Source organism: Erpetoichthys calabaricus, chromosome 12 (assembly GCF_900747795.2).
Source record: "Erpetoichthys calabaricus chromosome 12, fErpCal1.3, whole genome shotgun sequence".
Classification (NCBI taxonomy): Eukaryota; Metazoa; Chordata; class Cladistia; order Polypteriformes; family Polypteridae; genus Erpetoichthys; species Erpetoichthys calabaricus.
The window spans coordinates 8,309,193-8,363,428 of NC_041405.2; the positions used below are offsets into that span (position 1 = coordinate 8,309,193).

The 54,236-nt window shown below is 39.1% G+C and overlaps 1 protein-coding gene across 1 annotated transcript; it reads right to left on the reverse strand.

Moving 5' to 3' along the window:
• Positions 1 to 26,386: 26,386 nt before the first annotated feature.
• Positions 26,387 to 53,489, reverse strand: LOC114662263 (tyrosine-protein phosphatase non-receptor type substrate 1-like). Its single transcript, XM_028815654.2, has 6 exons — positions 53,178 to 53,489; positions 52,635 to 52,973; positions 41,224 to 41,508; positions 38,211 to 38,486; positions 36,100 to 36,195; positions 26,387 to 31,304 (listed from the first exon to the last, which is right to left on the reverse strand). The coding sequence occupies exons 1-6, from the start codon at positions 53,230 to 53,232 to the stop codon at positions 31,069 to 31,071; spliced, it is 1,287 nt and encodes a 428-aa protein (XP_028671487.2). The 5' UTR covers positions 53,233 to 53,489; the 3' UTR covers positions 26,387 to 31,068.
• Between the last annotated feature and the right edge of the window lie 747 nt (positions 53,490 to 54,236).

The following is a 54,236-nucleotide window of genomic DNA, read 5'->3' on the forward strand; positions in this document are numbered from 1 at the left end:
GAATAAGAAATGGTGCAAAGTTAATGCATAAGACAGCAAATGTGAAGATGTTGTACTTCTCTATACACATCATTCTTCATATACAAGGGTATCCCCAATGACCAAAAATTCAGAACACATATAGCCAACATCTGGCATCAAACAAAATGTAATGTATACCATGGGGAGAAACCAAATCAGATAATCATGCCCAGGCTTTCAATAGCCAAACAAGCAACTAAAAAGGTAGTCATCTGCTTGAGATGATCTCCCAGCAAAAATGCTTTTCTGATATTCATAAATCGGGGGAAGAATCATACAAATGTCCAACACACAAAGCAGGCAAAACACAGGCTCAGTTTCCAAATCAAACAATTAAAAAAATCTAAAACTTGAGGCTAGAGGCCTAAGAACACTAAACGGCAAGCTTATGTGACATGCAAGTGGTTTTATTTAGATGGCAGGGGCTTCAAATAGTTTTTGAGCTGATCATATAATTAAAACAGGTACACATGCTGAATTACTCCAGCCTTGGTCCATTAATCTTTGATTATCCAGTGTTTCCTTTTGTGTTAATGGTGCAGCCACTACCTGCTAGCTAAATGCTCCTTCTTAGTCCTTCCAGCTCTATACTCAATCAAGGGTGGTATCACACTGCACAACTTTGAGTTGGAGAACATCCCACACCTACTGAATGTTGGATTTCACTGCCTTGTGAATGTCATATCACACAAATAGGAGTCATTGTGGATAAAGGATAAGAAAAGCTCCTTCACAACTTCTCAGCTGAGTTTCAAATGTCCTACATTTCTTTTTCCATTCTCTTGACAAACACAAGACTTTTGACAGATAAGCCTTTCTTCTGTGTATGCAGTCCAAAACACCCACTTTCTTTCTTTCTTTCTTTCTTTCTTTCTTTCTTTCTTTCTTTCTTTCTTTCTTTCTTTCTTTCTTTCTTTCTTTCTTTCTTTCTTTCTTTCTTTCTTTCTTTCTTTCATGCATTGTTCTTTAGGCTGAGCACTCATCACTTGCCAACTCTACTTCTTCTTCTTTCGGCTGGTCCTGTTAGGGGTTGCCACAGTGGATCATCTACTTCCATATCTTTCTGTCCTCTGCATCTTGCTCTGTCACACCCATCACCTGCATGTCCTCTCTCACCACATCCATAAACCTTTACTTAGGCCTTCCTTTTTTCCTCTTCCCTGGCAGCTCTATCCTTAGCAACCTTCTTCCAATTTATTCAGAATCCCTTCTCTGCACATGTCCAAACCAATGCAATCTCGCCTCTCTGACTTTGTCTCCCAACCGTCCAACTTGAGCTGACCCTCTAATGTCCTCATTTCTAATTCTGTCCATCCTCGTCACACCCAATGCAAATCTTAACATCTTTAACTCTGCCACCTCCAGCTCTGTCTCCTGTGGCACTGTCTCCAACCCATATAACATAGCTGGTGTCACTCCCGTCCTGTAGACCTTCCCTTTCACTCTTGCTGATACCCATCTGTCACAAATCACTCCTGACACTCTTCTCCACCCATTCCGCCCTTCCTGTACTCTCTTTTTCACCTCTCTTCCACAATCCCCATTACTCTGTACTGTTAATTCCAAGTTTTTAAAGTCATCCACCTTTGCCAACTCCACTCCCCTCATCCTCACCGTTCCACTGACCTCCCTCTCATTTACACACATGTATTCTGTCTTGGCCGTCCTACTGACCTTCATTCCTCTCCTCTCTAGAACATATCTCCACCTCTCCAGCGTCTCCTCAACCTGCTCCCTACTATCACTACAGATCAAAATGTCATCAGCAAACATCACAGTCCACGGGGACTCCTGTCTAATCTTGTCTGTCAATCTGTCCATCACCTTTGCAAATAAGAAAGGACTGAGAGCCGATCCATGATGTAATCCCAATCGGTTGCCAACTCTAACACACAAAATTACCTGCCTGTTTATCTAGCAACAGAATTAGACTTAGTCTGTTGGATTGGTCATGGTGAATTTTATAACACTATGACTTAGTCAATGGGAAAGTCACAAATGGCAGTAATGGTGATCCTTGATCATTCATGGCTTGCTAAGATTATTTAAATGAAGCCTATACCTGAAATTAGCTGGAGAAGTGGTGTAGGCTGGCAGGAATTTGAGTTATTAAAGCTTTCCCTAGAATCACATCTGCTCCATCCTAAATTACCTTCTCATTCAGAGTGGTTCAAGAATTGTAGCCCAGATGCTAAACTAAAGCTCATCCTATGTGTCCCCTAGGTTTCTTATGAGTTCTAAAGTGCCTGCAGTTATAATCAACCCACTGTTTCCTACAAGCCAGGAGCTGGTAGCATCTGTCGCCTGCTATATACCACACTGGGTGGCCTTTACACAGAAACAGGAAATCACCATTGTCACTTTTTTTCACAGTTTTACATGAAACATGACTCTGCATTTTTTGTAAGAATGACATCAAGTTCGCCTCTTTTATCGTATCATTCACTTCCTGTATTATTGATTTTTATTTTTCTAATTAGGTTAAATTTTCCTGATAATAAGAAACACAGCTGTGTGCAGATATCACTTTCTCCAGCCTGCCCACTACAGAGTCCACAGAAAACTGGGTAGCTAGAGGTGAAACAGACTGCAAGAGGAGTTTGACTAACTCAGGTCACACTTATTTGTTCTTTTAGGCTTTGGTGTGCAGCTAACTGATCAGCGCACATTTAACTAAAACTCCACACTCCCTTTCTCTCCAAATACGAAACCTCACTTACTGCATATCCGTAGCTTTATTTCAAGTTTCTGGTAAGACATGTGCTTCACTCGGCAGTAGAAGGGCACATCCTCATCCTTAATGGTGGGAGTGAAAGAGTAGCAGCTCACTGCACTAAATGTGCCATCTGAATTACGGATCACCTGGGGAGGCTCTTGGGCTGGCAGGGGTGTTGATTCCCGTAGCCATTCCACCGAGATGTTCTCAGGGTAGAAGCTCTCAACGTGACATTCCAGGTGGTTTACCTGATTGACCACAGTTAGAGGGGGCCTCAGGGAGATGTGTGGTGTAGCTGGAAGGCAAAAAGAAGAAGACAACATCAAAAAAGGCCTTGAATGTATTAAAGATCTGAACTGCAGCATCTTCCAAATAAAGTTTATCTCCTCTAACCAGTAAGGGGCACCACTGAGCCCACAAACCCCGGACACAGTAATGCCCAACACAGTCCCAGGTTCAAATAAGGGATCTTTACAGATCACCAATATATTTTAATGTGCACACAGCCACATACACAGGACCACTGCCATCCTTCTACCCTCCTGATGAGTGCGGCCAAGTCAGAGTTGGGAAGCAGCAGGCCCCTTTTAAGCATAACATGGCATGTTGTATTGGAAGCACTTCTGGGTTGCGTGGGAGCCACGGTGGTCCTCCCCCAACAGCACCCAAGGACCTCAACAGGACTGCACTTGCAGACTACAACTCCTATGCACCTCTGCAGGACACCACGAGAGGACCACTGTCATCTGTCATATAGGAGATGGAACTACTCCTGGCCTGAGGCTTTTGCTGGTCTGTCCATTATATCCTTCCAGTCGGGCAAGAAGTCTTTCTTTTGTCCAGCCAGGATGCCCGTCTGTCCTCCATTGCACTTACACTCCTTTATAAGAATCTAGTACATTTTAAATTGTCAAAGGTAGAAAACCATGATAGATTTTGAGTGCAGCTCTTTACGCAGAACTTTACATTTAATAACATTAAAATTATCTGCCAGAGGTCTATTCAAGTCTTTGCTGATTTCATCGACTCTAACAGCCATTTAACTTTGTAATTATATAGTAAACATGGACGTATGTGTGTCAACTTAATATGCTGCCAGTTAATACCTAGACATTGGAAAACATAACACTTAGTGTAAAATTATAATCTACCAGACTGAGTATCTGTTATGTAGTTATTGATGATTATTAGCTTATTGCATTTATTGTTGGTTCATTCCTGATATTTATTTATTTGTGATAAAGAGGTGTTTCCTTTGTGACAGCTTCGTGATGATGCTGCATGAAGTCTGCCCAATTGAAGACACTGGAAGCATTTCGCCAATTCCCTCTTTCACTGATGATTTATGTTTTCTCTGGTATAGTCTGGCAATGATCTGCTGTGTCAATTGCTTCTTTTGAGCACAGCTTAGATTATTTCATTTTATTATCATGATGCAACTCTTCATTGTCCACTTTTGTCCAAATTTCAGATATTAAGGTGCCCACCCATTTGTTGTCTGTAACATCATACTATTGGAACAAATCAATTTCTTGCTGTTTTATTTCACCTCAAAATGTGCAACATATTTTTTCTATTTTAAAATATTAATATGTTTTTGTGGCCAACTTTGTTGTGGCCTTACAAAGAGGGCTTTTTGGATCTGGAGACCCACTACCTCACGTGGGTGTGAACGGTTCTCAGAATTATTTGCCTTGGCATTCTGGACTGAGCTCCACTGCATGGTCTGCTTATAGTCATTAATCGACATATCATACACATCTTTGAGAAAAGCAGAATACCTTGAAAACACCCACAGATTCATGAAAAACCATACAAGTTCCATGCAGACTAGCGCTATAAAATCAAAATAGGAGCTCTTAAAAGTCAAAGAGGACTCCTTTCACATTCTGTTCCTTAATGTGGCAAACATGAAGGTTTAGTACTGAATAAATAAGGTAAGAGGTTGTTACTTCTCTAAAATTAGACTAAAGCGACAACTCCTTTTGTGGAAAATACCACATATAGTCTGGCCAGTGGCTCCAGTGGTCTGTGGTGATGTGCGATCAGACCTTTCCCCATAAATCTGTTACAGCTTCGACTTCATTATAACAATCGATACATCTTAAAATAAGCTTCTTTAGAAAAACGACTGCAGTACAAGAGCACTTGTGACTCTCAGCATGGACAGGCTTCTTAGACAAATCCAAGTTTCAGAATGCACAGACAGCAGAGATGGAGGGTCACAAACTAACGACACAAATGTAATAGTCCAAGCTTTTTTACCTGTTACCCAAAGCTGCATATTCTTTTTTATGGTGCTCGTGACTTCAAACACCTCACACTCATAGTTTCCTTCATCTGCAATGGAGACATCCTTTAAGAGTAGGGAGGCATTTCCTCTCTGCAGTTCATTTTCCTGTAGCGCTGCCCTGCTGGTGTTTCTCACTCTCCTGAACTTGTAGTACGCCACCTCCATACCATCGTGTCTCCAGGTCACAGCTGTGTATGTCAGTCCGTGTCTGCCTATGGTGAAGGTGCAGGGCAGGAGAGCATCTGAATGGAGAGATGCTCTGACCTCAGGATGTGGAGAGGAGACATGGAAAGAAGCAGCAACTTCTAGAAACAGAGAAACAAAATAACCAGAGGGCTGAATTATTTTGAATTTTGCACTTGTTGATGCACCCCAGAAGTTTAAAGGTATTTCTAAGGCTTGTTTCCTTTATGCAGGTTTATTATCTCCCTTACTGTATGTGTCTTACCTGCAGCCAGTCTAACAAGTCAACAAGAGCGAGAACTTCAAGTATTTAAAAAAAGCGTTAAACTCGTCATAAACACTGGCCCTTGACTTAAGAATCAACTATTTCAGTGTCACCTTTTTAGTGGAGGCAATAAGCTTAAAGTAACAGTCAAACTTGCAAATGAATAACTTGTCTCCTTCCATTTTTTTGCTCAGCTCTCTTCACCTAGCTACACCTAAAATGAGTACAACAGTTGCACTTACTGGAAATGAAGAGAAAAGTCAAGAAGAGGGTCTTCATATTTGATGGAGGGTATCCTGCAAAGATCTGAAGCTGCTGCTGCTGTTGCTGCTCAGATGACTACAATGAAATGACTACAACTATTTTCTTCCCAGATTCATGTGAGTTTGCAATAGGGGCGCTGTGGCTACGCCTACAAATGTGCTGCACAGTTGTGGTTAAAAAAACAAACAAAAAAACTATTTTTATACCAATTTATGCAGGAGATGCAAAAGTTTGCTTCCTTGTCTCATAGAGACAGGTTGCTGCAAGGTAGCCTCAAGTGTGAAATTTTAGTCTCTTTTGGTTCTTTCTGGATAGGAAACAAAACAAATGCTGGTGGCTAAAATGCAGAGAACTTAATGCATTTTTATGGTTCCATTATACTATAGTTATTAACACCATCACCTCCCTTCATTGCATTTCCTTATCTTTTATTAAAAAAAAAATATTGTAACTATCTGGCAAATTACCATGAGGCAGAGTGTCCTAAAAGATATGCAAAATGGAGCTGTTCAGAGTGCTGTGGAATGGGCCAGACACAGAGGAGCTCCATCTGCCACTCTCAAATAAAGCAGCAACTGGAATGCTGAGGAGGGGAATAATTAAGGAAGTTCTTAATGCCATATAAAGAAATAATAAGACCAAACTCGCTTTGTGGTGTTGACACATGATTGTTCTTGTTCAGGCGCAGTTTGTTTTGAGTGTTCAGTTAATGTAGAAGAGCAATGAATCCACTTTATTTTTATTGCTGCAGCCACTTGCTCATGCAGTTTATTTCTCCTGCCTGGAAAGGGACAATTACAATATACATTAATAAACTAAAGTTCACTACCGCATTTGTTCTACATCTGTAAAGTTATTCTAGACCATGAAGTATGAATACACCCCTTTTTACAGGGCAGTTGACTTCTTTTCCCTTTGACCAGGCTTGGCACCATGGGTGAAAGAAAAAAATGAGGGTGTAGGGGTTCCCCGCAAGTAAACTGTTATACCCACTAAGTTTAGAACAGAGCTTTTTTAGCACTTTCACTTACTCAATTTAGGGTCGGCACATTGGTCCTCCCTGCATGGAGTTTGCATGTTCTCCCCATGTCTGCATGGGTTTTCTTTGGGTGCTCCAGTTTTCTTCCTCAGTCCAAAGACATGCAGGTTAGTAAACTGGCGATTCCTAAAATTGGCCCTAGTGTGTGGTAAGGGTGTGTGTGTGTGTGTTTGTTCTGCGAAGGTCTGGCGCCCTGTCCAGGGTTTGTTTCTGCCTTGCACCCTATGCTAGCTGGGATAGGCTCCAGAAGACCCCCACAACCCTGTTCAGGACTAAGCAGGCTATAAAATCACTGACTGGCTTACTCAATTTGCACCCTAAAAACAGTTATACATTGTCATTGGTCAAATAACTATGCTAACCAACCCTGCAACAGCATCATGTCAGAGCAGCATAAGCACCAATATGCACTGACTCCATGTTTAAATGCTACAAGTGGGAATCAAAGTACCAATATCTGTAGTTTCTGTACAATCTTAATTTCTCAACATTGGTGTAGCAATTATCACAGGTGATTTTGTCTTGGAAAAAATTTCTTCCATCTTCAAAGAAGGCAGTCACGGAGCCTAGATGAGAATAAAGAACATTTTTTCATTTACACAGAGTTATACACAAATGTCTCAGTCCATGGAGTGAGCAATCGATTAAACAATTTATCATTTTTTTATACTTTTTTTCTAATTACATTTCCTAATGTAATACATCACGTCATCTGACTCTTAATATGCATAACTTTATCATCTCCTCCAATCAACTAACACCTCCAGTAAATTCTGACTTGTGTCAAGTCTCCCATTATCCTGAACTCTGCTTTGTTAAGAGGGGTGTTTTATGGATTGTCCTGTTGATCTTAGCACTGCTTCATAAGAAGGGTGTTTGGGCTGTCCAATTAATTTATCTGTGCTTTCTGGGGGGTGTTCATTACTCATATACCTCATTCTAACCTTGTAAAATTACACTGATAGCTTTAGGCTTTAAGTTACATTTAGTTAACCCTTGAGTTACACTCCGTCCTTTTCCTTGCGCTTAATAATTCGTTCTGTTATAGTTTCATATATACCGTAAATATTTAAAAACCTGTAACAGCACACTGCAGAATACACTTGACTGGAGCATTCCCAGTTTTCAGACTCTTTCTCTGTACGTATATCATTCATTTGCTCAGAGGTTGATGTGCTTGCTCCTTCCTGAGCAGCTCTTCTTTCTCCACCCTAGTGGCCTGCTTCTTCTCTTCTTTCTTCAGAATCTTTTCGCGTTCAAACTGATTAAGTCCTTGTTTGTGTTGCAATTAGTATGTTTTTCATAATTTTTCACTTAAGCTGGCACTTAAGTCTTCAATCTTCCTCAATAATGATTTAAGATATGAAGAGGTAGGGGAAGTGCACGGTGAAGGTGGTAGGGATGAAAACGGAGCCCGTACACATGCGCTGCATGGCCGCTGCCAAGAGTTGGTTATACAATAAAATACAATAAAAATAAAAAAAGGAATAACCTTGGAAGTCAAGCATCACCCTGAAAGTGGATAGTAGATGTCACGTAGTATATGTGTACCAAATGTCAGGTCAATAGTTCAAATGGTTTGCAAGCTACAGGTGATTTAAAATCCTGGACAGACAAACAAACAGCCACAGCAGCATATTATATATAAAGATGGGTCTGTATCGAAGGAGTGACACTTCATAGGAGTGACATAACAAAGGAGTGACATAAAAACCGTATTAAAGGAGTGACATTTTATTGGAGTCACCTACCACAAACAACTGAAAGTACACTCGCCAAAAAAATCGTTGGTATCACTTGGATGGTTGGTTGGATGGTTGTCACTCCTTTGAAATTTATATCTGAGGTTTCACTCCTTTGTTATGTCACTCCTATGACATGTCACTCCTTTGAATAGGACCGATAAAGAATAAATTTTCTTTGAAAATAAAGTTTTTATTTCTTAAGATTCTTTGTCTGCCCCTTTTTATATAGTTAAAGGTTTACAGTAATTCTTTCACTACTGGGCACATTTGCTAGTATTTTTGGATTTTATAGCTTTATGGACCTGCTTCTTTCAGAAGGTAGCCAGTTACTTTGGGACATGGCTGAATCTAAGTGTGCCTCTGCTGATTGCTTCAGTAAGGATCATTGCCTTCTCCCCAGCTAGTTTGAAGGCCCTTGCGAAGACTGTAGAGGAGAACTGCCTTAATCCAGGACAGCTTCAGACGCTTGACTAAGATTCATCTCATTTTCTGTTGTATTCATCCTTTATTTTCTTAGCCTGAGGGGAGAACAGAATCAACAAACTTGGACAACATGTGATCCACACTCGTTGTGGCTTCTGAGAAATGCTGCACAGCAGTCCATGAGTCCTGAATTGATGGTACCCTAACTAAAACAAAATGGTGTCATAGCAAAATTTAAATAAAGAATAATTCATTTATTTTCCGCTATAACAATATTTCATAACAAAAGCAATTAAATATTTGCAGTCCACATGTTTCAAAATGTAGAAGACAGTCCTGAAAATAAATAAGAAGAATTTTTAGTCAGTCATTGTCCAACCTGCTATGTCCAAACACAGGGTCACTGGGATCCGCTGGAGCCAGTCCCAGCCAGCACAGGACACAAGGCAGGAACAAACCCCGGGCAGGGTGCCAGCCCACTGCAGGGCCCACACACCAGGAACAATTTAGAATCACCAATCCACCTAACCTGCATGTCTTTGGACTGTGGGAGGAAACCCACGCAGACACGGGGAGAACATGCAAACTCCACACAGGGAGGACCTGGGAAGCGAACCCAGGTCTCCTAACTGGGAGGCAGCAGTGCTACCACTGCACCATGTGCCGCCCAGAAGAATTTTTAAAGACTACAAAAAATTAACAAAGCTATGCAATCATAATACCAGAGAGGTTAATTCCCCACCACTATCACTCAAATGCAGAGAAGTGAGTTTTTGTTGTTCATCCCATAAATCTTACAGCTCAGAAGGAAGCAGATGCCATGTGCCATTTCCCTGTCTTGTTGTCTTTTCTCTTACATTGTGATTGTCCATGCTATATATCTGAAATCCCCACGACTCCCTATTAGCACCACTTCTAGACGACTGGGAGTGTTCCATTAGTGTCATGGAGCAGCACTTCTTCTAGCCTGCTGAGAACAAGAAGGTGAGACAGAGACCATCAAGGAAATCCTAATACTCAGTAGAGCTTCTTGATAACAGAGATTACGCTTTCATCATTGACAGTGTATTGTTGGAGATAACACAGTGTGGTTCAGTTGGATTTCCTGAATGTGAAGATTACACTTCCTCCCATTCTTTATGTGGATTCTACTTCCATTTTACCACAAGCCACAAGACTGTGCTGAAATTTGCTTGGGTGCCATATGCTTAGAATATTTTTCTGCCTTGTATTTATTTCATATGTTATATTGTGGGCGGCACGATGGTGCAGTGGGTAGCGCTTCTGCCTCGCAGTTAGGTGACCCGGGTTCGCTTCCCAGGTCCTCCCTGCGTAGAGTTTGCATGTTCTCCCCGTGTCTGCGTGGGTTTCCTCCCATAGTCCAAAGACCATGCAGGTTAGATGGATTGGCGATTCTAAATTGTCCCTGGTGTGTGTGCCCTGCCTGGGGTTTATTTCCTGCTTTGCGCCCTGTGTTGGCTGGGATTGGCTCCAGCAGACCCCCATGACCCTGTAGTTAGGATATAGTGGGTTGGATAATAGATGGATGGATGTTATATTGTCATTGTAAGAGCCATTTATAGTAAGTTAATGTTATGTTATATGGTTCAATATCCATAACCCAACATGCCAGGGACCAGAAGTATTATTGCTTTCAGATATTTTTGGATTTTGGAATATTTACATATTGTCACACACGTGTGAACGGGAGGCAGCTAATGGGCCTGAATAGCGATAATTTCACGCCAGACCAGGGGGTGGCAGGGTTCACTGACTTTCTCTCTCATTCCTCTTTTGACCATTCACAGGAAATTCCACTGGGTTCTGGTGCCCATGATATCATCACTTCTGTTTCAGGCTCCCATGATGACATCACTACTAGTCTCCTACGGCCGTGATGATGTCATTTCCTGTTTCCTGTGGCTGAGATGGTGTCACGTCCGGTTCGAGTGGTCACAATGAAGTCGCTTCCGGTTATGGCACCCATGGTGACGTCACTTCAGGTTTTGGTGTCGATGATGACGTCACTTCCGGTCTCAGCCTTTAAAGCCACCATCTTTGCACATATGAATGAGTTCTGTTTCAGACCTTGAGCTGAACATAACTCAGCTAAGAAACTTACCCAGTTGCAGCCAGGGCATATTATATGGGTGGCTGCCCTAAACCTTTGATGTCTCCTGTTCATTCTGTTACAATATACATACTCATATGAAAATTTTACTTCTCAAAGGTTGATTTTTCCTAAAATTTCTTATCTTTAGAAGGTAAAGGAGACATGAGATGAGACTGAGGTAGAAAGAGTCAAAATTGAGAATTTGGTCTGAAAAGCATGTTACATGTTGTGAGATCTCATTCTAGTCTCTAGCAGAGGGTGCAGACCTATAAATACCTGGGAGTGCAGCTGGATGATAAATTGGACTGGACTGCCAATACTGATGCTCTGTGTAAGAAAGGAGAGAGCAGACTATACTTCCTTAGAAGGCTGGTGTCCTTCAACTTCTGCAATAAGATGCTGCAGATGTTCTATCAGATGGTTGTGGCAAGCGGTGGTGTGCAGGGGAGGCAGCATAAAGAAGAAGGACGCCTCATGCCTGGACAAACTGGTGAGGAAGGCAGGCTCTATTGTTGGCATGGAGCTGGACAGTTTGACATCTGTGGCAGAGCGACGGGCGCTGAGCAGACTCCTGTCAATCATGGAGAATCCACTGCATCCACTGAACAGGATCATCTCCAGACAGAGGAGCAGCTTCAGCAACAGACTGCTGTCACTTTCCTGCTCAACTGACAGACTAAGGAGATCGTTCCTCCTCCACACTATGCGACTCTTCAATTCCACCCGGGGGGGTAAACATTAACATTATACAAAGATATTGTCTGTCTGTAAACCTGCATTGTTATCACTCTTTACTTTAATATTTTCTTTATCAGTATGCTGCTGGAGTATGTGAATTTCCCATTGGGATTAATAAAGTATCTATCTATCTATCTATCTATCTATCTATCTATCTATCTATCTATCTATCTATCTATCTATCTATCTATCTATCTATCTATCTATCTATCTATCTATCTATCTAGTCTTGTTTCACTCTCTTTCAAGACTCCATACCTTATGGACTGCTGCCTTTATCAAAGGTGACTTATAGCATTTGATTGGTTCCATTTCTTTTGCTTTGCTAATTGGAGAACCTGCAGATGAATTGACTTTCTCAGGGTTGCACTGTGGTGTTAGTAATGGGATTTTAACCCACAACCACATAGTTTGAAGTCCACCATCTTAACCACTGCCTGCCTTTTCTGCCAGAATAACTTTGATCTAATTGCAATATAAATTACAGCATCTAATAGTATTATTGAAAGCAAGAACTAGAGCTTGATGATCCTAATAAAGTGTTTTAATATTCCAGACAATTGTCCATATATTTCACTGTATATTATTGAACACACAATACAAATACTTTCAAATTGCAAAAAATGTCAAGAAACTGTTTGGAGAATCTGAGCCCACTGTGTGACTTTGTTGAGATTTCAGCTGAAACTCAAGAGGTGACTCTTGTGAGGATAACAAGGGAAAATCTGAGAAGCATGAGACAAAAGAAAATGTCTCCATTTTATTTCTCCCTGATCTCATTGTGGTCTAGGAGAAACTAAAAAGATATTAAGGAGTTCTGTTTTTTGATTTTTCATTCCTAAGGGTAATGAGATATCTTGATCAAAAACGGCAATAAGATACAGTTAATCATGTACAGAAACCAGCAGCCAAACTAGCTAAATGATGAGTTGTGCATTTAATAATTCACATCACCAAGCCATGTTTATAATGTGATTTAATGTGATAAATAATGAAATCTCAAAAGTGACAAATATGATGTCCAGACTGTATTTCATTTCCCTTTTAAGAAGGCAAATGATGCGTATTTGAACCAAAGACCCTTTTTGTTTTTTTGTCAGTTTATATCGGTTACCTGTTGGCACTTCTCAGGGAACTGGATGACAGGTCAGGAAAATCTCAGCCAAGTTTCACTCCATTCTTGCCTGTTGTGGTGAAGACCATCAGCTGACTGAAGAGACGTAACATTCATTTTTTTATGGTGTGGGAGTACGTACATGAAACAAGAACATGCTGTTACATAACACACATAGGTAATTTGCAACAGTGTCCAGTTCTTCCAATGTAATTGGAACTCTTTACTGCACTCATATTGAAATAAGGACACCTAGCGAGAATGAAGCAGCTTTTGTTAACTGTAAGCAGAGACATTCCATTAATGCACAGCATCTGTAATGCCAAGATGTGACCCCAGGTGTGGAATATTCCACTTGTGACATTGTATGTTTTTTGTTTTTTTTTTTTGCTTTAATGGTTTCACACAGCACTTTTGAACAACTGCTCAAGTACTATTGTTTCACCAGAAACATCCCACACAGCATCTATGCTACATCACGGCACTTCACAGGGGAACAGCACCTCCCTGACAGTCAATCAGGTGATGGTGCTTCCTGGCGCCCACTGCCTCAAAGGGGATGCCAGGGGAAAACTTTCAACCCAGTTGTCAATCATGTGTCATAACTTCATGGTACTCGATGATTCACAGGCGACCAGACCTAATGCTTAGAATGAATAAATCCACTAGGTATCTGTACATATGTTGTTCCACATCCAATCAATGGTTAAGAAAAGATTACAGGGAACATTACAGGGAACATAGGTGCTGTCAGGTCAGAGCTCTGATTTTGAAGCATTTTGGATTGTGAAAATTTCGATTAGTGATACTCAACCTGTATTAAAATAAAAATGTATCTAGTTGTGTTAAAATGTTTGTCTAGATATTAGTATTTAGACAAAGCAAATACATAGATAACGTAAGGTTCTACTTTAACTTCTTAAGTTAACATGAAAATTCAATATTATAAGTTATTTGTTGTCATTCTGAGTAGAGACTTGTGCAGCCTTTGTTCTTCACAGCCGCTGGCAAGGCATGGAGGGCAAACATTTTCCAGCCATCATATATCATAACATAACTTGTATCGTCTGTAGAGAAACTCACTGAGACAGGGACTGCCAAGTCAGAACCTCTCTTTCTTTTTTAATTTTCTTGCATTTTAGTCATTCTGGTGTGTGTTCAGACCAAAGTTTGTGTACCGTATATACTCGCGGATAAGTTCTCCTTTGGATAAGTCGGGGCTTGATTTTACTGTATAATTTCTGGTGTTTTATAATGTCGGTTGTATAAGTCGAATGCGGAAGACTCACGCTATTGGTCCAAGAGATTACGATATGCTAACGCTCACCTGAGAGAGTCACCACAGAGCACACAGCCTTTTTGTTTCTATGTATTGTGCCTACGTGACCACACCGTAATATTTTGTTTTTGTAAAATTTTTGTTTTTTGTGTCTCACACACTCATACGTCTTTATCATAAGAGCATCCCTTATCTACAATGGAGCGTTCAACCAGAAGAAAATATGAAGATGGTTTTAAATTAAAAGTCGCAGAAGTAGCGACAGAAATTGGTAACTGCGCTGCTGCAACAAAATTTGATGCATCTGAGAAACTGATGTGAGACTGGAGGAAGCAAGAAGATGTAAAAAAAAAAATAATTATGTGTTGCATTTTTGAACGGGCGTATAAGTCCGGGCCTGATTTTATGATAGATTTTTCAGGTTTCGAGACCCGACGTATACGTGAATATATATGGTATATATTTATTTATTTAATATCCAAATTTCCTCCTGGGGACAAATAAAGTTTTATCTATGTATCAGGGGCAAATGGCCTCAGTAGATCATTAGTATTCAAGAGGTCGTTTTCCAGGAGTGTTGAATTTTGGAAATGCGGTGTATGCAAAACAGGCAAAGACAGGAATTCTGAGAAAACAAGTATAAATTGTTAAAGAGTGCCATAGTTTATTTGAATATACATGTTCAAGCTTAGATAAAGTGACCAGGGCATGTATGCTTGTAAGTACATATCAAATGGAAGCTTGCGACTTTAAGATTAATGTGTTTCATGGTTAGCTGAAAGTAAATAATCAACAATCAACCAGACCATGGAAGTGTAACGGTATTCCCAAATTTTTGACATAAGTCAGTGTGTTTATTGTGAAAAGGGGCAGTCAACAATAGACCATAAATTCAAAGGATTTTCAAAGGCAATACCAGAGAGACATCATAACTGCCTGGAGGATGAGAGAGAGAGAGAGACACAGCTACTGAAGAGAAGACCACCACCTACAGACCGGCCCTCCACTCCCAAGAATCACACACCTTGTTTAAGAAAACAACCAAAACTACAGCCACCTAATAGCTTGCTGTGTGACCCTGAATTGAATCTTTCAGGTTGTACGGTATGTTTTCATGTCTAATATGTATGCCTGGTTTCTCCTCTAAATAATCACATTTAATGGTTGAAATAGTTTAAGTACTGTTTTGCCAAAGTTGTCATTTACTGACATTTAGCAATGGCCAATGATTGTTGATGAAACAAACCATATCCATTAAAGTTACGTACTGTCAGGGAGTAGCAATTAGCCCTTAACTTCAGTTCAATTGTTTAGCTCTTTTAAAGGTAGCCATCACGACAGGAATAGCTGTTCCTGGCTTTTCTGGGGTATTCTGAAGTGCAACCATTTCACGGGAAGCAATCTGAAGATGGATCGACATGTAAGTGAATCCCAGCCAGAACACCTCGTGAGGTAAAGTACCGAAGTTGAGGTGTTCAGCCTTGGACAGTGTGGCGATATTCTTGCTTTATATTTTGGCTGAGTGAATGCTGAATAGGTAGTTTTTTAGGAAATAGTTGTGAATCAAGGCTAACCATTTAAACATTTTTTGTCCACCAATATAAAAAGATCCTCAGATGTTAGAGTGTACTTCCTGGACACTTACATTTCAAAACAGACTTATAGTTTTTCTCAGTTGTTTTGTTACATTTCCCAAAACAGTCTTGAAGTTCCCTCAACTTTACATGCAATTTCCCAAAATAGGTCATTGACTACAGCATGACACTGCAAAATCTGAAAAGTGAAATCATTCTCACTTAACTCTTAACTCATTTTTGAACATATACGTTATTTGTCAGAAAATTCGTCTATGGCACCAAAATGGAAAGTCCCTAGATCATTCTGTCGAGCCAAGCCAATCATAATGTTCCCTGAATCATAGGAGAATTTTGAGAAATTATAAGTTATTTCTCGCTTTACAAACTATAATTTCATTGTTGCTAAGTGAATGCTATTGCATAACAAACCAAATGTCACATGCACTTGTGTTAAACGACATGCATAACAGTAAAAGGTTCCACTCTGCAGTATATTGTAAGAAAAGACGGAACTTTAAAACACTTAATGCTGAAATCATATTTACATGTAAAAAAGTAATATTTATTGTAATATGCCTGCAACACAGTACTATAAACAGGAGATTCAAAACTGAGAAAAAAATATAAACATAATCTCTTCTTCTTCTTTTGGCTGCTCCTGTTAGGGGTTGCCATAGTGGATCATCTTTTTCCATCTCTTCCTGTTCTCTTCATCTTGTTCTGTTACCCCCATCACCTGCATGTCCTCTCTCACCACATCCATAAACCTTCTCTTAGACCTTCCCCTTACCTGGCAGCTCTATCCTTAGCATCCTTTTCCCATAGCATCTCTCCCCTGCACACGTCCAAACCAATGCAATCTCACCTCCCTGACTTTGTCTCCCAACCATACAACCCGAGCCGACCCTCTAATGTACTCATTTCTAAACATAATATACATAGTGAAATAGCGAATACAATGCTGACAAAATGTATCAATAAGTCATGTAATTTTCTAACCCACTTAATCTTGAGCAGAGTCGCAGCCCAGCCTGCATAGGGCACAAGGCAGAAACAACAACTGGACAGGGCACCAGCATCAGTAAGTCAAATCATCTCATTTTCTAACCCGATTACAGTTTTTCTCGATTGCTTTCATGCCTTTCACATAGAAGAATTGTCATTCTCATTACTCTTAATGCAATTCCCAAAACAGTTCAGACCTTTCCCGTAACACCAACTCACCTGTGCAGAAGCCACTAAAACAATCAAAACCTCATCCATGTGTGTCAGAACATTCAAAGTCAGTCAGTCAATCACCTCCACATTGTCAAGAGTGAATAAAACCCTTTTGCTAGTGCTTTAAGACTTGAAACCAAATGTTTTGATATTTGAATCAAAACCTTACTAAAGAAGAGTACAAAAATGTGAATGATTTATTTGTAAATTTGCACACAATACAATTGCTGTAACTGAGAAAAGCTAAACAATAAACGTGGAGCTATGCGTTGGAAAATAGACAAAGAAAAATATGCAATCAAATATACAATATTTACACCAATTAGAGTACAGTAAATTCACACTACATATATAAGAATATTTGCATATACCTTTATAAATCAAAAGCATTGCTGCAAAATGCAAAGTTTGAAATCTGTCAAGGAGCATCCAGCCCCTATTAGGCCACATCTTTGTGTCTATATTACAACTAATGTCTTCCCACATAAGAAACAGAGGGAAAACCTTTTGGCATGCGGCCCGACAAGCCTCAGGTGTGATGTCTTCACAGCCAGTATCCATTGCCTGCAGTAATGCCATCTGATTAGATAGATAGATAGATAGATAGATAGATAGATAGATAGATAGATAGATAGATAGATAGATAGATAGATAGATAGATAGATAGATAGATAGATAGATAGATAGATAGATAGATAGATAGATAGATAGATAGATGCTTTATTAATCCCCAAGGAAAATTCACATACTCTAGCAATATGTGATTATAGATTATGGGGCTGGTTCTCAATTGGGTTGGTTAATGGTGTATAAGGTGGCAGTGTAATAAATGTATAAGTTTAATATGTCACTGTGCTCTGTGCAAATATATTTTATAAATCTGACTTTTTCTACTCACATGCACAGTTGACACAGAGCCAGCTTTAGCGCAGGTGTTCACCATACTGCTAGGCAAGCATTTTAAGACAAGACAGTTAGGGACAACTGCAAAATGGGCAGTCAGAATGAAGACTGCTGTATACTATTTCTGTGTGTCAAACTCAGCATGAAATTGTATCCTCTCTTTGCCTTGTTTGAAATAGCATGATTCACCTAAGTGGGCGTCCTGCATGTGAAGAAAGAGTATAAAGCCTTAAAACATTGCCCAGCACATCTTTGAAGCTGACGGACGGATGGGAGATAACGTCATCCGATCCCGAACATTTTTCCAACGCAGCGGGCAAAACGGCAGTCTCTACACATCGGGCCCCCACTCCCCAACTGGGTTCTTGCCATTGGCTTCCTTCATCTGTTATGCAGTGTAAGCCATCAAGCTATTTCTCCTATGTGATTTCTTACCGCCGTATCACTAAGGGAGGGGTATCGGCTTTTTATATTATATATATATAGATTTGGGTTATGTAACATGACGCAATTAAAAAAGAACTCATTCCAACAAGAGAGTTAGTGCCCCCTGCTGGATATAAGCAGGAACACCTTTATCATGTGCTGATGGGTTTCAAAATATTCCAACTTACATTGTCCCAAACCACCACATGACCTGTATGTTGGCCGTCATAAATCCCCCTTTCATTTTCTGGAATGATGGCATTGTAAAGCCTATCCAAGAAGTGAAGGAACCAGTCTGTGTTGCAGGGCCCAGTGACTGCTGCATAGTGAATTTTCATATGTAAGAGCCAACCATAGAAAGTTAAAGTTTTGAGTTAAACTAATATTAATGTTTGCTTTATTTGAGTAGAATATAATTTCTTCCATAGTCATAGACTATGTCTTTTCCCCCTATAAGTTAGTAAGAGATAGAATCTTCTTGCTGTAACTGAGAAACAGTGTGTTAATAAGCTCTTGTTGTGTTTAGAACAGGTTCCAGTAAACAGGGACTTGAAAGACCAATTTTCTACTCAGAGATGAGATAAGCATACAGTTTTCTGACTGCTTTGAAATGGTTCAGAAATTATAAGTGATTAGTAACGATTTAAGATGTAACAAGATTAAGCTTAGAACTGAATTTTTCTTATTATAATTTTCCTTTTTTTTTTTGCTATTTTAATTTTCTTTTTTGTGTGAACTGTTTTACTTTGAAACTTAACTAAACTTTTAAAAACGAAGATATTTTGTGTGTGGAATCATTTCTGCGTGTCAGGCTTTTGTTGAATCCCATTTTTTGAGTTAGAGCTGCTGAATTTTGGAAACTTTGAGAAAACACAGCTACATTTTCATCAGAAAACTTGCCATTTGAAGGCCTCGAACTGAAACTGGAATCTACCATCTGAGGACTGAGGACGCCTCTGCTCCAGAACTTGTCAACGAAAGAAAAAGAACTGAGTCATTCTGAGATACTGTGCTGTTATCTTCTAGCTCTGCATTATCGTAAATGAAAGCAAGGTCGTCGTACCTGAACTTAAGAAGATTTTAAGAGACTGTGATATTATAAAGACATTGTGGATTATCACTTGTGTTTTTGCCTGAGTCTTTTCTGAGCGTCAGGCTTTTGTTGAATCCCATTTTTTGAGTTAGAGCTGCTGAATTTTGGAAACTTTGGGAAAATGCAGCTACACATATGAGGGGCGATTTTACAGTACTGCTACCCCTGACAGTGTGTGACTGGCCTTGCATTTCCAAACATTTTTGAAAAAAAAAGTCTAAAGTAATTTGATTGAAAACAAAATGCAATGCAAGATAGTATCACAATGAATGAGCGGTCTGTAATTCTGACTGACGAACATAGAAATGTAGAAATTGTTTTCATGATGAGTCAGATGAGAAATGAATCAACACAACAACAACAAACTTTTCAGTAGTAAAATTTTTGTTGACGCAATGGTAATTTGTAAAAACACAATGAGAAATACTAATGTGTATGGAGAAATGTGTTACTGATTTCAGAACTGCGCTAAGAGTGAGGAGAAGGATGTTTCTGATGTGTGAATTGCATCATAGTGATCAAGAAAACTATAACTTTCATACAAACAGTATTCAGTTTGGTGACTCAAATAATCTTCATCTAACCAGCATGTCTTTGTACAGTTGGGAGATAAGTGGAGCACCCAGAGAAAGCCCACCAGAGACACATAGAGAACATGCAAACTCTCCACAGTGAGGACCCAGGGCATGAACCCCAGTCTTCTTACTCCAAAACAATGGAGCTACCCCTATGCTACCAAGCAAGTCTATTTTGGTAACCAAATACCCTATCTAGAAATCCAAAGAAAAGACACTGTGCTCTACTGTGGATGCATTCCACATCATCAGACATCCTGTCACTCCCATCTGTCTGGCCACAGATTTTCATCGACCTCACAGGTATTACATCTTATTGTACATTGTGGGGGAAAAGTATAACAAGACAGTATTACATGCCTCTGGTGTGTTGTCCTCACAGCCAGCATCCATTGCAGTAAACAAAGACACTTAGTTACAAGCCTGATGATTGTACACTTTCCACTTCCATGCCAAAAAGAATTCATCCATCCATCCATCCATCCAGCTATATCCTAACTACAGGGTCATAGGGCCAAGCAGATTTAGGAATGGAAAATATTGTTTGAAATAACATTTTTAAATCCCATTTCTGTAAATAAATATCAAGAATAACCTGATATGCAGTTTATAGATTTAGTAGTCATTACAACATTACAACATCAATATACTTGACTGATTCTGACAATTGTATAAACCTTTTTGCTTGTGATAATTCACACAAATGCATAGGCACCTAAATATATGTCAGAGTAAAACTATTCTACTGAGAAGGAATATAATCTATTGTAACAACATGATTAACACAACTGATAATTGTGCCATTTTAACAAGAATAGAACTTTGCCATTTGAAGAACTGGACTAAAGCATTTGCAAGTGTTGAGAAACAATAAGAAATGCCCTTCTGCTGTGTGTCCAAATGGTGTTGGGTTTTCATTTAGTTTTGAGAACCTTAATTGCCATTTGGGAATTGGCCAAAGCAACTGAGAAAAACTAAAATGTCTGGAAAAATCATGTAAAGTGACAGGATTTTGAGACTAGATCTTTGTTGACTCTCATCTGTGCCTTTTTTCCATCTCAATTGGACTAGCTCAGGCTGTTGTGCTTGGTGTTTCGTTTCACTAACTTATGAGCCCTCAAAGTCTTGCAATCAGTGTCATTTCAAGTCTAATCATGGTCTTGCCCCTGCAGTCTCATATAATTATACATTTATTTAAAAAAAAAAAAATCTTAAAGTGATCCTCTTCTATGTCTTGCATGTGTTGCCATTGGTTTTGATCCTTCACCATTGTCTCATCTTTCTTGTGGTCTTTCCTGTTTTCTTCAAAGAGTCTACCCAGATCATTTTTCTGCATCCCCTTGCCCTAACTTCCTTCAGCTCTTGCCTCCAGCATTAATTTTGGATAACATGACCAAACTGCCTTCCCTATCTCTAACTATATTCTAATCATCTTGATTCAGATCTTTTTCTATCTGGTTTTTCCAACATCTTCCCACAAGTACATCATCTCCATTGTCTATAACCTTCAGGTCTATTTGCTTATGATTCACATCCATTGGTCAACACCAGGACAAATACTGTTTCGAAGATGCAAATTTTGTTTGACCTGGCACTTATTTCTAATTTAGGAATTATTTACTGAGAGCAAAGTACAGCTGCTATGCTTTGTCTGGCCTACTATCAGTGCTTAGTATAGCATCAGCATTCTTGAAACTGAAGGTTCTACCCTTTACTGGGTGGTGTGGTTCCACATAGAACTATTGCTTGATAAAGAACCATGTCATTCTGGGAAAAGTTCTTTGCATAGGAAATTGGGTCTTTGGATTTTGAAAGGGTTCCTAATATGTGGACTAAACAGAAATCTTCAACGTATATCATTAAGAGACAATAAGCGCAGATTGTAGAGAGCCCGGGCACTACTGAGATGTTTAGGATGTGTGTGGAGTCAGAAACCATGAGAAATCACATCCTAGAGAGGAGCCGAGATTGCAGAGAGTTAACCAGATATCTGCAATTTCATATGAAAGGAAACAAGGCATGGTGAGCAGCAACTTGCTTTGACATATACTGTAGGTGCATTTTTACTTATTTTGGAAATTTTCCTCGTGGCCTTAACAAAAGGGTCAGTTTGTTTAGGAGTGCTAGAGTCAAGCAAAGGTCTGCATTGAGTAAATCAATAACTACACTTGTTCTTGGAGGAACTGGACTTCTCATTCTGTGTGTTGTTTCTGTCTCTCCCATCTTAGAATTACCCAGTCTTGACAATTGGCTTGAACTTACTGATTTGTAGGATAGAGATTGACAGACTACAGTGTATGTCTAATTCTCATTATAATTGTTTTAATTTTCATATGCGTTTTTGAGTGTTTGTCAAAATTATTCTACTGCCTTCACAACCTATGTCAGTGGTTCTCAAACTGTGGGGCGAGCCCACCTAGAGGGGCACAAAGTAACAAAAAGGGGGGCATGAAGATGTGAAAAATAGAAAACAAGAATCGAAAATATGAAAAATACATCTATTGAATCCAAAACAAATTAACTTAAACTACATTCTGATACTAGAAAAATAAATATAGAGTTAGATAAATGTCGATAAAAGTTAAGTAGGTATAATAAAATATGCATCTATGATATATCATTAAGTAAAAAAGAACAAATTGGTATTAGTGGGCTCCTTTCAAAAAACATTAGGGGGTGAGATTAAAACTGTTATGAAAACTCAGGTCGCAAATACGTAAAGGTTGAGAAACGCTGGCCTATGTGAACAAATTAGTTATCCTCCTTTAGCTGTGAAGGGAGTATAATGTAGTGACCCAGGTGGCACTGAGTAGGGGTGTGAAAGGGCAAACCTGGAGATCACTGAAGCAGTTGGAGGAATTCATCGATGAACTTCTACTAATATATTGGAAGTCTTCACCCCTGGCATCTCAGGAGAGTACGGTGGGATCCATTTTTAATAGGTATTAGCTTCTCTATGTAATTTTTGGGAAGTTAACCAATAAATTTTGGTACATGTGAAATCATTTTGCTCATCCCTATATCACTATTCACCAGGTTTAAAAATAATATGCTATGATACTTTGAAAAGCAGTTAGATCTATGTACTCAGTACAAAAGGCATTGTACAAATAAATACTATTCACTTTAAACAGTACTTTGTGATACAGGTTCAGTGAGAAAGGTACTATATGAAAAAGATGAAGCATTCAATGATATGGATTCTATAAGAATACATTCCAAGCAACCTGAAGAGTAATTTCAAATGTGTGAATAACCACAATTTATTTACTGTAGATAGATAGATAGATAGATAGATAGATAGATAGATAGATAGATAGATAGATAGATAGATAGATAGATAGATAGATAGATAGATAGATAGATAGATAGATAGATACTTTATTAATTTACTTTATTAATCCCAAGAGGAAATGAATCCAAATCTGACAACAGGCGCATACAGTTTTTGAGAGATGAAGGTTTAAAATGAAAAGAAAAACATGTTTAATATTAATTATTTAGACACACAAAAATAAATAAATAACACATGTAATTGTTTTAAATATAATTATTACTTACAGAAAGTAGTTACTTTGTACTTTATTTCCTCTTATAATCCTCTGAAGATGTTTCACGGTGGAATGACCAACAGATTTCCGGTAACATAGGCTCACTCCACTTGCCACTATCATGTCCCTCCATTTGAGTGATGCTCCAAAATTCATCAGAGACCACTGCTAAGTTTTTGGGAGGAAGGGATCCAAATGAGAGTGTAGGAAATGGATTTTGAAAGATATGTTGCACCCAAGTGCTAGAAAGGAAGAAAGAAGTTCCTCAACTAGTTCATCACAGTTTTCTGCCTTTGCATTCACAAGAAATTTGCATTCAATTCCACAGAAGCACGATTTTAAAAATAAAATGACCTTAATTGACAGACAGTTGAGGTGCATGCTATTGAACCTTAAAATTGAAAGATAGAGTTTAGTCCACTAGTGGGATTCCCCTCCACTTACTTTTATATTTTATCTACCCCTCTCAAAAATGTGTAAATTCAGTAATGTTTGCTGTCTCCAAGGCAGGCTGTGTATTCTTTCACCTGTTAATTGGTTGAGACAATGGATGGATCAACCTGACCTTGCATATTTCTGTAAAAAATATTTAAGCAACAACTTTCTCTCTTCAGGACAATAAAAAATCATCTTTCTAAGCTTCTAAATGTAAATTCCTGGCTATTTTAAAGGAAGAAGATGGAAACTAAATACTGATTGAATGCAAAATCTTTAGGGTTGATTCTATCTCAACTAAAGTTAAGAATGAGAAGGATTACCATTGTTCAGCTCAAAATATAGTTCAAATAATATTCTGAACATAATAAATACTTTTGCCATAAAACAAATGTTTTTTCAAAATATTCGTGATTAAATTTAGCACGTCAATTTTTTGGACAGGAGGGTTTTGGTGTAGACTAATGCAATGAAACTGGTCCTTGATCGATTAGTTTTAACTCAACGTATTTAACTGACCTGAACATTTTACAATGTGTAAATCCTTCTTGTCTTAGAATGTCAAAAATTTACCTTGGATTAGACAATATTTGTGAAAAACATCTTCAAGTGTATACCTCCCTCTTCTCCATACTTTGTTTATACTGTATCTTCTATTCAAATCATTCTGAGCTATTATTTTTTCCTACTAATTATTAAAAAGCACCTCCAAAACAATGAACACTTCTTTGTTATTGTTTTTAGTTGTAATAAAACCCTTTCAATTTCTTATATTTTTAATTTCTTTAGCAGTTGTTCGTTTTGGGAATGGCAAGAGCAACACACACAGGCCACTGTAAATCCTGAATATTTAATTACTCTTTTCAAGTTATACTGAGGAAGCACCATCACTCAATGAACACTCTGATCTGATACCTACTACTACCCATGGTAGTTGTCGAAGACAGGAAATAGAATAACTTAAAAATATTTGCTTTCTCTTGATCCACTTTCTCTGAATGTCTCTTCCCTTTCTCGAGTGTGTTTCCATAATGCCTGCTTCTCAGACTCTGTCATTATTTTCGAGGAGCCTTTCTCGCCTCCTGCCCAGTTTTATACTTTCTATCTTTGAGGATGACTATCTCAGTGTGCACCTTTGCTCCTCTTTGTGTGTCTCACACTCACATTTCCAAACTGACTAATCAGATTGCTCTGAGGGACATGACACGCAGATCTTAGTCTTTTATTATATAGTAGGCATTAGCAGTATTTGCTCATTCTTTCAAAAAAACCTCTGTATTACATAACAGCAGATAAATTTAAATTATTCAATGAAGAAAAAAAAAAAATTTCATCATAACATGGTCCTTTCTAGCAGTCTTTAATGTAATAAATTACCATCTACATTATTAAATGAAGGTTGTATATATGCACGGATGCCAGAGGCCAGAAGCAAGCCGTGCACAATACAACTGCCGCCTGAACGCGAACGTGCACACCACCGCATATACAACCTTCGTTTAGTAATATATGGTCATATCAGCACGCGAATCCACCGCCATCACCATCAGGGAGCTAGGTGGGGTAATTCAGTGTTAAAAGTAAGTTCAATTATGATTCCTAACAGCAAACGACTTCTACCTAATGACACAGCCACAGAAAAACAAAAACGAGACCACATGGATAAAAACAATGAACAAACGTGCCTACAACATGCTTCTGAAACACCAGAAACAAAGGAGTCACGGCTCCAAAAAGAAACAGCTTTAGTACAAATATATTTATTTGATTAAATGAAAACTTTCCCAGGACGCTCCCACCCTCCATGATTTTTCATACCTCCAAAGATCGGAGGGAACAGATAGTGATTGCCATTCTTGGATTTGCGATTCTTTAGAGAATCGGGGGTTTACTGGTAATTTACTATTGTAGCCATTTCAGAGAATTTGACTTACTACTTTACTTTCATTCCTTGCTCTTTTATCGGAGGTCAAAACCAAAGAAAATCAACTGCAAACATCCAGCTTGTCTCTCTGCTGCAGAATGATGGAAAAAGTGGAAAAAAAATGTAACCATAAACCTAAGATTCTGTCGACAGATGCAGCGTGCAGTATTCACTGACGATGTAGGGAGAACTTTCTGGTGGTGTCTCATTGGAAAAAAATAGAATTTCCAGTATGCTGGCAACCCCATTAATCAGCAGATGGGGGAACCAAAATGGCAACCTTGTGATTTCGTTTGCATGCAATGTACCATAGGTGGCTCTGAACGTTTTATTTCTAGAAGTTTCAAGGCATGAGTTGGTCATGATGTAACATCACGAAAGGTACAAGAGGAGGTGATCAGAACATTCCCATCCTCTTCGCCAATTGTTGTGTTTAGACAGAGAGAGAGAGAGAGCACACACAGATTATCTTAATAAATGAAATGCCTTTATTATCTTAAAGGTGCAACAGACCGCAAGGAAATCAGTGCAATAGTCATTCATTGAAAGTTTTGGCAAGGCAGAAGCTACTAAAAACCACTTAACATAATAAAAAGAACAATAGAAAACAAAAGTAGAAAAATACAAACAATGTAGTGGATATGTTTCTTTTTTCTTTTTTTTTTTTGACAAAATTTATAACAATATAGAATCACCATTCTCAAACTGTGTTATAAATACTGCATATTGTTGGACAGGCAAAGCAAAACAAGTTTTATGTTACAGTAAAAGAACGTTTGTGGTGTGATTTAACTATTCTGACTCTTTATCTACTGCTACATTGCATTTTACAACCTAACTAATGTCAGTGAAGAAAAAGTCATTTTGTTTTCTATGAAGTACTCTTAAAGTTGCTATAAAGTATACACTAAGCAAATTAAGCTAAGTCTAAAACTCCTGTAAGGCAACATAAAACTCACACTGCCATGATGCAAAATCCCACCAACAACTCCTGCTGCTCACCCTCTAAGTTGTCAAGGCTTCCTATGCCTTGGGGTTTTGCGTCAGATTCTCATGAACCTTCTTACTGGATTCCATCCTAAATTCACTTCTCCAATGGCACACGGAGTTTGACTCCTAATAGTAAAGGTTCCCTGCTGGCCAGATAGAACCTACTGTATATCACAATTTAGCACCATAAAGTTTACGTGTGTTTTTCTTCTTAAAGATATACACTTTAGATCAGTGTTTCCCAACCTCGGTCCTGGGGGCACACTGTGGTTGCAGGTTTTTGTTCCAACCAGCTTCTGTTTTTAATTGGACTCCTGGGCTAATTAAGTAATGTGTTATTTCCCAAGTTCCGTGTTTTGGGAACAATATAGAAATTAGAAAACTAAGTTTGGTTAAAAAAAAATGTATATATTGTGATATGTGGCCGGCCGTTCATCCCGGCCAATACCCCCAGGCCGCCAGGTGGAGCCCTCCCTGCAGCATGGAGGTGCCCCAAATGCCAGCAGGGAATTCTTGACAATGCAGATTTTATCCCCAACCCTGCTGGATGCTGTGGGGGCCACTAGGGGACGCTGCAGGGAGGAACAAGGATTATTGGCCCTACGCCCCGGAAGTACATCCAAGTCACATGGACAGGAGGAATGGCGTGCTTCCGGGGTGAAGAAAAAGGATTTTTATCTGACCCGGAAGTGCTCCTAGTCACGTGGACAGAGAGGGCGAAACACTTCCGGGTCAAGGACTATAAAAGGACTGTGGGAAATCCCAGAGGTCAAGCTGAGTTGGGTGGAAGGGTGGCAACGCGTCTGGGAGTGGAGGATTGTATTGATTGTTTATTGTATTGATTATTGATTTATTATATGAGTATTGTGGAGTGTAGGTGCTTTGTGCACTTTATTAGTGTCCAAATAAATAATTATTTGACTTTTACCTGGTGTCTGAAGAGTGGTCTGAGGGTTCAAGGGGTCGAAAGACCACAATCTGTCACAATTTTATATATATAAATTAAAATGTACCAAGCAATTATATGGGAATAATGTATTTTGATTTTCATTCTACTTTTCTAGGTGTCCTAATTGTTTAATTAATCAATTATTTACTAGTTAGTGGGTCTGATGCTAAAGTAGTTCATTTTTAATTGTCATTAATAAGATACAACAAACTTGGAAAAACTGCACAGGAAGGGCAAAATATAATGAAATCAACAAAAGGGTTAAGCATTTAAATAATAGCAAAAGCAGAAATATTTCTAAATGTCTTATGAATGTAAAAATCACGCTGCTGAGCTTTTCTGAATGTAGAATAAAAGAAAAAAAATACCAGCTAATTAAATGAGCTCAGTGTTATTAGGTGTTGTCACTGATTAGGAATCTGGTTGGAACAAAAACCTGCAGCTACAGTGGGCCACAGGACCGAGTTTGGGAAACACTGGTCTAGATGAATTAGTGACTCTGTATTTTGTCCCAGGATCAATCAGTATGTTAGTGGGTCCTGCAATAGACTGCTAAACTATCCATCCAGCACTGCCTTGAACATTAAAACATAAGAAATCTAACAAATGAGACAAAATCATTCAGTCCATTGAGCTACTTTGTTAAACTAATAGCTAAGCTGTCTCAATATCTTATCCACATACTTCTTAAAGGTGGTCAGTGTTTCAGCTTCAGCGTCATATATTAGTACAGGGGTCCTCAATCACAGTCCTGGAGGGCCGCAGTGGCTGCAGGTTTTTATTCCAGCTAGTTTCCTAATTAGAAAGCAGTCCATGCTGATAATGAAACTTGCTATTGAACTATTTAGCTTGTTAATGCTTGTATTCATCCAAAAGCAATTTGAATTGCACTGTAGAGTTTCCTTCTGTGAGAACATTATCCATGTGTTTTGTGGACCAGAATAGATTTTAACTTAATGGTCCTTCAAATTCCCCTCTCATTCATTTCTAAACATTTTTTTATCACAAATACTTCATGGTAAGTAAGCACATTAGCCGGAGAGCTACTGGTTTATTGGTTCTCTGCATCTCATTATTTACTAATGTCTGATTAAGAAAACAGGCAACAATTAAAACTTAAAATGCTGCTTCTAAAATCTAAAATAGGCAATTAGGGATTCTGAATGGTAACAGGCAAGAGAACTAAAATTAGGCTCAAAAAATGTATTGCTTTAGTAGAAAATAAAAGGGTTTTAATTAAGAAATTAGTTAAAGTGAAAACCTGCAGCCATAGCAGAGCTCCAGGACTGTAACTGAGGACCTCTGATCTACAAAGGAACTAAAATGTGTCTTTGATGAATAAAGGTACTAACAAAACTAGAGTTAAACACCAGCTTTGATTATCAGCAAGGACTGAGTTCTAATAGGACACTGGCTGGAATGAAAACCTGTAGCCACTGCAGCCCTCCAGGACCGTGATTAAGGACCCCTGTATTAGTAGATTGTTCCGGATTCCTTCAACACTTTACATAAAGAAGTGCTTTCTGACGTCATTCATTTCTATTGTTGTCCTCGAATACGCAATGAACCGCTAAGTTGAAAAATTCTACTGGATGTACTTTATCAATGCCTTTTGAGATTTTTGAAGAACTGGATTCGGACCCCATGCAGTCTGCTCTGCTTTGCTTGAGACTATACAACCTTAATTCTCTGAGGCTGTCAGAGTACAACATGTCCTGGCCAACACTTAGTTCTCTTACCTGCACAACTTCAAGTACTGCTGCCTTTCTTGGAGTTGGCTGACTAGAACTGCACACAGTCTCACAGTCCAGATGCAGTCTCACTAGTGTATCATATTGTCGGAGCATAAAGTCCTTTGAATATATGCAACAGTTTTTACAATATAACCTAAGATATTATTTGCCTTCTTAATAGCTGATCTAATGCTGCTGGACAAGGTATTAACTAACTGATGAGGTGCTACATGCAGTTTTTGTGTGGCGTGGGTGTACATACATTAAAGTATAACATATTTGTTTCAGCATTAAAAGGCTATTTGCAGCAGTGTTCGGTTCTCCTAATATAATCAGATCACTTTACTGCACTCTTATTGCAATAAGGTCATCTAACAAGAATGAAGCTGCTTTGAGTAACTGTAAACAGTTACATTCCATTAATGCACCATTAAGTCATATGTAATGCCAAGATGAGACTGTCAACCATCATGTCTCCATGGCCTGGGTCTACCCGTGATTCATTTATTTTGAGGCATACTAGCTTTGGCAGACATGATGGTGCTGTATGTGGTGAATGGCTTGCTGGTAAGGTAACTAACTGGCTGAACCCTCAGTTTTTCATATTGCCTGTGCTATTCATTGTAACAGCAATCCCATCATTACATGAGCTGGGTAATAGTGGCATCCTTCTCAGATGCTGGCACCTTATGCCTTTCCTGGACCCTCAGAAGGCAGAGGAAACAAGCTATAACACCACTCATGGTCTTGCATGCTCAGTTGTGGACCAAAGGCAGATAGTCTTGAATGCAGGTGGAGGGGTCTTGATGCATCAGGTGGGAAGCTGCTCTACCAGCCAATTAATGTCTGCGGACATTGTGATTGCATATGTATGAGGCTGATTAGCATTGAGTTGCATTCACAAATGGATATTTAGAAGATCATTGTGATTTATAAAGGTTAAGTGTGAAGAAATGTGTGTATGCCATTTCTTATAAATCTGATTTTTGCTTAGCATATGCATTGTGCTGTTTTTAGGCATGCGCACATTTCTACAATCAAATTCATGCAAAATTTTATAAATGAGGCCCCAGGTGTTAATTAATGTTATTTACACATTTATTACAAGCAGCAAAACCTTTCCATGCTGTACCAGCAACAAGGCACAATCCAATCATGAACACACCTTTAGTGGGCCAATTTAGAATCAACATTCAAACCTATCTGCATGCCTTTGGGATATGGGATAAAGCTAGATAAAGATTTGGGTGGCATGGTGGTCATTGCTGCTGCTGCACAGTTTTTGGGCTCTAATCCACATATGGCTATTGAGGGTTTGTGTACTTTCAAAAAAAAAAGGCTGGTTTCTTAGGCAAGTAGGAGACAAAAACTCTTAACCTGTAAGTACCTAAAACTTTTTGGGGAGCAGTGCTAGGCAGATAACACTGAAAATGAGGGGGGGTGGAAAAAAAACAGCTGACAGTTCAATGGACCACAGACTCTTCAGAGTGACTGATATATGCTAGTGTCCTTTCCTTTGATATTTTTCTTGGCCTGTGTGATTTTGTTTGGTTTTACCCTTTTTTGTAGCATTTCGCTTTCTGAACGTTGCCTCTCCACCTGTTCTACTTTTCAAGAGCGGGGATCTTTCTATTCGACTCTCATTTTGGATGGTTCTCTGCATTGGACGAATTGAATTCCCACCATCTGGTGTGGAGATTGCCCCTCTTTCAGTGCCAGCGGTGGAGGACTTGTGACCTGTTAGAAGGAGAGACAGAGACAAGGACGTTAGCTGTAAGGTGTTCAGCTTAAGATGTTAGTAAACATGGAGACTAAATTAGAAGAGAAAAGTAGTTGTGCTCTGTCCAATAACTCTGTCCATTGGATTAGTTGTGGTCTCATCCATTAAACCTGCTGTAGGCATCCATGACGTTCAATCAATATTTAATGTATTGCTGTGGTCTGGGAATACAATAAGCTATGTAATCATATACAATTGTATACAAAACCTGTTTAGGAAATATTACTCTTTCAAATATAATATATACAGTATTTCTACTTATTATTATTATTATTATTATGTTACATTGCTTGCTTTCCCTTTACATTATACAGAGTTGTGTTTTGTTTTTATTATTATGGTGGCCTGTGTGTGGTGCTCTTGCCATTCCAAAAACTAACAAATGCTAAAGAAACTAAAAATATAAGAAATTGAAAGGGTTTTTATTACAGCTAAAAACAATAACAAAGAAGGGTTCATGGTTTTGGAGGCACATACAACAAACAAGACACTAAAACTACCTTTTACACCTCCCCTGTCTTCACCTTCTCTCTTTATCCTGTGCTGCACCTCTCTTAGCCTTCCTTCTCCCAAGTGAACTCTTATTCCTAAGTCACATCCCTGGAGTATTTCTGAGGGCACTTCTAGTGTCTTCTGAAGTACCTCCAGGTCAGACATAGCCCTACAAAACTTCTGGGGTCATCTGCCCAGAGCCCCATCTGGTAAACCCAAGTAGTTGTGCCAGATTGCTGGGTCATATTTAACAAAAGGACCTGGAAACTCTTCCGGGGCTTCAAAAGCTGTCTCCTGCTTGCCAGCATTTATAGGGGTGGGAAATGTACAATCTGTTATTGTTTTTCATTCCTTGAATAACTCTGCTTCAGCTTCAGCTACATGTTTTGGAAGTCTGTTCCAGATTTCCACAATTCTTTGAATGAAGAAGTGCTTCCTGCCTTCAGTCCTTAAATGCACATTCTATTACTTTCCAACGGTGTCTTTGACTATGTTATTCACTTTTAAGTTGAAAGAATCCTGCTGGATCTACTTTATCAATGCCTTTTAAGATTTGAAGACCTGGATGAGGTCCCCACATAGTCTTCTCTGCTTGAGAATAAACAGGTTTAATTCTCTGTGGCTGTCAGAATACAGTAGGTCCTTATGTGCCTGGGATACACTTGGTTCTTTTATCTGTACAGCTTCAAGTGCTGCTATGTCTTTCTTGTAGTGTGGTGATGAGAACTGTAGATAATCCTCCAGATGTGGTCATACTAATGTGTTATATTGTCTGAGCAATATAACCTAAGATATTATGTGCCTTCTTAATTGCTGATCTAATGCTTCTGGACAAGACACTGGCTACCCACAATCCTCAATTAGAATTGTGGGTAGTCATCCATTTTGCAAGTGCATTACAAAATTTTAAATGTCCCATGTTAGTGAAAAAAACATAACAGACCTGGAAAGTCTGAAGTTCCTTACAAAGATGAAGCAATTCCCTTTTATGATTATTATTAGTGAATAGTATTTCTTATTGGGTGATATCCAGAAAATTCCTTTCTTGTTCAGATATCATTGTTAAGACCTTGCAGCTCCCATAGTTATATGATGGAGTTTTATGAAAGGTTAAAGTGTCCGAACCAAAATCTCTAGTAGTCATTGTCACTATGGAATTTATATGTCATCCATTTTAATTATGGTGTAGAGATTCTGGTTTCCTCTCAGAAGCCAAAGAATTGTAATAATGAGTGTGACTGTGGCCCTGCATCTCCATCCTAATATTATGTTCATTTTTTTTTTGATACCACAGCACTAAATGGAATGAGTTCTAGTGATGGGCAATTTAGACGGGATTCATTCTTTTTGAATGACTTTTTTCAGTGAATCATATGAATCAGTGAACTTCATTGGAAGTGCTAAAGCGCGTGCATGTCCTATGTGACGTCTTCAGTCGTCTCTTGCGTGGATGATGATGGTAGATGTTTAAAGTGTATGCACAAGAACTGCCTGAATCAAGAGTCTTGACATTCACAAACTGACATTTACAAGATGATTGTAATTTGTAAAGGTAAATTGCAAGGAAAGGTGTATACAGCATTTTTTATATGAGGGACGTTCAAAACGTTTCCGTACTTTTTGCATCTGTGGCTATGTGCTCAAGCAAGAACATGTTTTGCTGATGGCATTAAACAGTTGGTATGACGCTGGGAAAATTGCATCACAAAGGAAGGTGATTACGTAAAAAAGTGATGGAATTTGTTTTTGAAATTCTTAATAAATAGTTAAAAAAAGTGCCACACCATGATAGAACAATTTGAATCCACCTCCGATCCACCTGGCCTTACTCCCCTTCCATTTAGTCTCTTGCACGCACAATATATCAACCTTCCTTCTCTCCATCATATCTGCTAACTCTCTCCCCTTACCAGTCATACTGCCAACATTCAAAGTTCCTACCCTCAGTTCCACTCTCTTTACTTTTCTCATCTCCTCCTGCCTCTGGACACGTCTCCCCCTTTTCTTAGGCCAACAGTAGCCCAATTTCCACCAGCACCTTGTTGGCTAACAGTACTGGTGGTGGTTGTTGTTAATCCAGGGCTTGACTGATCTAGTATGGAAATTTGTATTGTCCGCATATTGATTTGGCAAAATTTTACACCGGATGCCCTTCCTGACGTAACCCTCCCCATTGATCTGGGCTTGGGACCGGCATGAAGAAACACACTGGTTTGTGCATCCCCTGTGGCTGAGTTCTGGAATATACAATAAATAAGCTATGGGAATGCTGTCAGCTAGGACCAGCCTTAACTAGTCAAATCAGACCACATGTGGTTATACAATCTGTAAACAAAGGCCATGCTACTTTTTACTTCTGACCACCATCCTACAGATCAACCACTTTTTTGTAAGACATACACACTTACAAAATGTGTGTGCAACACTAAAATGGCTATTTCCTCATGCCGATTAAGAATATTGTGTGTCATGAACCTTTTTGCCCTCCTGACACAGAACAGAGCTGCAGCTTTAGTTAATTTAGAACATGGATGCCAAGGGAAGGTACGACACTTAGCAATCATCATCTTTGGCATCACTGAGGTCAAGGAATGCACTAATGCTTGTGTTGAGGTCCTTTTTGTACTTTCTGTAAAGATCTTTGGCCTCTTTCTGAAATTTTGAATCTTTTCAAGGCTTGTCAACAGAAACACTCTCTTAACTTGCTGGATGGGTTGCTGACACTAAAATGTTCAGCCCTGCTTAGCCTGCTGCCTATAAAATATCCAGCCCCTCCTAAAACTTGATATGCTCACAGACCAATGTCTTCCCACCATACCAATGAGCTGTTGCTTGACAGCTACTACACTAGCTTCTCACAAACCCAGCAATGGGCCCAGACTTACTTATAACACCATTACAAGTTTTTAAAATAAAATTTTGGGAACCCTGTTATTTTGATGTTCTGGCTTTCAAGGGTTTCAAAGTGTTAATTACCAGACCATGGGCTCCTTGTATTTTGAACCTTGGATGGCATCTTCACAAGAGGATCATTCTCTAAATATAATATACATTTTATGCACTTTTTCAATTCAATTCAGGGTCACAGGTGGATTATCTCTGTAACACTAGGAACAAGGCACAAAGCTACCTTGGACAGAAGGTGACTCCATAACAGGTCCAACTAATATACATATTCACACACACCCTGCGTCTTCTTACATTCACCACTTGACCTAACCTGTACAGCTTTAGGATGAAAACTAAAGTTCCATTGTACAGGAATGGGGAAAATGTGTAAACTCCCCAGAGATAGCAACCATGGATATGAACCCAGGACTCCAATCGCTACATCAGCCATGCCACCATCCATCCATCATCCAACCTGCTATATCCTAACTACAGGGTCACGGGGGTCTGCTGGAGCCAATCCCAGCCAACACAGGGCGCAAGGCAGGAAACAACACCAGGGCAGTGCGCCAGCCCACCGCAGGGCACACACACACACACACCAAGCAGAAACTAGGGACAATTTGGGATCACCAATGCACCTAATCTGCATGTCTTTGGACTGTGGCTGATACCTTATGAAAACAGGACTAAGAAATAACGAAAGAATGGGGAGTTTAAATTTTAAGTGTGAATTTATTCTGATGGCAGAAAAACACAAACAGAGAAGCATTGGTAAAACAGATATTTCCAAAGGTATTTCAAAACCAATGGAATCACAAAGAAATTCAGGATATTTTTTTTGCAATCTATCATGGTAGCAAAGGGTTTAAAGCAGGAAACAGAACTGGATAGGGTCCATGTCCACAACAGGGCCATTTAATACACAAACCAACACTCACATGCATTATTTAGTATTGAAAATTAACAAAAATACATGATTTGATAATGTAGGAAGAAAACTAAGCTATAATAATAATTCTTTGCATTTATATAGCGCTTTTCTCACTACTCAAAGCGCTCAGCAATTGCAGGTTAAGGGCCTTGCTTAAGGGCCCAGCAGAGTAGAGTCTCTAATGGCATTTACGGGATTCGAACCGGCAACCTTCCGATTGCCAGTGCAGATCACTAGCCTCAGAGCCACCACTCCACCTTTGCTATGCAGAGGAAAAGCCACACCGAGAACATATGAACTCCACACAATCCACATCAGCTGTTTGGGATCAAACCCCAGATGGTGGAGAGATTAAGCACAACTGCTAAGCACCATAGCTCCCTGTCATATGAGAAAGGATAATAGTTTTAATAAGGTTAAAGAAACTCAATACTTACATAGTTTAAATAGTAGTAGTACTACTACTATTACAACTACTGCTGCAACTACGAATGCCAAGATCCTGTTCCTCTTGTTCTCAGGCATGGTTGCACCTGTTTAAAACAACAATTAAAATATATATTTATTCAGTGGCCTGGCACCCTGTTCATGGTAGTTTCCTGCCTTGTTCCAGTAGTTGTTTGTCTGGGATATACTTGGTGTCTGAATGCTTACATGCACGCATCATGGCTACCACTCGTTCTTTTGACGTGTCCTCTGAGCACATCATCAGAAATTAATGAGATGTGTGCACCAGGTGCAGTACCAGTAAAAATTTGGGTGGTGTGTATGATCAAGTTTTTGTCACATGACATCAGCATTGTCGTTTACTATCAACATCTCCATAATGACGAACATATCTGTTAGAACAGCTGGCATTAAATCGCCAGTCCTTTGAAAGTGAATGTGGAAATGTACAAGATGAAATTGAAGCAAATTTGAGAGAAATATGTCTGTGCAAAGCAAAAAATGTCAGAGGAAAGAAGTCGGATTCAGGCGTTGCAAGATAACGCACTGTGACGGCAAGCCAGATTGCAGCTCCAACAGGATTGATGTGTGTGCTTCAATGTTTAATGAATAATTCGATGCAGTGAAGCTCATCATCAAAATTAAATTCTGACATATGAAAGTATTTGTGGTGCTTTTCTTCCTCCATTTCTCACGTTGGCAATCAATAACCTACCATGGTCGAAATTACTGAGATCACAGATCCCCATTCTGGTGTTTGCTTGTGACAGCCTTTACAGAAGCTTGATCTCTCTCTCACTTTTTTGTTGTTTTTTTACAATTATTGCTTTTTAATGTCATTAATTATTAATATTAAGATTTGACTTCTGGCTTGCTATGATAAATTTTTATGAATTTTTAAATTAAATTGAAACGATGTCGCAGGATGCACATAAAGCATCTGATGGCTACCTACATCTATAATATCTAAGAATATAAGAGACTAAGGGGACCGTAATCTGGAATATATTAATAAATATTTCCATATTCACTTGGTAGTACTGGAATCACCACTGCCTAAAATGCCTTGCTACTTCATCTTCAGAATTTATAAAAGGCAAAGATATAGAATGAGGAGAAAAGTTAGATGCTTGTCTGAGGATGGAAGAGGCAATGGTCTAAAGTGAGGATAAAGGTAAAGGTGGACAGGAAACAGACTTAGCTTGACTCCATTTAATGAGAAATATTTGATTGCTTTTTATTAAGTAGTATGAACTGTTACATCTCATAGCAAGTTGCATCGAGTTCAGGTACTGTAATGTTTTGGTTACCTCTTATTTCAGACAATATTTTAATGCTGGAGATTGGAGATTCATGAGAATGAGCGATGTTGAAAAAAACTGAAATGTGTGATTCAGACGATGAAATGCGGACTGAATTCATCCATGTCACTGCATACGAAGTTATTGTAAGTTACATTATCCTGTCTGATTAAGCAACAGAAATGATTCACTTGGTTACTAATACCTAAATGCTGAATCATTGTGATTGTTGGTGACTTCAAACAAGAAACAAAAATTTATCAACATGTTAAATTTGTGAACCTTACAGGCTGCTTTATTCAAATGTTAATGCCTTTAAATATAAACCTGTGGTACAATCTGAGAAGGTCTCGCCTCATTTACTTCCACCTACAAATCTGTTATTGATGGCAGCAGCACTATATTATCCAATCCAAACATTTCTATGTGTGTTTGGGGGGATTGTTTTTATTATAATATCTATTTTTTCCATTTTTCCGTAACATTTTCATTTCCCCTTGCAGACAAGTAAAGTATCACCTATCTCTCTATTTACCTGATGTGAACATTAACTGAAGTTCCTAACTAATATCTGGTTGTTTTTGTGTTGTGCTACTGCCAAATGATTGGCTGATTAGATAATTAGAAGGATAAGCAGGTGTATAGCTATTCCTAATAATTTGTTCATGTACACTCTCTCTCATTACTAATGATTATAATATTTTACTACTGAAATTCTGATTGTGCTTGTTTGTCACTTCACCACAATTTCTCTCACAGGATCTCTCAGAAAGCAATGTGTGTGTGAGTGTGTCCCTTACCTTCAAGACTAAAGGTGACATCTTCAGTAACCAGCTTGTTTAACCCCTCCACTTCAGCCTTACAAGTGAAATTCAATTCATTTTCTTCATGGGGAAGCATTAAGGCCACTGTGCCTGAACACTCTGTAGCATTTTTGCAATTCGATTCATTATAAGTGGTGCTATTGTGAATCCAGCTGATGTTGACTTGACTGAAAAGGCAGCCATCCAGCTTACATGTCACATTCTGCTTCTTGCTCCTCAAGAGAGTTCTGTGTGACACCGAGAGTGATGGCTCTGTTTTAGAAAGAGAGGGCAGGGAAAAATTAAAGTGAGCTTACGAACCTGCTGTCAGGTGCAGAGTAAATCCAACTATGAGAAACACTTTTAATACCAAACAAAAGTTTTACTTTTATATCCGTTATAACTAATACAGTTGTTGTAATAGAATTATACAACTTGTTGGCAAAGTTTTTTTGATTTCATTTGACATTATTTATTATTTATTTTTTTAGATTAGACTTCTGCTTTCCTTTGGTCAATTTATCATTTGACTTATGAAGATATATCTACTCTTTATTATAGTTATAATGGTTTGAATAGTTTATGTCTCTTATTGTCCTGTTTAGCTTTTGTTTCGATTAGTTTTATTTCTCCACTGTATATGTTTCTTACTTTATTTCTTTCAAGTTAATAATTTTAATAAAGGGTGGCACAGTGGTAGTTCCACTGCCTCGCAGAAAGGAGACCAGAGTTTGCATCCTGGATCCTTCATACGTGGACTTTACACATTTTCTCCATGTTTGTGTGGGTAGACCTCGGAGTGCAACGGTTTCCTTCCAAAGATGATGCAGGTTATTGGCAATATTAAATTGGCCTTAGTGTGTGGTTGGGGTTAGTGGGTAATAGGACCTTCCATTCGCTATGCACTAGTATATAGGCAAACATTTTATCATAACTAGAACCCGGGATGCGAACCCTGGTCACCTTACTGCGAGGCAAAAATGCTGCCGGTGTGGTACTGTGCTGCCCCACATGTAAATGGACTATTCTAATTATTTCTTGTCATTTTAAAGTCAGTCTATGATCTGCCTTGCAATTGGTAAGGCATGGAGGGCAAACAGTTTCAAACTGTACTGAACACACTGACGTACAGAAGTGAAGCCTATGTAAGTTCACCATGGATAAGTAACACAGCTTTTACAGTAAGTATAGAACGTAACAGAAGTTTAAAAATAAAAAGCTAAGACTGTAAAGAAACAGAGAAGAAAGTTTTTTCCACTTTTGCCTTTTATTCTGCTTGTGTAATAACTTTTTTCCTGAATTTTGTGCCATGTTGTTTTGTTAAACTTTCGCTAAACCTTTTAGAAAAGAACCTTATTGGACTGTGGAATTTCTTTTGTTACAGGTTTGACTCATGCTGGATCCTACCATGCCAACTTAGTAGCTGCTTAACTTTGGGAACCTGGAAACTTAACTTTAAGCAGAGTTCTGCTCCTACTTTTAGCCTATTCCTGTATTTATTTTTAAAGGAAGGACGGAGGCTACCAAACATTGCAACTCTCTCTGAACCAAAAGCTTTCTGTTGCTTATTATTATTAAAAACACTAAAATATCATGTTAGATATGTATATTTAATTATACCAATTGTTAACATTTGTCTCTGTTATTCATTGCATACTAGACAAAGAGCCCGTTTCGACAATGTAAGATGAAACGGGCACGAGTTTGTGTCAGTAGTGTATGAAGAACAAATGAATAGTAACGAAGAAGTTGTTTTGTAATGATTGTAGTCCGCTTTACTCATTACTGTACAGGCTTGTACTGTTAGTTGATGAATTTTCCAGGCCTATAGTATAATATTGAATGATGAATGTTCCAGTACAATATGGAATAGTAATAAGTATAAGCACCACAAACCTGATATAGGAGTATTGATTGAATGCGTAATTGAATTAGATTGCGTAATTAGGCCTGGAGCTGTTGTTGAAATTGCCTTTCAGTCCTCTAGAGCTTTAATCGAAGTCGCCTTTCTCTTTGAATTTTTGTGGCCATAAATCCGCTGCCTGCCGCGATGTTGGGGTTGGATGTCGGTCTCGTAAGTATTTCGGGCAGCTGTGCAGAAGGCGACTGCGCATTTGGCTTCGGACGTGCGCAGAAGGCGACTATGCATTCGGCTTCGGACGGACGTGAGTGAGTGAGTGAGGAGGCAGGCGAATTATGTATTAAGATTCTTCTGCCTTAGTCTGCCAATTTCTAAAACTGTTCTAAACAGAAAGGTACCCCAAACAGGTTTACCAAAAATAAAATATGGTAATGTTGGCAGACTGAACCTGAGAGACAGAAACAGAGACACACATGCTGTGCAGTGCCTGGGGTGGAGGAGTGAGAGGAGACCACTCATGAATCTCACACTTTCACTTCCTCTTTCATTGCATCACTAAAGAAAAACTCACCAATCACACCAAAGTTAAACTGACCAATCAGATTGTTCTGAGGGACTGGACTCACAGACCTTAGTGTTTTATTATATAGTAGACAGACAGAGATAGTTACTTCCAGAAATATCAGCGTACAACATAAGCTGGAAAGGCATTCACCTCTCTCCCTGGTTCATTGGTCAAGAGCCCTGTCTTGAGCATCCGACTGGATACCCAAAAGTAATGTGAGATTTTTTTTTTCATTGACGTTTTTCACATTATTTGCCACTGTTACAGAACATTACAGGCTTCTATTATATCATATTTTTTTTTCTCTCATTCTGTATTAAAACTGGATATTATTTTTTTTTGGCCACCACTATAAACTACATGGAGTAAGTAACATATAAAATGACTTATCATTTTTAGTTAGAGTATTCCATTAAGGAGGAAAACGGGCGTATCCAGAGGAAAAAAAAAACACAAAACAAAAAGTGTATATGTGGGGAGAATAAGTGAAACAGAAGAAGTGTAAAATGAAATAGGAAAGCAATTTTGATCTAGAATCATAAGTCATGGTGAGTGGGAATATTAACATTAAAAATGACTCTTACTGCAGATTTGTAGCGATTTCTCCAGAGGCCTTCCCTCCAGAGATTCATGATTAACCCGACAGGACAGCTGACCTCCACCTGCTGTTATGTTGTATTGTATCACCACATTAAAAGTGCCATCCGGATTAGGGTACAACTGCTGATGTTCCTGATTAAGTAGAGGTGTTGAATCCACCAGCCACTCCAGAGTGATATTTCCAGGGTAGAAGTTCTTGGCACTGCATTCCACTGTAGTTGGTACATCTGTCTCAACCAGGGATGGCTTCAGAGAGATGTGAGGAGCAGCTGAATAAAAAACAAAAGAGTTTCAACACTAATTGGCACCCTATGAAAAATAATGGAAAGACTAATATAAAAAGCGAATCCAGTTTCAAATAACAAGGTCAACTCATTCTATGCATGAAGCCTACTAACCTTTTTATGTGCTAACAGGTCCCAGTGTTTTAACTGGTTAAGTTTTAAATACTCTCATGGTGCCATCTGACTTGATGATCTGTTCCGGGCCCTTTATGTGAAAATGTGTTTATAGCCCAACTCAGTTCATCAATTGGTATTCACACAACTTGGTAAATATTATAAAAGTTGAGCTCACAAGGCCCTGAAAGTGTTTCTTTGACTACCTGTAATACTAGGGTGTTGTACCGTGTTAGCCATTATGAATGTCGTGAAAAGCCAAGCAAAATGACCCCTTTTATTGGCTAACTAAAAAGATTACAAAATGCAAGCTTTCGTGGCAACTCAGGCCCCTTCTTCAGGCAAGTGTGTGGAGAAGGATGTTTCTGATGTGTGAATTGCATCAAAGTGGTCAAGAAAACTGTAACTTAACTTAATTTGACTACCTGGTAATTTGTTTTGTGTATCTAAAGTTGCAGCACCAGGGGACTTTTTTTTTTTTTTAATTTTACTCTTACTCTTAGTTTACTCTTTACTTTTACTCTTAGTCCTAATTGATATGTGCCATCCTGTTCTTGGGCAGACACCCGTTGACATCAACCAGTGATAACAGTGTCAAATTATGAAGGGAAAAATGTCACCTCCTAATCTCTGCTTCCTCAAGCTGAAAAGACCAACCAGCTTCAGGCTTTCTTCATACATCAGGCACAGACAGCAGTCACTGCTCTTTGAACTTTTTATAACTCTAAGAAGTCCATCTTTTAATAATACTAGGGGGCTCTGCCCCCTGCTTGCTTCGTTCGCCAACCCCTGGGCAGTTGGTACACGCTATCCACTTTGCAGATCTGCCACTCGCGTTTGTGGATGTGAATGTACAATTTAAACAGATTGTTATTTTCATGGGAATTGTTACATATGGATAATAGAACTAACTATTTTACATTACAGCGAATAATTAACATAGTAAAAAATAGTACAATGTAATAAATTGAAAGAAAATCATGTTTCATGTTGCGTTAGAGGTATTCGTTGTGTTACACATTTTCACTTTGTTTGGCTTTGAAATTAATACGCAAATACATTTTAAACGTACACTTTTACTGTAAAACTTCAGGAAAAACAATATTTGAAATTAACTTTTCGTCAAGATCGCATTGAATTTTGATTCCGTGTTTAGACTAACATCATGACAACGCAACATATAACTGCCCCGAGTGAATATCTTTGCATTTTCTCTAATAAATAAACCAACTTTTTTAAATGTTTGCCCCGTGATTTGTTAATTGTCATAGCAAAAGCTATTCTAACGGGAAACTGTAAACGTTTTAATATGAATGGCATTTTAAGATCTCCTTTGCTGTCTAAAGTTATCCGCAGAACATGTACTACATTACCTTTCTTGTCGCCTGTTAAAATTTTACATGTCAGTATTGTTCGACCAATTTTGAATACAACTAATCATGTCCTATTGCACAGCCCATCACTTAGACGTAAGTTACACAATAACATTACGATATATCCTTCTTTCAACAGTAATTTGACCGGTGGAAGACAGGACGGTATTAAAGGTTGTAGATATTCTACGGGATATTGTAAGTTGACGTTTTCATCTTCCGCACCATCACCACCAACTGTTTCAGCAGAGTCTATTGATATGCATTTAACCAATTTTCCATTTAACCGATCGACAATTTTTGCATTAATTCGTTTGACATCATCGTTTCTCGGTGCTAGGATTGGCCATGTACTCATTTCTTCTGTTGATTACCCTTCGGGATGAAATTCTTCAATAAGATTTGGACATAAGTCTTTGTTTTATTGGGAACTTAAAGTGAGGAAAACGTAAAAGTTTATAAAAGCTGAAAGCGCAGGAACTGTGTCTGACAAAAGCATCCACGAGACTGAGAGGTGAGAGGACCGTGGGTGTGGGCTGTCAACCGGACCCCCTCTACCAACCTGAAAAAATCTCTTGGCAATAGTCTTGTCTCATCTCAAAAATTTCTTTTATAATAGAGAGATAACTTCTCAACTTCACTTAATCCAGTTCAGAGTAACAGCAAGAACAAATCTGCCCGAGTCATACTGCGCTGCAAGGCAGGAAACAACCCTGAATAGAACACACACACGGAGGACTAGTTTAGAAACACTAACAAACCTAACATCTCTAGGTATGTGGGAGGAGGAACAGAATCCATTTATAAGAATTAATACACACACATATTAGGAGAACATGCAAACACAGCACAGATAACATCAGGGTATGGGATTTGAAATCAGAGGGCTGAATCTGTAAGGCAACATTGTTAACTAATGCACTACCATCCCACCCTCTTTTTTGTAATATGGTGACCCAAACAGCACACAGTATTCCATGTGTGTTATAAAACTTAATCTTAGTCTCCCTTTCTTGCAGTCTTCTCTGGTTTCCTTTAATTTACACTAAGTTGTCCATGAGCACCCGATTCACGTTAGCTGGAAGAATTCTATATTAATACTATTACCTTTCTTTTTAAATTAAGAATTCTTGAGTGCCTAATTCATGTTTCAACTAGGTAAATTCTACATTAATGATATTATTCTTAATTATTATTCAGAATTATTCTGGGACAACTTTATTGCTGGAAGTGATAAATTCCCATGTGTTGTGCTAAATTCCCATATGACACTCTCAATCTCATACTTAATGAGATTCAGTCACATTAGTCTGTCACAGTGACCTCTCAAGGAGGAGAAAATGGCTGAAACAAATTCTGCTTGGCCTAATAAATGACTATTACAGTTTATTCCAATTGATATAGACACTATTTATCACAATAAAACCAAATTTTGTCTTATTCCAGGTCATGGGAACCAGAGAGAATCTCAACAGAAAACAACTATATGGAAACAGTTCTAGTCCTTCACAAGGCACACATGCATTTATATATCCATTCATCCATTCTCCAAACCTGCTATATCCCAAGACTGAAGCCTATCTCAGCAGGGCACAGGGCAGGGACAAGTCCATTGCAGGCTGAACATACACATCAACACCAGAGTCAATTTAGTAACACCAGTGCCCCTAATCATCATGTCACTGGACTACGGGAGGAAACCAAAGCACCTAGAGGGAACCCCACACAAACACATGGAGAACATGCAAACTCCACAGGGATGACTAAAGTAATCAGAGATAAACAGACACAAGAGGAATCTGTTGGATTCCAATAGCAGCAAATGAGCTGAAGATTCAAGCCCAGTCTCCTGGAACTGTACCACCAAACTGAAGGAATATCAAATCAAAACATGAAGGGAAAAACAAAAAGGTAGAACAAAATTCTCAGTAGCTCCCAAGTCTTAGGCAGGGTGGCATCTGATCTTAAGAATTGAAGCTCTCAGTGCATTTTAGTTTAAAATGAATATAAAGTAACACCAGCTGTCAAAGCTCAGCCTTCAGGTAAAGGACAAAATCATACTTTTAATTTTCTCTTTTCACAGGATTCTCAGATTAATTTGCAGTGGTCACCTAATCTCATATCTAATTTTGCAGAACAAGCTCTCATATATGTTAACACCATTACCACGGCTGGAGTTCTACATGGGCTAATCTGGTTGCAGTCCAGAACTCTGCAAGCTATAGGGGCCCTGAAATTAATTAAGATGTATGAAAAAACACTTGTTTTGTTTTCAAAGAAATATTCCCACTGCTGGGCTGCCTGATCTAGTCCACATTAATCCCGTTAATTTGTCCCTGTTATAACTCGTCCACTGCTAGTCACACACACAAACACCGGTACACTCAAGTTTAGACGTCTCCAGTGAACTGCAGGTACTGATGGAGGTTGGCTATTTGGAAGCATTTAGGGCAGCAGAAGAGCTGAATATGACTTGTAGGAACAGAAAGCGTGTAAAGAAGAAAATGATCTGACGTGTGACAGTTCTTCTACAGGCTGCTGGCGGCATATTAGGTCCTAGCTCTAGTGATAGTGAAGCATACAAAAGTTGCAGATTTTCCATAAAATTTAAATTTCTGATGCTGCTTCTAAATGTGTGGTGCAACAAAAGCTTTGCGCAACTTCAAAGCTGTAGTTCACAGATCTTCAGGGAACAAGGCAAATGGACCATGTATAGAAGATTCCTTCCAGAATTTCAATGTTAATACTGTAAGCAGTTAGATGTAACTGAATTATATTGACAGGCATGGAGGCTTATCCAGTGGCGCAAACTGAAATAATATCCCAGGGGTGCTCATTTGGCATGCTGTTAGGCATGATGGAGGTAAAGGCTTTCACTGCCTTGGTCAATTTTCTAACCCGCTAATCCAGACTATTGTTGCTGGGGGTGTGTGACGGTGCGGGTCCTCCATGCTCCCTCTTTCAGTTTTGGGAGCCTCTTGAACTCAACACCATCGATAACGTCACCAAATGAGCCGACAAATGGGGAGAAAACATATGCTAAACAATGAAATCGTGCAAAGTGCTTTAATTAACAAAAAACATCATCAAAACAGTGTCCAAAGTGCAGTTCTCCAAAATCATAAATAATCCATAAAAACAGTGAAATCCAAATGCTTAAAACCAGGCTAAAAATGAGAATAAACACCACCAGTCAATGGTTCATGTAAGCCGACCCAAACTCCTTCCAAGTCTTCCAGCACATCCACTGCTCATTCAGCAAGAGAGACTTCAGCAGCCGTGGTCCTATCTATCCGTCGGCGTTTGCCACACCAGACCACTTGGGGTCGGTTGTCCTCTTGTCATCCTGCATGTCCACGCAGTCGTCCCATACAGGGGGACATGCAAACTCCACACATGGAGGACCAGATATACGAATCTTAGTTTCCTTACTGAGAGGCAGCAGCACTACCACGGTACCACCATGGAGCCCACTGCCTTTATTGAACATAATAACTCAAAAAGTTTGATGTTTGAAATGTACTGATCAACAAAAAAATTATTTGAACACCTTAAAGACCATCCTGGATATGGTTCACAAGAGAAAACATTTCAGCTTACTTGTCACCTGTTTGCATTTTGTTGACAAGACCTTACCTATATCTTCACACATTAGTAAGAGATCATTAGAAAAAAATTATACATAATATATATTCTCTCTCTCTCTCTCTCTCTCTCTCTATATATATATATATATATATATATATATATATATATAGTCATGGATGGCTTGAGGTTCAGTCTAGCCGTGACGTCCCGGAAAGAAAAGAAGGAGGAAGAGCAGGCTTTTCAGGGTACTGCATCCCCCAGGACACTAGGTGGCAGCTCCCTTGGATGGCAATGGTTCCCTGGATTCCCTCAAAGCATCCTGGGATGTGGAGTCCATTTCCTCAGCCCTGTTGGGTGCCGTGGGTGCCGCCAGAGGGAGCTCACAAAGAATCTGGGGACTTCTACTACCGTCTTTTTCCGAAAAAAAGACACTGTCTTACTTTCTTTTTTGGTCCAAAATACGCACTAGGGCTTATTTTCGGGGGAGGACAAAAATAAAAGTATATTTATATATTTTTAGTTAATATTTATTTATTTTACACAGAATACAGAAATTAAAATTTATTCAATTACAGTCATGTCATCTTCTTCTGGAACATCGTCATAAATCAAGATTTACACCCCTGGAGTCTTCCACAATTCCCTTTTTGTACTCGACGGAATAGCTCTTTCGTTTTGTACTCATTTTAACTGCGGTTAAAAATTATTCACTTTATAAAAAATAAAATTACGTATGAGGAAATAATCAGACTTACAAGACTGAAATGAACAAACATTGTATCTGCACTGTCGCTCAATGTAGACTGCTGCCTTAACGAACAATTATTTATAGTGTGCGCCAACGATGCGTTCCGTCGCATTCCGCATATGCATGCCCCCCTCCACTCCCTCCCCACCTCATTCGACCATACTCTGCGATACGCGCGACGCAGTACAACACAGCAGAGCAGAGCGGACACAATATTTATGTATTCATGCTGCCTTATGTTGTATTTTTAAGATAAATTCCAAGAATTAATTTGAAACGAACTGTAGAGGTAAACAATGAATTTCTCGGAATATTTTATTTCAAACATTTCTCTGAAATACGAGTATTAGGGAAGCTAAACATACTTAATAAATCAACAGCATTTTTTAACGAATTATTTTTTTCACATTATTTTAACTAGGGCTTATTTTCGGGGGAGGGCTTATATTACAAAAAGTTCCGAAAATCTCGATAGGACTTATTTTCGGGGGATGTCTTATTTTCAGAAAAAGACGGTATTACGATAACCCGGAAGCACTTTGGAGCCACAAGGACGGAAGCCCGCAGTACTTCCAGACTGCATAAGAAAGGATGATGTGGCATTAACCCAGAAGAAAAGATGGAGTACTTCCGGGTTATAGACTATTTAAAGGACTTTGGGAAACCCAGCAAGGAGAGCTGGAGTTGGGAGGTTGGGTGACGAAGCTGCTGGGAGTGGAGGATTGTTTATTGATTATTATATTATATATATATATTCTCTACACTTTACATAGGTGATCAGACTTGACTTTTTACAGTCATTCATTTGGTCCCATCTTTGTATCCTGAACAACAGGCAAATTTTAATTGTAGATGCATGAAAGTACTCGGAGCCTGAAAACTGGTAAAAAAAAACTAAACATGCTATAGTGCTTTGTTTTTATGTTACTTTTGTACATTTATTTTTAATAAATTTTGGCTTTTGTTTTCCTTAAAATAAAATAACTTAAGTGCCAGAATAATGGAGATGGGTCCAGCTGCAGACCTCTGGATTGCAGGTTTACTTAACTTGAGTTAGTGACAAGTCAAGTAAAATGACCCCTTTTATTGGCTAACTAAAAAGATGCAATGCACGCTTTCGAGGCAACTCAGGCCCCTTCTTCAGGCAAGATGTAATCAAAAGAATGTCATCGAAGAAGGGACCTGAGCTGTCTCGAAAGCTTGCATATTGTAATCTTTTTATAGAAAGTCAATAAAAGGGGTCATTTTACTTGACTTGTCACTACATTCATAACAGCCAACACAGTACAACACCCTCGTACTATTGACTTGATTTAGATAACCCTCCCCCAGTCCTGATCTTAACCACAGTGTAACCAGGCGTCATCACTGACGTATACTATAAAACAACAACCTCCTCAATGGAGTGGAGCTCTAGGGGTCTAAAGCTAGAGTCTGTTGGGAACAATGTCATGTCATTTACTAACCTGCTTAATCCTGGGTCATGGGGGTTACTGGAGCCTATCCCAGTTAGCACAGGGTGCAAGGCAGGAACAATCCCCTGGACAGGGTGCCAGTTAATCACAGTGGAACAAACTCAGAGAACAATTTAGCACCATCAATTCACATAACCTGCATGTGTTTGGACTGTGGGAGGAAACCCATGCAGACACGGGGAGACCATGGGGACTTGAACTCTGGTTTCCTTATTGCTAAGCAGTAGTGCAACCCAGGGGCATAGCCAGGAATATGTTTTAGGGTGGGCCTGTGAAAATATAGATTTTCTAGTTTTTAGTAGGATATATAAAGGCACTTTTCCAAACAATAAATCTATTCAAACTGTGGTACATTCACATAACTGAATTATTAGGACCATGCAAAATTTTCAAGGAAATTGAGTGTTGTTTTGCCACAGCGGACTCACACACACAATCAGTCCCTCCCTGTCCTGTAAAATTTTATGCCAGATGCATGCATTGGGGCTTTAGATCGAACTGGTCGATGATTTTATCATGATCTTGATTTTCAGCAAGATCATGTTCAAATGATGAGATAGTGAAGTTGTTAAGACAAACTGATGAACTCAAACACATCCTGATCCGATTAACAGATGAAAAACTCTCTCAACACTGCAAGTTGTACTTGGCATACCACTTTGAAACCAAAGGAAAATAAAATAAATACCAAATCGATTACAATATTGAACAGAAACTTTCATATACAATGAACTGATTGGCTGCGCTTATGGCCAATCAGGGTAGGCCTGGGCCCAGCCACGCCCACCGTTCCCTATGCCACTGGTGCGGCCACAGTGCCATTCCCAGAATAAAGTTTTAAAATATTTATTCCTCCCTCTCTATTTCTCTCTCTCTCACACACACACACACACACACACACACACACACAATAAATAGTTTAGGGATCAGACTGAGTTTTTGATATTTGGTATTGTAAGAAAGACAGCAATAGTAAAGAGACACGGCTCACATTTTAAGGTGCACCTCTCAGCATGCACAAGAGCAGATATTATGGGATGTTCAAAAAGTGAAAGAGATGCATGTGTACTCTAGTCATTTCCGCATAGAGAAATATTTGTTTGCAATAACTAAGAGTCAGTAGTGTCCTGAATTAATAAGAAGTGTGTGTTAATGACCAAAGGGGGGTTCATTTGCGTTTTACTTGCGTTGTATGCTTTTTATACATTAAGATGCATAGTTGTTTAAGTGTATTGTTTAGCCTTTATAGGTTGGGAATGTGCCTTAGTGTTATTTACATGCAGCAATATTATTTAAGAATAGTTTATGGTATCACATCAATGTACTTTGCTGATACTTTATTGATTTGGATTTCATATTGCTGATACGCTAGTGCCTAATTTGAGTAATACTGACATCTAGTGGACTTTTGTGTAATTTACCAAGTAGTTTTATGTATTCTTTTTATTGTAGACCACACATACACATATATACCTACTCAAATACAGGTGTATATCTTCAAATAAATAAGTCAATTTCATTCTGAGCTGCTGTGTGGTACACTACAAGTCCTGAACACACTACAGATACACAGGTATAACAATATATACCTATTCATAATCTCACATACTGTTTTTATATTTTTCTGGATTTGCATACACCTGATAGATAGATACTTTATTAATCCCAAGGTGAAATTCACATACTCCAGCAGCAGCACACTCATAAAGAAAATATTAAATTAAAGAGTGATAACAATGCAGGTATACAGACAGTCAATAACTTTGAATAATTTTAACATTTACCTCCCTTGGGTGAAATTGAAGAGTCGCACAGTGTGGGGGAGGAACGATCTCCTCAGTCTGTCAGTGGAGCAGGATGGTGACAGCAGTCTGTCACTGAAGCTGCTCCTCTGTCTGGAGATGATCCTGTTCAGTGGATTCTCCATGATTGACAGGAGTCTGCTTAGCACCCGTCACTCTGCCGCGAATGTCAAACTGTCCAGCTCCGTGCCTACAATAGAGCCTGCCTTCCTCACCAGTTTGTCCAGGCGTGAGGTGTCCCTCTTCTTTATGCTGCCTCCACAGCACACCACCGCGTAGAAGAGGGCGCTCGCCACAACCGTCTGATAGAACATCTGTACCATCTTATTGCAGATGTTGAAGGACGCCAGCCTTCTAAGGAAGTATAGTCGGCTCTGTCCTCTCTTGCACAGAGCATCAGTATTGGCAGTCCAGTCCAATTTATCATCCAGCTGCACTCCCAGGTATTTATAGGTCTGCACCCTCTGCACACAGTCACCTCTGATGATCATGGGGTCCATGAGGGGCCTGGTCCTCCTAAAATCCACCACCAGCTCTTTAGTTTTGCTAGTGTTCAGGTGTAGGTAGTTTGAGTCGCACCATTTAACAAAGTCATTGATTAGGTTCCTATACTCCTCCTCCTACCCACTCCTGATGCAGCCCATGATAGCAGTATCGTCAGCGAACTTTTGGACTCCGAGTTGTATTGGAAGTCCGATGTATATAGGCTGAACAGGACCGGAGAAAGTACAGTCCCCTGTGACGCTCTTGTGTTGCTGACCACAATGTCAGACGTGCAGTTCCCGAGACGCACATACTGAGGTCTGTCTGTAAGATAGTCCACGATCCATGCCACCAGGTATGACTCTACTCCCATCTCTGTCAGCTTGTCCCTAAGGAGCAGAGGTTGGATGGGGTTGAAGGCACTAGAGAAGTCTAGAAACATAATTCTTACTGCACCACTGCCTCTGTCCAAATGGGAGATTATATTATTATATTACATACTCACATACTACTTGCTGTTCTCATATTGTGCCGAGTTAAGTCATATTGGCTCCTAAACAGGGCTGGATTAACCATCAAGCACAGTAAGCATGTCCTTATTGGCATCGGCCCTAATTTCACCACAGAAATTTTCCGTTGCCGGATTTACCAAACACCATATAGTGCAAAACTGCAAATGGTGCAGCTGAACCAGTTTCCACATTAATTGAAAAAATTATAAACACACATGTATACAGTATACAATAATAAAAGTAATAATGAAATAGTAATAATAGAGACGGGCTGGATGCCTTATCTATACTAAGTACAGAAGCAGATGTGTTATGCATATAAGACTTTGCAATTAGAAAAAGAGAAAACTTTTTGAATATAAATAAAGCGGAATATACAAAACAATAAACATTATTTTCGATCTTAATGTAAGTTTTTCTTCTTTCATTTGGAAAAATTTAATTTTATTTTATGGTGTATTATCCATCCATCCATTTTCCAACCCGCTGAATCCGAACACAGGGTCACGGGGGTCTTCTGGAGCCAATCCCAGCCAACACAGGGCACAAGGCAGGAACCAATCCTGGGCAGGGTGCCAACCCACCGCAGGACACACACAAACACACCCACACACACAGAGCACACACTAGGGACAATTTAGAATCGCCAATCCACCTAACCTGCATGTCTTTGGACTGTGGGAGGAAACCGGAGCGCCCGGAGGAAACCCACGCAGACACGGGGAGAACATGCAAACTCCACCAGGGAGGACCCGGGAAGCGAACCCAGGTCACCAGATCACCCAACTGCGAGGCAGCAGCGCTATCCACTGTGTCACCATGCCGCCCATGGTGTATTATATTGTTTATATTTTGAATTTGATAGAGATATACAGGTATATGGACCCAGCGCCATTACCGACCCTTTGTTAAATAAAAACAACAACAACAAAAAACCCTGCATTTCCTAAAACGAATAGAAAGCCTGGCATATCGAATTATTGAAAGTGACGTTCCCAGTCGAAGATGCTTCTTACCTGTAACTCTGACGCGGACATTGCCCTTGTCTTCGTTTGGAGCCTCTAAAACGTAGCACTCATAGACCCCTTCATCATCAATGGAGACATTCTTCAGAAGCAGGGACGCGTTATTCCTCTCTAGATCACTTTTTTTCAGTTCTACCTTGATGCTGTGTGTTATTCTTTCAAACGTGCACGCGGCCAGCTGCTTGTTTTTGTGTCTCCAGATCACTGCGACGTACTTTATCTGATGTTCAGGCTTTTCCAAAGAAAACTTGCATGGCAGCAGTACGTCCGAATAAAGAGCCGCAGTCACTTCGGGTTTTGGGGCAGAGACCCAGAACTGTCCAGTGACGCCTAGCAGAATGGAAAGAGAAAGATTTTGAAGTAGCCTATGCATGAGTATGTGCATTTTCCACACTTGTGCACAATCGAAACTTGCCTTGGTTTATCCAGTAGGTACGTTAAAAAATATACTGTATTATCAAAAAATAGGGCCCCCAATTTTCCGTTTAATAGTGATCTTAAATAGGCTGGCGATTTTTATTTTCAGATACTTACTGGGAATAAAAAAGAGTGCGATGAAAAGTGTCATGGCTTCTAAGGCAGCCGGCATTTCTCTCTGAAGTCGTAATGTCTGATCAGCTGATACCAACTCACCGTGAAGAAATATTAATTAAATTCGCACATCAAGTTACCACTGAACTCCTAAATGAAACAAAATGAAATACATGCAAACACGAATAAAAAAAGAATTTTATGATTGAATTCAAAAGTATTTAACAGCGAGGACGAGACTTCCTACTTCCTGCAAATGAAGCTACTGTGCATTAAAGATTACACGTATTTTGCTACTGGGATTCTTTCACCTGTACTTTAACAATTTTCACTTGCTGACTCCAAATCTGAAAACCGTGCTCGTCCTGCACTTCCCATTTTTTAGTTATGATGTTCCAGGTCTTGAACAAGACTGTACAGTAAAGGCGATGCGTTTCAGCATTTAAGAAATAAGTTTGACCTTGAGGAGAGTGACGCCAAAATTAAGGAAGGTATTTTTTTTTTTTGGAGCCCTGAAATGCGTGGGCTGAGGCTTGACGAGGTGCTCAAAAAGAACTGAACCTGACAAAGAGAAAATCGTAGGAGCAAATGACACACCAAACAGGCTCTAGGAGTCAAGATGATGAGCAAACAGAGTAATTAGATTTATTGCAATAAAACAATAACACGGACTAAACCCAGTTCGGCCAAATCAGGTTGAGCCCCGAACAGTTCAAAAATCACAAGTTATATAATCATTTCTTATAACAGATGAGAAAGGAAAAATGTCAGTGGCCTCCCACCACTTGTTAAACCATTCATTCCTGTTTTGGGAGGTCGTCTCATTGTTGCCTTCTAGTGCACCAAAGTACCTGAAACTGATGAACAAGCCCCTCTGCTACTTCACTGACCAGATCAATAGCCTACAAGTTTCATTGACTTGATGCTGTACTCTGATTAAAAAGGGGTCCATTCATTTTTTTGTGTAGTTTATTTGGTTCTGAGGTTTTCCCTTTTGATGATCGATTTTTGTCCCCTTGTCCTGCAACACTTGTTCCCAAACAGTCCTCCAGAGTAATGTTT

Bases quoted from the DNA above. Each gene is read 5' to 3' on its own strand.
- LOC114662263 (XM_028815654.2), bottom strand. From the start codon at position 53,232: ATGCCGGCTGCCTTAGAAGCCATGACACTTTTCATCGCACTCTTTTTT. The intron at 41,509-52,634 runs GTAAGAAGCATC...TTTTTTATTCAG, and splicing joins TGTCCGCGTCAGAGTTACAG to CTGCTCCTCACATCTCTCTG. The intron at 38,487-41,223 runs GTAAGAGTCATT...TTTCTAAAACAG, and splicing joins GAAATCGCTACAAATCTGCA to AGCCATCACTCTCGGTGTCA.